General features: G+C 40.1%; 2 protein-coding genes across 2 annotated transcripts; both read left to right on the top strand.

Moving 5' to 3' along the window:
• The first annotated feature begins 11,101 nt into the window (after positions 1-11,101).
• On the top strand, positions 11,102-13,029 carry LOC129116382 (uncharacterized). Its single transcript, XM_054627295.1, has 5 exons — positions 11,102-11,317; positions 11,396-11,608; positions 11,693-11,917; positions 11,988-12,140; positions 12,234-13,029. Exons 1-5 carry the CDS (start codon positions 11,102-11,104, stop codon positions 12,405-12,407), a joined length of 981 nt encoding a protein of 326 aa, XP_054483270.1. The 3' UTR covers positions 12,408-13,029.
• A 19,290-nt stretch (positions 13,030-32,319) lies between these two features.
• On the top strand, positions 32,320-34,068 carry LOC129116383 (uncharacterized). The gene is made up of 4 exons (XM_054627296.1): positions 32,320-32,728; positions 32,916-33,071; positions 33,159-33,251; positions 33,410-34,068. Exons 1-4 carry the CDS (start codon positions 32,369-32,371, stop codon positions 33,680-33,682), a joined length of 882 nt encoding a protein of 293 aa, XP_054483271.1. The 5' UTR covers positions 32,320-32,368; the 3' UTR covers positions 33,683-34,068.
• The last annotated feature ends 30,254 nt before the right edge of the window (positions 34,069-64,322 follow it).

The following is a 64,322-nucleotide window of genomic DNA, read 5'->3' as shown; positions in this document are numbered from 1 at the left end:
TCACCGCATATGACCTGGTGCGGGTTGCGCGTTCATGAAACTGACCGTGGAATTCTAGAATGAAACGTGCGTTGCCATGATACCCATTCATTAACGTTCATTCATTTAGTTAGTAGTAACCTGCTCCCGCCAAAACAAACGTCTAAAAAAAAGTGAATGAATGAAAGAATGGCAGCACTCGTATCAAAAAAATTGTACCTCGTCCCTTTGGGAGCATTTCGGCTTTCAGCCAAATGAAAAGGGGGAACCAGCCAATTTAGATGTGGCCATCTGTAAAATCTGCCGCAAAACGGTTCAAGTTAAACGTGGAAATACAACTAATTTAAGGGCTCACCTATCAAGCTACCATCCATCTATTGCGGCGCGGATTGCCACACAGGGTAGCGGAGCAGCTCATGTCGGTGCTAGCCGACAGCTTGGAGTCGCCGAAGCCTTTTCTCGAGTCGGCAAGTACAGCAGAGACAGTGACAGACATAAACGCCTAACAGGCGCTGTTACAAGGTATCTAGTTGAGGAGATGGTGCCGTTTTCCACTGTACAGAAACCTTCTTTCAAGTCACTGCTCGAGAAATTTGATAGGCAATATGAGTTGCCAGGAAAACCTACTTCTCAGAAACTGCTGTGCCTAAAATGTACAATTCAGTAAGAGCATCAGTTCAGAGTGAGCTCAGAAGTGTGGACTTTTTCTCTGCCACCACTGACATGTGGTCAAGTGTGAACATGACTCCTTACATGAGTCTTACTGTTCATTACCTGACCACAGACTGGACTCTAAAATCACGCTGCCTCGAAACAGTGTTTATGCCCCTGAATCACACATCTGACAACATCGCAGAGGCTCTACGCAGCGCATTTGATGAGTGGTCCCTGGATGAGAAGAAGCTGGCGTGCGTAACGACAGATAACGGGGCAAACATCGTGGCAGCAGTGAGACAATTGGGCTGGACGTGGCTGAACTGCTTCGGACACAATCTACACTTGGCAGTGACAAACGCAATGGCAAGCGTTAAAGATCGCACATCGCGAGCAATGGGCCAGTGCCACACCTTAGTGGGTGCGTTCTCCCAGAGCTGGCTGAAGAGGAGGGATCTGGCGCGCAAGCGGAGCTTCAAACCCCGCAGCACGTACTCATAATGGTAAGCTAGCTTTTCAGAAGTTATATTTAATTGTAACCCACTGTAAGTCCACTTAATAACACAATTGGCCTATCATTGAGCCTCCATATTATGATTTGTCAAAATAAACACCTAGTTGAAACACACTTGCAGCCGACAGGCTATTTTCCCGTCTTGCTGTGATTATTTAGCTTTTTGAGATGCTTAAAAATATTTTCTTTTAGAAAAAAATACACTGAAACGAAAAATAATGGTAAATGTTGACTTTTATTTAAAAAATAATAATAAGCTGGTGTTATTTCAGTTCAATAATTATATTACTCCGTCCATGCAGGACTGTCCAACAAGATGGGGCTCCAAACAAAAAATGGTGGACCGAGTCTTGGAGCAAATCCCCGCCATAAAACGAGTTTTGGATGATCGGCGGCATCAGCATCTCATCCCCAGCTGGCAGGACATTGCAGTTTTGGAGTCGGTGAACGCGGCGTTAAAGCCAGCGGCTGATTTTACGGATCTGCTGTCTGGCGAGAACTACGTCCACGGTCTCATCAATTAAACCTGTCCTGAAACTCCTCACGGAAGATGTCTTAAAACCATCAGACGAGGACACCACTCTGACCTCAGACATCAAGCGGAAGATGTGCAGTGTTCTCGAGGAGAAGTACAGACCAGCTGCTCTACAAGCAACTTTGGCAAAGTCCTGCTTGCTGGACCCAAGATATCGGGGCAACAATTTTGATGAGTATGCGGAGGAGGAGACAAAGTGCGCGCTGATCAATGAAATGTTGGACACGGAAGACAGAGAGAGCGGTGCCAGTGCGTCAGCTGCTGACCAGCCAGAGTCCTTGGCGCAGACAGCGGTGCCACCACCCACCAAAAAAGAACGCGTCTCGGAGACCTGCTGAAGTCACGGACAAGCACGTCTGCAACCGTCCCGAAGAGAGCCAGAGCCGACCTGGAGCTCACTCGCTACCTGCAGGAGGAACCCATCGACTCTAATGACAACCCCCTGGCATGGTGGTGCAACAACCAGGAGAGATTTCCCTTGCTCTCCAAAGTGGCACGCAATAAAGTACATGTGTATTTGCGCAACAAGCACACCATCCGAGAGGGTTTTCAGTGTCGCTGGAAATGTTGTCACCCCTCTCAGATCCTCTCTCAAACCGCATAAGGTTAACATGCTGGTTTTCCTTGCTCGTAACAAGGACATGACCGAGTTATAAATCATCGCCCTGTGTGTGAATGTGAAATTGTAGTGCCTGGTTTCTCTTATTTTGTATAGGCTACTTAACTTTAAAAAAACAAAACGGGCAATTATTTTATTTATTTATTATTTATTTTATTTTATGCATTTAAACGTTCAGCCTTCTCCTGAATTTAGTTTTTAAGTTCAATCAGGAGAAACAACTTGCATCTGTGCCGTTACGCCCCTTTGATCTGCATTCAATAAATAAGAAGTGTTATAAAATTGCCTCGTCTTTTTTTTAATAACCTTTTAAATTAAGCAATAAGCCCCAAGAGGCCGTGCTTTGCGCTGATTTTAGAACAGGTAAGGGGAGTTGTTCGGCACTACACAAAGTAAAGTAATATAAATATAAATTTAGTAACAAACGTACTGTTGGCAAAGTGGTGACGTATTCTCCATGGCAACTGGTTCCACACAAACCTTCAGCTCCGTTGTGTCCGAAAAGTTAAGACAAAACTCCGGTTACGGGTGTGTTTTGAATTTAAATGTGCATTATCTCGCTTAAAGCTAGGGTGGGCGATTTTGAGAAAACAGCCAGTTGAGATTCCGTCGCGTGCTCTCTGGCCCAAATCTCCCTGCCACGCTACCTGCTGTAGCTCCTCCCACCGAACGTCAGTTATGCGCGTTCATGTGAATTCAGTTACATTGATAGGAAGACGAAACACCATGTCCGATTCCGAGGTAATTAAACATTAGTGCTGATAGCTACATAAGTACATATATAGCATCAACATCTTACTCACAGACATAACATGTATGTTATCTTAAAATCATTGCAATTGCGCTGGTAGGCCTAAGAAAGGTAGCTGTATCAGCCAAGCAAGATAGCAGACTAATTGCAACTGTAGTTCGTTAGCATAAGCTGCCAGAGCTAGTAACCTGGTCATCAATATATTATATACTGACGTTTTGAAGTCATGAATTGTACTACAATAACGCTAATTTTTTTGCATTATAAGAGTGTCCAAGAAGAGAGCCAAGCTGGCTCTGGGGACGATTATGTCCCAGGTCCTAGCAGCACAGGACGTGGGATATGTAGGGTCAGCGGACGTCCTGCTGCTAGAGGCAGGCAGCCTAGGGGCAGAGGCAGGGGCAGAGGAAGGGGACGAGGTCGCGGTCGGAGAGGTCTTGACACGATAGGGCAAGAGGACATGGCCCGTGTGGAAACAATCAGGATTCAACGAATCACAAATGAGCAGGTATGTTTATTTCATGTCATACTTTTAACCAAAAAAAAAAATCAGGCGAGCCAATTTTCAGTATAAATGTGTAATAAGTAATTGTACATTTCCTGGCCAGGTTCGAATCAGAAACCTGAACCTAGAAGCTTCCCACCATCTACTGGAGCTGTGTTTGGAACGGGAACCATCCTCATCTTTGACCTCCTGGCCATGTCCATCCCTCATCCCACATCTGACCCACAACAGCCTGGTCCCAGTGACCCGCAGCAGCCAGCCTGGTGCATTTGCACCAAATGCAAGGAGATGCCTACGGATATAGAGCGGAAATGCTGTGGACAACTCCTGGACTCCTGTGTCTCCATGCTGCCTCACATGGACGCATACATAATGCAGGGGGTTCTGCGGCTGGCCAGGAGGATCTGGAATGATGTCCGTGCTGTGGCTGACCGTCCAGACCCAGGGGAGGACAACAAACAATTTAGGTTTGCCGCCTATAGGCAGTTTGTTGTTTGGCAATACGGAGCACTGGCTCGGGGACACAGGGTCGTCATCCCTAGTTGTTGTGTCTGGAGGATACGGGACAAGTACCCAGACTCTGGTTTTATTTCGAGCTCTCTCCGCCTCCCTTTTAGTAGCTGTCCTTTCAACAAGTGTCTTTCCTCTTTTTTTCGCTGTCTTAGTGGTGTTAGTTGATGGTATCCGGGGAATGGGAAATTTATGGGCCGTTGATGAAGACATGGCTATTCATTTGTTGTCCGCCGTAGTAGTAGTACAAAACTGTCAGACCGCTAGGCTCGTGAACGCTCACGCAGGGACGCACCAACGTCGTTGCCAAGGTGACCGGACAGTCCCACAGCCAATAAGAACGGAGAATCGGAGCCTCGCTCTGATTGGTCAAAGTGTACATGAGCGGTGGCAATTTTTGGGTGCGGCCCACAGAGGCAGGGGAGAGCAAAGTTATGAGCAGATATTCTCAGAGCACTTCACCTACATATAGCTGACTGGCTATTAGGACAGTTTTGCCAAATATTACAGTAAAGAAATTACCCACCCTAGCTTTAAACGGCATTTTAAAAAATTGTGCAATAATATCGCATACCGCGATATTGCGCCCCCTGTTTTCACCGCGGTGAAAATTCCTCAACCGTGACAGCCCTACAGGATACTCAAACGAATTGCTTTGGAGTGAAGAGAGCTTGCCCTTTAACTAAACATCTTCAACATTTTCACGTCAGCACAGGCTACCCCCCAGATATAGTACACGATTTGTTTGAGGGCATTGTCCCATTTGAACTAGCACTGTGTTTGAGCATTCTGATCTCGAAGAAGTTCTTCAGTTTGGATTCTCTTAACACGCGTATACTCAAATTTCCTTATAAGTGGAGTGACAAAAAAAATCGGCCTCACATCATACCACTTGCCTATTCCAGTAGGAAAACGATAGGTGGCAACTCCCATGAAAATTGGTGCCTAATACGTTTCCTTCCATTTCTCATAGGGGACCTTATACCAGAGGGTGAGCTGGCTTGGCAAGTGATACTAGACCTGAAGGAAATCGTAGAGTTGGTTGTGGCACCTGTTCACACGCACGAGACCATTGTGTACCTTGATGTCAAAGTGTCTGAGCACAGACACAGGTTGCTTGAGCTTATCCCAGGTGTGACGCTGAAACCTAAACACCATTATATCGAGCATTACTCACACTTGATCAGGTGCTTTGGGCCTCTTGTGGGTGTATGGACTATAAGGTTTGAGGCCAAACACAGTTTTTTTAAACAAGTAGCTCGACACACAAATAATTTCAGGAATATTGCACTTACTCTGGCAAGCAAACACCAGCAATTGATCAGTTATCACTTGCATTCATCCAGTCTCAGTGCATCAAATGAAAAAATGGTTCACATACTCCCTCTTAAACAGGCGCATCAAGCAGTTTAAGTATAAAGGATCTGAAGCGCTCACAAAGCCATGTGCTGTCAAACCTGACGGAGCAAAGTTATCAGGGCAAGCCGTTCAAAACTGGAACCTTTTGAGATTGCTACCAGTTTTGATTGGTGACAAAGTTCAAAACCATCAGGATGAAGTATGGCAGTTAGCTCTCCAGTTAAAAGACATTGCAGATCTTATTTGTGCTCAGAAAATTTCCTTGTCGCAGATAGCATATGTTGACATTTTGATCCAAGAATATTTGGAGATGAGAAAGCTGTTGTTTCCTGAAATTCAACTAAAACCCAAGCACCACTATTTGCGCCATTATTCAGCACTGTTGTTGAAATTTGGTCCATTGATGAGGTTATGGACCCTTAGGTTTGAAAGTAAACACAGTTATTTCAAAAGATGTGCCAGACACTTGAAAAATTTCAAAAACATTTGTCAAACTTTGTCAGAGCGTCATCAGATGTATCAGGCATATCTTTTAGCTGGGCAAGAATGCGGTACACTACTGCAAGTGAAGGAGAGCTGTGCGTTTTATCCCAACCTCTACAGTGACACTATCAAACATGCAGTCAGGGAGTTAGCCTTTTCAGAAAACGATACCAAAGTTACCACAGACATTCAGTATAAGGGCACTGCATATAAAAAAGGACAGTTTCTTGTGTACAGAAATGATGAGTATATGGACTTTGGTGAACTTCTACTCATCTTGATTCAAAATGACACATCTGTGTATATTTTGATGGATATCCACAAAGGCACCTTCCTCTCAGAATACCATCTGTATTCTGTGACAAAGGACAGTCTTGGGTTACAGTGTATCAACATTGATGACCTGCCCGATTTCTATCCTTTGGTATCCTACATTCTGGATGGATACCAAGTCATTCCACTAAAACACAGTATTGTGGAAAAATAAAGTCCAATTAAAGCGGACTTACTTCTCATTGTAAATAGTTTGACATTAATATAAGTGTTGGCTGATGCATGTCCCTGCTCTGTTAAAGGTTCACTAAGCAGAATAGTCAGTTTAGCTAACTTCCTGTCACTGACTGCAGTTAGCAGTCCCCTCCCTCGTCAGTGTTTCCCCCACGTTGCCGCCGCTGCTGAATTTTCTCCGCCGCTGCAATAAAAATCCTTCTCCTAATTTTTTTTTTTTTTTTTTACGTAGCTCCTTTTAGAAAATATACAGCGCGTAACGTCAATTGCGCAGCACGCGGCACATCGTCACGTAACCAACATCAAAGAAGAAAAATACATTCATTCTAGCAGTAGCGAGTGAAGCGGAAGATCGAAGAAAGAAGGAAAGAGAGACAGACAGAGAGAGAGAGAGACAGACAGAGAGAGAGAGAGAGAGAGAAAGTAAGTTGCTAAAATGTGTCGCTTCATGACCACCAGTGTTAAAAACCCTCTGAGCCCAATCATTTTATTGTATCTATAAATCGCAACCTCCGTGCCGTTTTTCCTCTAGTATTGTGTGTGTGTGTGTGTGTGTGTGTGTGTAGGCCTATGTGTGTGTGCGTGTTGTCGCTCTTTTTTGGGATCACCGGCTCCGATCTTGCGGCGATGTGAAAGGGGCACCATGCGGTTGGTGTGGTCGGTTGGTGTTATCCGCGTTATCCAACGCGTTTACTCGCGTTGGATAACGCGATCATTGTGTGGTGGTTCTTGCGTCACGCGCCAAACCTGACGCTTGATCATTGTGTGGTGGTTCAACGCGTCAACGCGCCAACGCAGCTAGATGAGTCCATGTCCATGCAAGTGAACGGAGCGATTGTAAGTCCTTTGGAGAAAAGCTCTTCGTCATAACTATCAAACCAAACATCCTTCACATTCACCGAGCGAACATTATGAAAGTAAAATGCACATTTCTCGCTAAAAATGTTTCCATAAACGCATTTAATGGCGTAACTATGGTACTATTTCCACCCAGAATAAAGAAAGATGTCGGCAGTATGCTTCTGTCCAAGCTCACTACTCTCTGCCAGTGACGTCTGGGAAAGCGGAGACGTTTGCAGTGACGTCATGACGTTGCTCACGCCGGCTCCATGGCTGGCTCTGGCCGGTGTGAAACCAACTGGTTCTTAACTGGGATAAGGCTGGAACCTGTTTGGAACTGGCCCTAGCACCAGCCCGGAACTGGCTCTTGGTTCTTTTTGGTGTGAAAGCAGCATGATGCTGCTTTCACACCAAAAAGAACCAAAAAGAATCATAGCCTTTACAGGAGCTTATATCCAGTCAGGAATTTATAGCCTAGGTATTTTCTGGAACTTTGAAAAATGAATCCATACTGTTAGATCCGATGTTGTTCTTTATTGCCATATAAAATCCGTTTTCATCGCGTATTTTAGTTAGGGATTTATGCTAATCGCCTGTAAGCATGTGGTCATCAGCATAAATGCAGGAAAAAACCTAAGGACTTCTTAAAAGATCATGAATAGTTTCTATTATGTATAACTTATATTTATTTTATAATTTTCTCATCACTTTTTGACTCCCAAGACTAAGAAGAAGTGTTTTAAGCAATAATAAGCTTAATCAATTTGCCTTTTTTTGTGTCATATCAATAAATAATTGTGAGATATTTATTTGCTTCTTTTTTTTTTTACTGTCTAATTGATAATTTCCTACATTCAAACGACATCACTGCAGCACACATATTCTGATAGTCCAGGTTGTGACCCAAATAAATGATAGCTTGACAGCTATGCATTATAAGGGTGATGAATGCAATCTTAATAAGAGAATAAATCCAGGCGAACCAAAACATCTCAAAAATGGCTTAGGGCTCAGAGGTTAAAAGGCTGGTACAAGCTCTTAAGGGATGCACTGTGCACAATGTATATATGTAACATAGTTAAATAATATATATTACATTTGCAGATGAGTCTAAAAAGCTGGGTGATTAGAAAAAGAAAGGCAGACGGGGACAATGGAGGAGCTGAGGTTAGTAAAGCAAATCAGGGAAGCAAACTTTCAAGCTAATGAGAATTGTATTTTGGATTTGAATGCATAATGCAAGGTGATATTATTTGAACATTACAAATACATGTATATAGGGTAATTTGAAGGAATCAAATAAGATGTTCTAGCATTTCTTACTTGTTGTTTAAGTGCTCAAGTTTATAAAATACAGGTAGACCAAGTAAGGGAGGAAAGAGAAGTGAGAGAGAAGCAAGGAGAACAAGAGAGAGAGGGTGCAGTGGTAGATCCTGAACAAGGAGAGGGACAAGGAGAGGAGCAGGGAGAGGAGCAAGGAGAAGAACGAGAGGAGCAAGGGGCATCCGCAGCACAATCTAAAACCCGCCACAGGCTGTCTGGGTGGGACCCTAACTGGGTTGATATCCCCAGGTTCAAGCCTTGGTTGTACTACATCCATGGTCATGGTGAGTATTTAACATTATAAATTACCTTAGTGAGCAACCATCTTCTTTTTGGAAAAAAAATGAAATATTTAAAGTCTTGTTACTTGCAGGAATGTTTTGTCGCTTGTGTCGTCAACACAAGAAAGCACCCAAAAGAGGTGTGGCCAAGAGACCATTTATTGAAAATGGGTGTGAACTTTATCGTGTTGACTACCTGGACAAACACCGTTCAACCCAACATCACCAGGACAGTGAGAAATCTCACTCTGCATTGATGCAAGGTAACATTTTGCATATATGGTCTGTAAATAGACCAAAACAGGTAACCAGCATACTTGCATATAAGCTGTATTTTTATCTATTTTTCTTATTTTTATGTTTTGTTTCCATAGGATCAAGCTCAGTTTTGGCTGCCCTCGAACCGATGGTGGTGATGGAGCATGAGGCTGTGATTGGAGGTTTTAAGTGCCTCTATCACCACACAAATTACCCTGCTCTCCTTGAACTCGCAGAGCTACTGGGGTGTGATTACTTCAAAAAGCTAAAGGTAAATGCCATACTTTTAGTATATATTTTTTCTTTTCATTCAACATTAACCATATCTGTTTCATTTTTATCTTCTTAAGATTGGGAAATATGCAAATTATACAAGCCATCGAATCATTGATGAGATGCTAGAAATAATCAACACTGTGGTGGAAGAGCCTATTCTGGAGGAGATCCGAGCATCTGTGGCCATCGGATTGGAGGTGGATGAAACCACAGATGTCGCCATAAATCGTCAACTTGATCTGCATGTTAGGCAAGTTTGTTCGATAAAAGTACAAATTATTTAATTAAATATATGTAAAAGGTGACACGTTTGAATTGATTTTGTCATCTCAATCATATCATTTCAAGCACACATCAATAACATCACCAGGTCTGCCTACTACCATCTACGCAATATCAACCGCCTCCGCCCATCCCTCACACCCCATAGCACAGCCATCCTTGTTCACACCCTGGTCACTTCCCGCATCGATTATTGTAACTCCCTCCTCTTCGGTCTCCCCCTCAAGTCCATCCGCAAACTCCAACTGGTCCAGAACTCTGCCGCCCGCATCATCACCAGAACCCCCTCCATTAATCACATCACCCCTGTCCCTCAGCAGCTTCACTGGCTCCCGGTCAAAACCCGCATCCACTTCAAGATTCTGCTCCTCACCTTCAAGGCCCTCCACAACCTCGCCCCTCCATACATCTGTGAACTCCTACACACCAACACACCCACCCGCACTCTCCGGTCCTCCTCTTCCATTCAATTCACTGTGCCTCCCGCACGCCTGGTTACCATGGGGTCCAGAGCCTTCAGCAGATCTGCCCCCCACCTCTGGAACACCCTCCCACCTGACATCCGTAATTCCGACACTCTTTCCACTTTTAAGTCTCGTCTCAAAACACATCTTTTTAAACTGACATATTCCATCTAACCCATCTCACCCCACTTATGTAAATTGTTCAATGTATTTTGTTCTTGTGTTTTTTATGATTGATGATTATGTTTTCTGTTTTTAAACTGCCCTGTAAGGTGACCTTGGGTGCTTTGAAAGGCGCCCTCAAATAAAATGAATTATTATTATTATTATTATCTGTCTTTATCAGATACACTGATAAGGAAGGGCAGCTGTTTAGCCAGTTCTTGGACCTGATCAGTATCCCTGATGGCAAAGCTAACACAGTTGTTGCAGCCATCAGGGATGTTCTGAGAAAAAAGGACATTCCTACATCCAAATTGTATGGGTTAGGTACAGATGGAGCTGCTGTCATGACTGGTATGCATATTGAGCTGATTCATTAGTATACAATTATCCCAAAAAATTACATTTTACAAAGTAAATGGTTTCGACTTGATGCAGGGAGACAAAATGGAGTGGCCAAGCAGCTTCAGGACAACTTCCCCTGGCTGGTGTCTGTTGCCTGTGCGGCACATCGGCTTGCCCTGTCCTGTAAGGATGCCTCCTCAAATGTGCCTTACATGGCAACCTTCAGGGACCACCTGCAGCAGCTCCACCTCTATTTTCGCAACAGTGCGAACAGAACATCTGTTCTGAAAGCAGCAGCACAGACCCTGGGCCTGGCAGACCTAAAAGTGAAGGCAAGTTATGCAGAAAGAAAAGCAAAAAAACAAAAAATGGGTTTTATGCTTTCATCTCATGAAAAAATAATATTTTTCAGGAGGTGAAGGACACACGTTGGCTGTCACAGCACTCTGCCATAATGAGCCTGCAACGCAACCTTGGTGCAGTTCTGTCTGCCTTGGCGGAAGAGTCAGAAGTCAACCGTTGCCCACTAGCCAAGGGGCTATACTCCTTCCTGGCAACATATAGATTTGTGGCTGCAGTCTACCTGCAGGCAGATGTACTCCCTCACCTGGCCTGCCTTTCCAAATTGTTCCAGAAGGAAAATGTAAATTTTCTGGCTTTGAAACACCAGGTGAGATTTTATTTGAAATGCTAGAGGCTCTTACTTTCGGCTGCTTTTACAATAAATGTATAATCCCTGTTCAATTAGGTTCCTGTGACGATTGCCATTTTGAGAACCATAAGGGATGCGGGAGACCATCAGCCTCCTGGATCATTTCTCTCACGGCTACACCAAGACCTTGATAACCCTACAGGGTTATCAAGTTTTGGTGTAGTCCATGAGGAGGAGAGGAACCGGAGACACAGAGGCTCCTTAGAGGAGCACAGCCGAGAGCAACTCTGGGTCCGATTTAAAAATCAGGTACAACAAGTCTTGCAATTGCTATTAAATGCTCTATATTAAGAAAAACTAACAAATATGTTTTTATTTTATTATTATGTTTAGGTGATGGAACCTTATCTCGATGCGCTTGTTGAGAGTTTGGAGAGGCGTTTTGGGAGTCTAGACCTGCTAGGAGCATTCCATGTTCTTGGGCCTCAGGCTGCCAAGGAGGACGAGGCTGTCTGTGTGAGGAATCTAAAACTCCTGTCAAATAAATTTCTGACAGGAGACCAGGTGATCCAAGAGTGGACCTCTTTCAGGCAACATATCCTGATAGGAGCATTCCAGGTATGAACATAACAAATTTTCAGTAGGTTTGACAGGTTTTGTAGCTTAATTAATGCTCATTTTGTTTCAGGGCATGGACCAGCAGCAGATAATGACGCGACTGGCGTCACAGATTGACGAGTGGGGTCAGCTTTATCCTGGACTCAATAAACTGGCTGCCATTGGTCTCACAATTCCAGTCTCAAGTGTCAACTGTGAGCGTGACTTTTCAACACTGAACAGGGTAATACACCAGATTATTATTATTATTATTAACAATGATTTAGTTATTGCCTAACTTCCACCCACTTATGGTTTACTATTTGTTGTATTGTAGGTGAAGACTGACCTGAGAAACAGGCTACAGGGAGAGCATCTGGCGACTTGTTTGAGAGTCAGCATCAATGGCCCCCCCACCACCAAATTCCCCTACAGAAGAGCCCTGGAGCTCTTCTTTAAAAAGCCCAGGAGAATTAAATGCTCCCAGGCTGGATGTAGCCTTTGTGGATGAGCAAAAACTTCACAGTTCTCCGTCTGTTGTCTTCTTTGTCCTCATCCTCCTGTCGCTCTCTTGTCCTCTTCCCCTGACTCTCACTGTCTCACAAAGGAGCTGAGCTCACCTGAGGTCTATTTGTAGTGCTAAGGCTCACACTGATTGGTATTCAATTAGCTTTATTTTTTATTTTTCATGTGTGTGAGTCTGTGTTCTTTTCAAATTTTAGTTAGGTTTATAATTTAAAAAGATGTGTTTTGCCCATTGTTGCAGGAGATTTCATTTTTGAACAAAGTGTCTTATGTAAAAAACAGTTAGTGTTTAAGCATTAGGCAAAAATCTGTAAATAAATTGTGCAAATTATATTTGCATTTTTTGTTTAAATATTACTATACAAAAATATAAAAATCTGTAAATGAAGACACAAAAGGCAAAGTTACAACACCAATAATCCCATCTACAGTAATACACAGGACTGTTTGAATAGGATTTAAGTGCATATTCTCCTCTCAAAGTGCACCAGATTCATGCATTCCAATGTAAAGGGTACAAAAAAAATTCGGTCGGGGGGGCATGCCCCCGGACCCCCCTAGAGGGTTCGGGGGCCACACCACCGCTGCTGAAAAAAATCCTGCGGGAAACACTGGGAGCTGTCCCGCGTAATCGGACTGGGCTCGGATGGAGCCAGCGTAATGATGGGGAGGCATGCTGGAGTTGGTGCTCTCCTGAAAAAAGAGAGTGTGTTTTCCATCCAGGTGCACTGTGTTGCCCATCGTACTGCGCTGGCCGCGATAGATGCCGCTAAAGCTGTGGACCGAGTAGGAGCCTACAAGCGCACAATTTCCGCTATGTACTCCTTCTACAAACACTCAGCTAGCAGGACCAATCGCCTCCGTCAACTAACAGCAACTCTGAGCGAAGAGGACATGACGAGTCTGAAGCAGCCATGCGCTGTCCGCTGCACTGTAAAAAATGGTTGTAAAATTTACATAAAAACTATGTAAAATCCCTACAGAAGAGTATAGTAAACCCAAAAATATATATTTTTCGTTTAAATCACAGTGAACTTTTGTAAACTATTAAACAAAATGTTTTTGTTATATTTACAATAACAATATGTGATTATAATCAAATTTATTTGTTAAAACTACAAATATTGGTAACAAAAACAGCGAAATACTGTAATACTCTTAACAAAACAATTATGTTAATTTGACATGCAAATATTGTAGAAACTACAGTTTTAGCCAGTTGATTTAAAAATACAAAACATATATGTAATCATATATACAAGTCTATGCTGTACTTTTAACATGATCTTGATGAAACTATGCAAATTGAGATAGGCCTAATAAAAATTCTCACTGTGAAAAAAATGTCATTGTGAACCTCGAGGTTGCCTATCTATTTATAGGATATATAAAAATATACAATTATAATTCCAATGGTTTTTTTTTATCATGGCTATTTGTAGCCAATCTGGTGCTGAGCTTCATGATGCAGGTTTTATATTGGTGATATTGAGATTTGGTGAGTGAGATTGGTGAGCCAGATAAAAACATCCATGAATATTGGGTCATTTACGGAGGAACTGCACCTGTTTTTTTTCGCAAGTTTGATAAATGAGCACTGAGTCCGCCTAACTTTGAATTTAAAAGTGTGCAGCTCGTCTCTGATTGGATAATGACGTTAGGGCGGGAGGAGAAGCACGAGCTCCTCGTTCACGGCTTCAGCTGACGTCACCAACGAGCCAGTAGTAGCGCCGCCGCGTCTGCAGAGTGGAGAACGCATCAGAAATCTTCGGACTACCGGACTACTTTGTACTACTTTCATAAAACTTATTTTGGACAAATCTACGATTGGAAGATCCGTGGCTATTCAATCGATCCGTGGCTATTGCAAAAAGGTTTGCAAGGTAAGCTTAAAATGTCGGCTACTTTTCCTACTTTTTGCTGAAAGCACATGGTGTAAGCTAGCACCAGTTGATATTTAGCAGGCGCTAGCAACAGTTGATATGTAGCAGGCTAAAGACCAATAGATTGATAACTCTATAAAAATGATCACCTGCGTCTTTTGTAGAAAGATATTGGTTACATTAAGAGGCTATGTACTACATTGCAGAGTTGTCATGTGAGTGCAGTGCTTGTTAATAAAACCTGTTAAATAATTTGTTCATAGGACAGTCCTGCTATTCCTCAACAAGGTACATGCTGAGTCTGGATCGGAACCTCGTCAACACAAACATCTCCTCCTTCATTTCTGCATTGTGCCTCATGTTCGGGAGCTACTACATTTTCAACATCCATTATCCATCTGAGCTGGCTTCAACTCTGGAGTTCCTTCAAAGGTGAGTAATCATGGCTTACTAATTTCTCAGACCTGAGACCATAGATATATATAGAACACTAGATACGCCACGCCCCTCTCAGCCGCGGCACACGGAGCCGCCATCTTGTGTGGGTCTTGAGTAAGTATTCTCACACTGTCAGACAGCCAAAGATACATATGGTCAGACAGAGGGAGTTTGCCATCACATTACACCTGCATGGACCCAAGGCATACCGCTACCTCAGAAGCACGCTGCAACTTCCTCTCCCTCATCCACGCTCATTGCAAAGGTATCGTATGTTTTCTTCGAGAATGAAATAAAACCAACCTCTATTAGTTGTAAACAACAATTTTATATGGTCCGGGCTAGAGAGGTTAAAATGAATTGCCAAGTGGTCAAAATCTAAAATCATAATGAATTGCTTGAGGAAAATGAGTGATGATTCCTTGGCCTGATAATATGATAGGTACTTTACTTTTTAATTTTTTTAAAGGTGGTTGTCATCATTGGATGAGAGGCCGGGCCTGAATATAATGATGCTCAACATGTTGGGGCGTAAATTGGAAGAAGACCCTGACAAGCATGGCCATGTGACATTAATGCTGGATGCCATGTCCATAAAGAAGCATCTGCAGTACAATCCTCGGACTAAACGGATGTCAGGATATGTGGACCTAGGCAACGGCTGTAACGAAACGGATCCTGCCACAGAGGCTCTAGTGTTGATGGTCGTTGGCCTTAAAGGCCATTGGAAGGCACCGATAGGCTACTTCTTTACTGCAACACTCACAGCAGACACACAAAAAGAGCTTGTTGTCCACGCTTTGGAGGCACTACATGACCGTTCCATCAAAGTAGTGAGTGTTACCATGGATGGACATGCCACCAACCTGGGTATGTGCAACTTGCTTGGAACTAATCTTAAGGGAAACCCGAAAGACCCCCTGAAGACCAGCTTTACTCATCCCTCTTCAGGTGATGAGGTATTTGTCATAATGGATGCGTGCCACATGCTCAAGCTCGCACGCAATATGCTTGAGGTAATACATTTCTCTTGGTATTTGTGGTGGTCTTTATATTCCCATCCTCTGTATGCACCATCATCATATATCATATACTATTCTTTCGCATATCTTCATGCAGTTGCTGATGGGCGTATCCCTCTGTAGCTGCCAAAACCACGTTTACATCGTGGTTGTACTCGTGCGACTAATAATAAATAATAATTCAGATTCAATTTCTGTAGTCATACCGGACTATCAACAGTGGCAGTGGCAGGATCGAGTGGAAGCACATTGTTGAGCTCAACAATGTTCAAAAAAGGCAGGGCTGCATGCAGCCAACAAACTGACAGATACTCATGTCAGTTTCAACAACCAAAAAATGAAGGTGTGTTTGTGTTTGTCTGTGTGTTGGGGGGGGGTAATATACTGAGATTTGTTTTAAATGTAATATGCAATACAAATTAAAATACATTTCTTATTATTAAGGTTTCCCTGGCGGCACAGACATTAAGCAACTCGGTTGCAGTGGCCCTCCGGACACTGAAAGATCTTGGCTACGAACAATTTAATGACTGTGAAGCCACAGTGGAATTCCTTCAGGTACTGCAACACTAGGTTATGAATCCCTTGAACCCAATTGTCACTCCGTGCTATACTTGCATGGCAGTATAGCATGTCAATGTTTTTTCAGTATACAAAACGTAATTAGTGTATTGACAAGCAGGCCTCTCCCACTCACTTCCTACTTTCAGCCTCATATGCTCACCACATTTAAGCCAATATGTATTGAATTTTGACTGAAAGGCAATTAAGTTGGATATCTGATACCTATGGATCATCTGATTTTTCCCTCTAGTTGCCAAAGCTCTAGCATCGAATAACTTGTTACAGTGATTAAGATATATGAATAAACCCAAACATTTCTTTAGATGATTGACAGGCTCTTTGACGTATTGAATAGCCGAAACCCTCATGCTAGAGGATACAAAGCACCGATTGGGAACCTCAATTGGTGTTACAAGTTTGAGTTCCTGTCAAAGGCTAGGAAGTACTTGCTAGATTTGGTGATGATGGATGGTAAACCCCTTCACCAGTCAAAGAGGTTAATTTTTAAATACTTATTGCATGTTGTTCTGAATGGAGTTCATGATATGCTATTATGCACAGAGTTCACAATGTGCTGTTTTGCACGGAGTTCATACGTTGACGGGTATGTACCGTGAACTATGCAATGGGATCCGTCAAAGGACGGATGCAGTGGGCAAGAGGTGCCGTCACTACCAATCCCCAGCTGGCGTTGCTATAGAGACGACGTCGGCCCACTTCGCTTGAAAAAACAGTTTAAACTCAATCGATTTAAAATTAAATGGAATATGAATTTGAACTTATTAGAAGTTAGCGATGATTATACTCGTGTCTCAAACATGATCACGAAACATCAACAGTTCTGCTCGCTGTAAGCGAGTAAGTGATAGGTCAATTGGATTGGATTGACCTATCACCGATGGGATGTTAATCGCAGTGCACCTTGGGAATCGTAGATGAGCTTCAAATCGGGACTCAGGATCCACCAGACCCAGGTAAGTTGTACAAAAATATTTAAATATGATTACTAAGAATATAGGCTTAACTAAATTGAAATCTCTCCAACGAGCAGTATGTCTATGAGAGAGAGAGTGAAAGACACTTCAACATAACTTCTTTTTTAATATATAGGCTATATATATTTTTTGCATCGCGTGTACATTTGAAAACTTCTTGCTAGGTTAGCTGGCTCACTATCGTTCGTAAGATGTAGCCTTACCACCAAGCACCGAAACTTGGTTCCAGTAGGGCACCGGTTCCGATTAAACGGTAGTACCTAGGTCGAATAAGAACGCACATTTCGGTGCCTCATAACGGTGCCTGAATTTTTTTAACGCCCCGTGTGTATTACGAAGCGTAATACACACCTAATATCAGTGACAATATATTAAGTGTGTATTACGCTTATATTATACAGTCTATGGTATTAAGCAATAACTTTAAATGCATTTTTTCTCCCACCTAGCAAAATAGACATTTAATACGCATCTCAATAAGTATATTTAAGCTTATTTACAGAAGATGCATCTATTTTTTTCATTGTTCTGAATGTTGTGTATAACTCGCTTAGTGGTCTTTCTGTTGATTTATTGCCATTTAGTATTTATTTAATAATGTTGCTCATAAGTTGTTAGTACTCCCCATATTTGACAATAAGCTGTCTTTAACAAGAAATGCCCTATTTCAACAATCTGATGTTCACCTGAAAGTAATTAAGTGCCCATAATATTGCTTATCCACCTAATGTTGTCTTCTTTAGTTCAAGAGAAATGTACTAAGTTCTGGTTGTAATTGTTAATTTTACCATGCACAACCCAAATTGTCTTTTGTGTTTGAATGTACTGTATAACCAGTAGAATTTCCCACATAGTTATGTGTTGACAATGAATTAATATCATATCTTTTTTCACTCCAAATGCAATATCACTAATATGCATGAATTAATTCACATATTATATGTGTGAATTTGATAATGTTATCAACTGAAATCAAATATATCTAAGATTAACCCTCTATGTTTCACTATAATTTGCAGAATGACAAAGCCTAAGAAGAAGCTATGCCCCTCATGCCAGGCCGAAAATTCTGTTGGAAGGAAGACATGTTGCCAGTGTCTCCTCATCCTTCCCCGGAAGAACAAGCTCCCAGATAATTTGCAGATGGACAGCTGGGCATCCTCTGCAAAGTCGTACAGAAACGGTGCCAGGGCTATAAATTCGGCCCAGCTATCTGTGAGTTTAAATTACTGTAATTCAACAAAGGTTTTGGCCTGTGAGACAATAACATAATGTTCTTATTTGTCAATTTGTCCTCCTTTTAGGTAAAGTGAAACCACCATAAATGCTGTAACAAACCATGACTTTCATCATTGATCAATATGCCTGATATACTGATCACCGGATACCTGATCATATATAACATAATAATAACATAATAGGCTGCCTCTTTAAAGAAAAATAGGAACAACTAATTTAAAATGACCCATCATTTGTTCTAATTAAATCGAAAATTCAACAGCTGCCTTTTACAAAGTGGACAAACACCCCCACCTTTGTTCATGACTATGCCGCCACATGCAGCTTCACATATTTTTTGGTGTCCTGATCATCTGCTCAGGATGGCATATTCAGTTTATCTTGTGTATGTGGCGGGCCTGCAGGGCTGCCGGGCCGCTTACAAACACACACACACACAAACTGAGCGGGGCAGACAGAGTATGCAAACCATTTTTTATCATCTCTTAATAGGTTGTGTTTTCTGTGATGTGAAATTAATGACTGTGTGACTCCAGAACACATTTCAATCATTTTCAAAACTTTATTTAAAAAAAAAAGACTTTTAGTTTATTGATTTTTCCTAAACAGTTATGATTTACTAACCGGTTACAGGGGCACACCCCTAATTTTGACAGACAACACAAAGTTAAGCTACTAATAAGCAAAGAGTCGAAGCTCTTGAGTTGATGCTGATTATCCTCACCTGTAAATGCCACTACTTGTGTTATGCTAATTTGTTAAGCAAAGGTGTAAATGCATATATTTTCTTCATTGTATTTCCTGCAGGTCTTAAAACTAAATGCCCTTGGTAGGAAACCCCTACTATTTCTTGGAAATCCTGGCCGCAAAGGAAAATCTGTGGGGGACTTGATTCACTTCATCCCCACAGATAACGTCTTGGTGAAGGATATCATTTCCAAAATGAGCAAATGCTATGAGCTCCTCCTGACAAGTAAGATCATCCTTGTTAAAGATACATATATTATACAGTTGAGGACACAATTATTAGCCCCCTATGACATTTTTTTATTAGGAAGTTAGCTGCAGGCCGGCAGGGCATCAGTCAAAAGCAGCGACAACCGTGTTATCAGATGTATGCGGTGAAATGAAAACAGAGGACAGAAACCCAAACTATAATCTTGAACATATATATAATAAATTAGTATTTGTACAATTGAGGCTAAATTAAATAGGTTGTTCTAAATGTTTTGGGAGGAGTTCTTCCGTGGCTTATATCAGATTTTCTTTTATACTGTTTCAGTGTTGCAGGGCTGTGCTCCACAAGCAGCTGTGCCCCCCCTGGAAAACAGCGGTCCACCAGCCCCTCCTGTGTGCTCTCAGCCTCCTCCAGCACCCTTCTCATCCCCTCAAACTCCTCCATCCTTCTCCAACTCCCAACCACCTCCATCCTTCTCATCCCCACAAACTCCTCCATCCTTCTCTAACTCTGAACCTCCTCCATCTTTCCACAACTTAGAACCTCCTCCATCCTTCTCCAACTCCCAACCACCTCCATCCTTCTCATCCCCTCAAACTCCTCCATCCTTCTCTAACTCTGAACCTCCTCCATCTTTCCACAACTTAGAAATAGGATGTCACGGAAATCATGTCCGTTAGCTCTTCAATATAAGTCTGTCAAAATAAAAGTCCCTCAAAACAATCGTTATTTTGGGGATTCATTTATCCGCGTGAGAAATTTGAATTGTGGCGTGTGATAGTGTGTGAACTGGTTGATATGAGTGTGTCTCAGGGCCAAATGGTGAGACTTGGCAGCTCTGTCAGTTGTGAAACAAAGCGGACGGACGTGGTCTCTATAGCAACGACCTCAGCTACCCAACACTGATCAAAAAAACGATTGTTTCTCTCAATCAAAGCACCAAAACAGGACAACTGATGCCCAGAGCCTTAACCCATACATGTTGTGTAATTAACAAGGACACGTTGGTGTAGTTGTGTTGAGGAATGTCACAGATGTCACTGTAAAATCGCCGTTATTGTGCAGCCATCGGCTCTTCCGTTGGCCAATGGGATGAATGCTCATAGCTTCATATATTGCCGTGGAGGGATTACATTGCAATGAGTGGAAAACCCCCTGCGTCGAAAAAAGAAGCGCAAGGTCCTCCGTTAGCCAATGGGATATGAATGCTCATAGCGTCTCTATGTGCAGCCATCGGGTCCCCCGTCAAAGGGTTACATTGTAACTAGTTGAAAACCCCATGTGTCGAAAAAAGAAGCGCAAGGGTACCCTTTTGCGTCAGAAACTGAAGCAAAAGTCACTGACCGTTCGTCAGAAATCGACGCGCTCGGAGTGAGAATGTGTTGCACAGAGCCATGCACGAGCGCTGCTGCTACTTAGCAACCAGGTAGCTACGCTGCCGCTGCCTCATTGAGCGAGAGCTGAGCTAACGGTCGGCTGCGTTTCTGTGAGGGGGAAAGAAATATAAAATAAAATCATTTCTCCACCATGACCTAAATTATCAGGAGACAAACTTATTTTTATTATGCCTTATCAGTACCAGTATTTCAGATTTCCCATATTACTATTTTTGTGACATCAAAAAAGAAAACTAATGAATGATATCTGCCTTCATAGGTTCTATGGAAGAACATTAAACTGGGATTAAAAAAAGAGAATGCAGCAAGCAGAAGAGAGCGATTTATTACAGGTGGTGGACCACCAATAAAGGACACGTGATGAATTGGGTGACTTGCTGTCTGGTATAATAGAGCACCAGCAACCTCTGGATGGTATTCCAGACAATGACCATTTGGACAGTGAACATGGAGAACTGAGCACAAATGGTAAATATACCTTAGGAAGTAAATTGGTCTTTTTTCCAGAGGAAACCAATCAAGAGCCAGTTCACAACGAGCCTGAACCCTCCACATCTGCTATGGCACCCCTGGGAGATGAAGCTGCTACCATCCAACAGAGACCAAAAAAGATAACTATGCATGAAAAGTTAGCCAGAGAATTTCATGAGCGTAAAATTGAATATTTAAAAGAAGAACATGAAATGAAAATGAGAATTCTAGAGGTTGAACTGGATATGAAATTGGGAGAGAGGGCTATGCTCCAAAAAAGAATTCTGCATACCAGTAGCCATGGTGAATATGAGGAATTGTGAAAAATAAAAATAAATGTATTGTCATTTGGCATGTGAGTGTGAGTGAGTATTAATCATCACAAACTACATTTTAACCAGCATTGGTTCACTCGTTTAATTTTGCTACATTATTGTAATTTTGTACAGAAACAGTATGCAAGCAAAACTATACCATAATGAATACATTCCATATTTAAATGCTGAAGTGCTGCACTGTGAAAGCAGCTCTGTGTGCAAGTCCTCGCTGGTCATTGGCTGCCTCTGCCACCATGGGCACATCTGCATCATCCTGATCTTCCATTGGCAGATCAGGACAGCCATGCTGCTTCAGGTAGTTGTGCAGCACAGCTGTAGCAATGATCACTTTGCAGCATCTTCTTGGCTTGAAACGAAGCGTATTTCGTAAGCACTGGAATCGAGTTTTCCATACTCCAAACATACGCTCGATCATCCCTCTAGTACGGATATGAGCTCTGTTGTACCTTTGCTGCTCAGCTGTTGTGGGATTTAGATGTGGTGTGAATAAATAGTTACTCTGACCATATCCACTATCACCAAGTAGTAGTCCACTATGTTGTCCTCTCTCAAATTGTGCACACAATGAAGAGTTGAGAAAAATCCTTGAATCATGGGTTGCACCTTTCCAACGGGCAACAATGTTTGAAAACTCCAAATTAGGAGTGCATACACCCTGAACATTGATTGAAAAAAGTTCTTACGATTCCTGTATTCCTCTGCATCAGGAGTTGATGGACACTTGATGGGAACATGACATCCGTCTATACAGCCAATCACTCCTGGGAAGTGCCCATATTCATAGAATTGCACTTTATAGTTGGCTTGCCCAGCAGCATCAGGGAACTTGATGTAAAACAAAAATGGCACTGCAGACTTTGTGAACTATTCTACATACAGTTGGTTCACTGACACCACACAAATCACCAGTTTCACGATGAAAGATTCCACATGCCAAGAACCTCAAAGTGATCAGAACTTGCAGTTGATTGGACACAGGCCTTCCTCTTTGAGACAGAGAGGAAAGTCTAGGCTCAAGCAAAGTAATTATCTCCAATGCATTTTCCTTGTGCATACGAAAGCGGTCTCGAAAAGATATTTCATCAAACTGATTCAATGGATCACTCCTATCCAGCAGTATTCGTCTGGCTGGCCTTTGTCGTGCATGTTGGTCCTCATTTAGATATTCCAAATAGTCCATGCTCCCAAACAATCCAAGCTCAGTTTCACAAACAGTAGCCTAGCCTACTAAGCGGGAGTTAAACCTGCCTCCTTGGCAGATTAGTTTAAGCTTCAATTCAGTCCAATTTAGTCCTGGAGTAGCTCTAATGCTCAATTTTGCAATCGGCTTTGTTTAATCCAGAACAGGCTTAATCCACGACTATTTTAAGCTACGTCTGTGCAAGTGAATTTCAGTTAAGCCAGCTCAAACAGCATTTTAGTCTGGGACTAGGCTTAAGCCCTGTCTCTGAAACCGGCCCATTGTTGTAGATTTTGTTTAACTACTAAGGAAGATTTACAGTCTGTCTTCACAGAAGATGACCCCAGCATGTTTTTTTGTACAAAGGAGATCCATACAGATCATTGTGCAGCACTGCAGGAAAATCCTATCTTGGTTACAACATTTGGTGTCAAGAAGACATGCTTGCTCAACACGTTACGCTTTTTCCACACCTCTGATAACTACGCGGTTGACATCATGCACGATTTGCTTGAAGGTGTAGTGCAGGCCTATTCAACTAAAAATTATTAAAAAAAAAAATTAAAAAAATATATGAATCATATTACACCGTGTATTACACACGCGGGCCGTGACTTTTACCACGAGGCCCTAGTCCCCATTAGCGTCAACAGCGAGGGTATTCTCTCAGGATTTTGAAGAGAATCTTTTTTTTTTTTTTTTACCCAGAGACAGCGCAGGGAAATTATCTGATTGGATAAGGGCTCTAATACATATATTGTCGCGCTGGAGGCAACGCAACTGAAGGAAAAACAAATAAATACGTATTTAGACTTATGTGAACACACTTATTAAAATAGATAGAATGAATGAAAAAAATATATATATTAAAAGGTATAAATTATATATTTAATAGAAATAATGTATTGTTCTGAAAGAATTATATAAAGAATTATACGGCAACAGGATTACATCCGCTCTGTCTGCACCTGCCAACGGCTCAGTCAAGGTCACATTGCATTTTATGCTTGCAGACCACGGAGAAACTCACTGTAGCTAGGCTAACAACAGCTCCAAGATGTCTCTTTCTAAGCCAAAAAAAGGAAGGTTGATGGTGAAAATCGCCAATTCAATAGCGAATGGACTGAAAAATATTTATTTACTTTGCCATCCGCCGCAAGTAGTAAACCGATGTGTTTAGTGTGCAACGAAGCCATTTCCGTGATTAAGGAATACAATGTGAAGAGGCACTACCACTCAAATCACGGCTCGTTTGCTTCCAGTTATCCCGCGGGCTCGGAGGAACGGAGAAAGAAATTACAGGTGCTGCAAGCATCGTTTGAACGGAGTCAAATGGCTCTTGGTCAGTTTTGCACGGAACAACAGAGAGCCATGATAGCATCCCTGCGTGTAGCCTGGACTCTTACCAGACAGAAGAGGCCCTTTACCGACGCGGACACCGTTAAAGACTGCATGCTTGCTGTCATTGATGAAGTGGTTATTGACCAAAAAGTAAAAGAGAGCGTCACTTCAGCCATTAAAAAAGTGCCTCTTTCAGACACATCAATTCTCCGCAGAGTGGAATTACTGGCAAAAGATGTGTCGGGGAAGCTTTTTGAAAACGTTCGAAAAGCGGAATATATATATTCCATTCTATAATTAGGGGTACATGTCATGTCCATGGGTTGTATTTATAAATTGTACAAAATATTTTCCATTAATAATACTAATCAATAATATATTTTATATTGGGGCAGAGTTATTTTTCATTTCACTTAAAAATTTCAACCAGCTTTTTTTTTTTTTTTTTCAGAAAATGCATATTCTATACTAGAAGTCGCTGTTTTTGTGCTGTCCTAATTGCTGAATGTCAGGTGTTGCTTTAAGAAAAAACAATAAACTATGCGTTTTTGAGAATTATTTTCATCATTATTTGTTGGAAATAATCATTATAATATGATGGTGTTTGAAAAACAATTCTAATTATTAATAAACATTAAATTATCCACTTTATGCGTGTCCGAGAAATTTCCGTCAACCGTGTTACCCACTGACAAAACCCCTATAATTCAGCAGTGGTTTGCTCCAAAGTCACATGTCCAACACCACGTGATGTTATTTCCTGCAGTGGTGGTAAATTTGAAAACAGTTGGGTAAGTTTTTCCTTCTCCTCTTCAATATTTCATCAATAATTTGGGTTTTACATTGAGTGGGTTAATGGCTTGTCAACTGTGTTATCAACATTTTCTTGTTCACTTGCATTACACATTATTTTTTACTAATATTAACTGAAAGTGCATAAAAACACGAGTTGATCAAGGTCATATGGTAACAGGTTCAAGGTTGCCAGTTAGCACAAGGCTCCAAAATGGCCGAAATGTCAACCGTGTTACCTGTCAACTGTGTTACCCATCAAGTGTAACACAGTTGACAGGAGTAACACGGTTGACAATGTTGCCAGGTTTCATTGTGATAGTTTATGCTTATAGTGTTTTGTTTTTTAATAATGAATACATACTGTCTCGAGAGGTGCACAAAACTTTAGTTTTCCACCATGCCCTAGTGGACAGCATCAGCAAAAAGTATGCTTCTACCAAACACAAAAAAACTAGGCAGGTAATCGCAAAACTTGTGACAGGAAGGATATTAAAAAAATACAAGTTAAAAAAAAGAGTTCAGGAAACTCTAGCGATATCGAGAAAACAGCTGAACAACAGTGAGATTTCCATCTCCCACAAGTTCAAGTACAGATCTTTATGCTACAGACTACGTAACAAAGTTCTGTCCTTCTTCACCACAGATGAAAACAGTCGCCTCACAGCTGGAAAATCCCAAACTGTAACAAGAAGGAAGATAAAGAAACAGAAAAGGTTCTTAAACGATACAATGAGGAACCTACATAGAAGATTCCTCCTTGAGAGCCCTGACAGCAGGATCTCCTATTCCTTGTTTTGCCGTATGCGGCCCTTCTGGGTGGTCCAGCCATCGATTGCAGACCGAGAGACCTGCCTTTGCAAGTTGCATGAAAATCTCGGTTTTCTGGTAGAGAAGCTGCATTTTCTCAGAGTCATTGGGAGCACTGACTTGGAGGAAATGGCAGAGTCAATTTGTTGCGACTCAAAATCAAAGGACTGCATGTACAATGTATGTCCTAACTGCAAAGATAGAGAATTTCCAATTGCTAGTGAGAGGGATTTGGAATCAACTGTGTATTGCACACAGTGGATGACGGAGGCAGTTCTTAGGGAGAAAAAGAACAAAGAAGGAGTAAAGGAAAAAGTGTCACTCAAAATGACTGTCAAAAAGAGGATGGAGATGACGTTGCAGAACCTGCTGGAGCTCTTCAAAAAACAACTAACTCACTTCAAAAGACACCTGTTCAACATTAAAAGTCAATTCAGCTTCCACAGAGAACTTAAGAAGAGCATGACACATCAAGAATGTTTAATTCATGTGGATTTTTCGGAAAATTATGTTTGCAAGTACACTGAAAAAAGTGAAACAAAGCTGTTTTTCATTTAATGTGTTTGTTTTCATTGCAATGAATAAAAAAAATTACTTTGCTCAATTAAACTAAACTTTCTTATTTATGTTTATGGTTGAATCTATTTTTTTTACTTTACTATAATGTAAACTGACAGCGAGGCACCAAACTGATTTTTTTTATTTTAGTCAAAGCATATTTATTAGACTGAGCGATTCGCGCATGCGCATTCTTTAAAAGTTCTGGCGGCAATTGTACTTCCGCCTCAGTCCTCCTCCATCGCAGAAGACGTCGTGCCGAAGAGAAAAATATCAGGTCCTACGCGGCATTGTGGTAACGTTAAGGTAAGTCATTACGATTTTTAAAGATGACTGGGCGTAAATTTTAGCCCCCAGACAAAGAGTCTGTCTTACGTTTGTGTGAGTTTGTGCTTTTGTGGGCAATTAATCGTTCTGCTAGGATTTGCGCTGGGGGAGGGGGTTCGCCATCGGTGGTCGTTAGCGGGGATACGTATCTGGTTTTACTTGTCGACACAACCAAAGCTATGGGGATCAGCGAGTACAAGGTAATATGATTTTTATCAGATGATATTTGTTCGTGATCATATGATCGTGGAATCCATTCCACGAACAAACAAGCACGGCCCCGTTCTTCGGGTTCGTTCCTTGAGCCTGCGCGCTAAGAAGTCCTACGCCACGTGTCAGAGGCCACGTGTTTTTAAACCAGATACGTATCCCCGCTAACGACCACCGTTCGCCGTCGCCGTTGTCGTTGGCGAGGCCGAGCGGAGGTTTTATGGGTCACCGGAGCTCTGGAGAGGAAGCTGGCCGCCATGGTGCGTGTGTGTGGGAGCAGCGAAGCTTGAGCTCGGTCTCATGAGCTCAGCAAGAACTGCTGTGTATATTTTGCGGTGAATATTAATTAAACAGGAACTAAAATTAAATGTTGAATATAATAATAATTCAGAAACGACAAACGGCTAACTTAAAATTAGACTGTGGCATTTTCGGGTCACTATCATTAAAAATGTCCAGTGCAACCACTGTTGAGGGCTAGCAAAAAAGTGTTCTCTCCATGCCAGGTGTGTGACTTGTGTTGTGCCAGTACCGTTCATGACCTCGCTCATATTCTGGGCGAACATGAACTGAACGTAGCCTAACGTTACTGTATTTCCGCTTGATAAACGCAGTTGTGAACCCGTGAACGGCGCTCTCTCACAGTATGACTTTTACTGAGAGCTGGAGTCAGACGTAACGTTAACGTAGACAGACCCACGGGGGGCTCTCGTTGTGTTGTGTGACGGCTAATACAGCCGGGGCAGGGGGTGAGTGACGTGGGAGCAGACAGGCAGGTGAAAGTGGGATAGGGGGAGAGAGGATGGTGATTGAGAGAGGCAGATAAGCTATTTTATTTTTGAGCAAATGTTCTTGTGTTTGACTTATGGCTAGTGGAATAAAAAGTACTGGTACGGTGTTGCTTACTGTGCTGTATTTTCTCTTTTTGGTAAAGCTAAACTGAACTGTGTAATAATGAAGCAACATAAGTTATGTTTTGTCAGGTATTTTATTTCATAGGCATAGTAAATCCAATTTAAAAAGAACAGAAGGCATAATAATGTTTTGTCAATTTAAACTGTATTAGATGTAGTTCATGTAACATTGAGAATATCCAACATTAAAATGTTTTTTTCTTTTAATTTAAGGAGAGCAGCCACAAGATCCACTGTGTTCTGCTGTGCAACCGCCAGTTTGGAAGTCCCTCGTCTTATTGTAGTAAGTTCTGAGTACAATATCAATAGTAAAAAATATTACTGGTACTGTGGTGCTTACGGTGCTATTGTGTTGTGTTTGTGTGTTGCTTACTGTGCTGTATTTTCTCTTTTTGAGCTAAACTGAACTGTGTAATAATGAAGCAACATAAGTTATGTTTTGTCAGGTATTTTAATTCATAGGCATAGTAAATCCGATTTAAAAAGAACAGAAGGCATAATAATGTTTTGTCAATTTTAAACTGTATTAGATTCATGTTCATGGGACATTGAGAATATCCAACATTAAAATGTTTTTTTTTTCTTTTAATTTAAGGAGAGCAGCCACAAGATCCACTGTGTTCTGCTGTGCAACCACCAGTTTGGAAGTCCCTCGTCTTATTGTAGTGGTAAGTTCAATATCATGAGGGCATTTGTGATAATTAGATCACTCTCCTAAAACCGTCCTCTCCTCTGCCTTTTTATTTTTCCTCAGCTGTCCATGTATGTGGAAATGTAAAGACTGTGAGAATTCATATTCAAGAAGATCAGAACTTCTGAAACATTATAAACTTGATCATCATCATTATGGGCGGGGCCGTGCTTACCCCTGTACTTATGAGAATTGCCCATGCACTTGCAAAACATGGAAAGCTCTGCTGACTCATCTAAGCAAATGCCATCCTACTCAAAAATCCCCACAGGAAGATAGCTTTTCAGCATTCAAGTGCCACATCTGCAACAACAATCAACTTTCTACAGAGACTGATTATTTTAAACACATTGGGACACATTTAAGAAATCGTGAATCTGTTGAATGTGTTTTTAATGATTGTTCATATAAAACAAATATTTACAGTGCTTTTAATACTCACAAGTGGCGAAGACATAACCCCCACACAATTCATGATTTTAAGCCAGGAATAGTTGATGGACCTGTTGGTAGTTCTGCTGTTGAAGAATCTTTTGAAAGCGGTGCTACTGTACAATCTGATGATGATATAACATCTGAAGAACTTACTAATGAAGAACCAAGAAATTTGACACAATCTATTGAAGTGAAGTTAGCCTCAGTCCTGCTTAAGTTAGAACATTCTTTTCTGGTGCCAAGTGTAGCTGTAACCGAACTGCTTGATGAGTTACAATATTTAATTGGTACTGCTTCTGTCCCTGTCGCCCAGAAGACTCTACTGGACTCCTTAAAAAGTAACAATTGCATAGTTGATGAATCTCTTGTAAAAGAGTTAGCAACTGTACTTTGCACTACAAATCCCATTAAAGCTGCAGTAGGGAAGGGCGGTCCTCTCTCGACTGCATGGAAAAGGAAGGCATATTATAGAAAAAACTTTAATGTTGTGGAGCCCATTGAATATTTTTTAGATCGTAAGAATAATAAGACTTTTCAGTATGTGCCATTACTCAAATCCTTGCAGCAACTTTTAAACTGTGAAACAACACTAAATAAGGCTATACATTTGAAGAAAAAACATCCAGTGCAGAGTGATAAACAAGTATACAGATCATTTTGGGATGGACGCCTCTGTAAAAGTAATGCTATTCTCTCAAAAGAATGTGCAATTTCTGTGATTTTGTATGTTGATGACTTTGAAATCTGCAATCCCCTCGGGACATCCCGTAAAAAACACAAAATCTGTGCCTTGTATTGGATTTTAGGCAATCTGCCACCTGGTTGTCACTCCTCATTGTCCTCTATCCATTTGGCTGCATTGATCAATAGCAGTGATGTTAAGGTCTATGGTTACGAAAAAGTGTTGGAGCCTTTGATTGCTGATCTCATAACATTGGAACAACATGGGGTTTTTGTGGAAAAGCTGGGGAAAACTTTGAAGGGTACATTGCAGTGTGTTATTGCCGATAACCTTGGCGCGCACAGCATTGCGGGTTTTGTAGAGAGTTTTTCTGGCAGCTATGTTTGCAGGTTTTGTACGGCAGATAGGTCAGAAATTCAGGACAAGGAAGTTGGAGCTGGAGCTTTCTGTCTGAGAACTGAGGAGATACACACAAATCATCTGAAAACCCTTGAAGAAAATTCCTTGAACAACTGTTTTGGTGTTAAGAGGAAATGTGTTCTGTCAGAAAAGCTTACCACTTTCAATGTTACTAGTGGTTTCCCTCCCGACATTGTCCATGATTTATTCGAAGGAATAGTACCGGTTGAAATCTCTCTCTGTCTGACTGTATTCATTTCCAAAAAGTTTTTCACTTTGGTCACTTTAAACAAGGCAATAGAAGATTTTCCCTATAAATGGACTGATAAAACAAATCGGCCCCACTCTGTTCCACTGACGTATGCATCCAGGAAAACCATCGGTGGAAACGCACATGAAAACTGGTGCCTGATAAGATTTTTTCCACTACTACTTGGACAGAAAGTGCCCACTGATGAACCAGCCTGGAAACTCCTTGGGGATTTGAAGGACATTGTAGAAATTGTTGTATCTCCAGTTCAGACTCAGGAATCAATTGCATATTTGACCTTGAAGATCTCTGAGCACAGAGTTAGATTCAAAGAGGTTTTCCCTGAATCAAACTTTCGACCTAAACACCATTTTTTACAACATTACCCTCACTTAATCTCTGAGTTTGGACCGTTGGTTTCATTATGGACCATGCGCTTCGAATCGAAGCACAGCTTCTTCAAAAGAGTTGTGCGGCATACAACCTGCTTCAAAAATGTGCTTCTGTCCTTAGCACAAAGACACCAGTTTCTCATGGCACATCACCTTCACATGTTGAGTTTTCCTAAATCTCCCCTGGAAGTAGCTAATGTTTCAAGTCTTCCCATTGATGTTTTAAAAGAGGACATAGCATTTGCTCTGAAGCAGAGGCACCCAGAGTTGGATGGTGTATGCCTGGCTAAAAGTGTGACGTACAATGGCCTGAACTACAGGAATGGAATGATCCTAGCTCATGGATCATTGGCAGGGCTGCCTGAATTTGTGGAAATAACCCAGATGATTGTTGTCAAGGATAACCTGCTTTTCATCGTCAGAAAGCTGAGTGCGTGGTACTGGGAACATTACAGGGCATACGAACTGAAACCGTGTCCTACGAGGAAGTTGGAACTGGTTGACCAGAACGAACTCTCAGATCCATACCCATTGGCTGACTACACAATTAGAGGAATGCGGCTGATGACACTCAAAAGATACATACATGTGTAAGGTCAGTCTTAAAGTGGAAACAACAAAAAAGTCATAAAAAATTTGCTTTTAGGATTTTACTCTCTAACTCCACTAGAGTATATTTCCATGATTTATAGTTGCTCTTCACTTTCTCAGAGGATGAAGAAACTTCTTGGAGCAAACAAAACAGTTTAATTCAGATACTTTTCAGTGGCGACGAACAGCCTACTTGAGGAGGTCTTTGTTCAACAGATTCCTTTATAATATTGCGGGAGCCAAATCGACTGCACGCGTTTACTGAGAGAGGGAGCAGGAAAAATATTCTAGTGCATTATATATAATCTCTGTAAATTTAACGTTGAAAATATTAACTATTACAAATATTAAAAAGCAACTCATATTTCTCTCTCTTTTTCTCTCTCTCACAGGGCACCATGACAGAAGACACACCCGTTCGATTGCTGGTTATCCTGAGTGACGACAGCAGCGTGAGAATGGAGCTACACAACGGGATTCCCAATTCACTGGAAGAGTTAATCGATGAGGTCAAGAATGCAAGTGGATTAGGGGGATTCATAAGGCTGCAGTACAAGGACACCGATTTTGGGAACATGTTTGTGAATCTGACCTCTACAACTGTAATTAAGGATCTTGCAGTTCTCAAAGTAATCCAGTTAGACCCTGATTCAACTGTTGTCTTGTACGCACTTGATCCCCCAGGGAGTAGCATCCCTTTGGTTGGACTGGACAGTGATGACTCCTCAGTGTCTGCACATACAGACGACACAATACTGCTTAGCAGCCCTTCCTCAGACTCACTAAGGACCCAACAGTGGCCACGACAGTTCCCAATCCCACGCTTCTCCTATGACACAGAATGTCAACTGCAGAGGGGGAATGCAGAGTACATGAAAAGCCAAACTAGACTGACACCTAGCTCAAAAATGCTGTCAGACGTACTGGAGAAAGTAGCTGAAAGTATCTATGCATACACACCATACCCTGAAGATTCTGACTTCAGTGATGTTGCTGAAGCACTGACAAAGAAGCACCCCTGCCTGAAAGAACCAGGGTCTTACAATGAAAGTTATGGTTGGAAGCGCAGGATGAAGATGAAAATGGCCAACTACAGGACCCAACTTAAGGCACACGGTACATCTGCTGAGGTCACAGTGAATTCTTTGAAATCCAAGTCTCAAGGGGACTCCTACCCAGCAAAGAATGTCAAGAGACCTAGACGAGCTGAGGCCAATCATTTTCCATCTTTGCCAAGTGGTGAGACTACAGGAAGCCTGGAACAAGAGAGGGTTTCTCTTTTGACTGAACTACAGAAAAAAAACAACCGTCAAACAATAAAAGAAAAGATGGCAAAGACGTTTGGATACCGTAGACAAGAAATAGTGCATAAGCAGCCGAGCATTGAAGACATGTTGGAAAGATGGCCAGCACTTTTTCAGATGGATGAGGTATGTTTTTAGATATAAAGAACCTTAGACCTATTTTTGAGAGGAGAGGGACTTAATATTTTTATTAATGCCAATTAATTAGACATTCATGAAAGATGATTTTTGAACCTTCAAAACATAGGTCTTTACAGAAGAGAATGTATTTAATACACTTTCCTTTCTGCATGCTCTGTTTTTGTTTCTCCAGATTAATGCTGAGTTCATGCGGGTGACAACAGTTCCCTTGGAGACAAAGTTCTTAGCGCAGTTGGACAAGCACACGTCGAAACTGCTGGAGGTCATCAGGAGCAAGGGAGGACGTGTGAAAGAGCAGACCAAGGCAACTTTGCAGGTTTTAGATGAGGTATCTATGTATGAGTTGGTTCTCAGTGGGATCCCTAGTTGAATAGTTGGGGTGTATGTGCTTTTGATAATACCTATTCTTCCTCAGACTGTGGACATCACAATTAGAAGAGAGTGCATCTTCAAATCTTTGATGATCTACCTGGGTGAACCTGTTCATCACCTCATTAAAGAATGCCAGGTAAGGGAATCTCTCACACTAACACAGACAATACCTATATACCAACTTTTGTTTTAAGATGCAACATAGCACTGTATGTTGTTCAGCATTGACATGCATTGTCTTCAGGAAATGCTCTTTCTAATTGTCCTCATTTGTTGATTTTTTTGTGTGTGCAGGATATGCAGGAAAATGAAGCAGCCATGGCAATCGTCAGTGGAAACGAGGACATTAAAATCTTCATTGACGGAACAGAGGTCCTCAGAGAGGTGCCCACAATAGCAACGGCTGTTGCTATGTTCTTCGGACTCACCTACGCTCTCAACATAAAATATCCAAAAAATCTGCAGTACACCCTTGAGTTTGTGCAAAAAGTCCTGATGGAGCTTGGTGGGAAAAAGATGTCCCCAAAAATTCATGGGCTGAATACCCAGCTTTACAGCCAAGAGTAGGCACAGTTGAGTTCCACTCCAACCAAGACTTTGTACCTTTTTTATCTGAGGTTGTTGTTTGAAACTTACACTAGCATAACTGCATTTCTGCTGCATTATTGTAAAAAGAATCTGCCTAAGTTTTCACAGGCATTAGAGGGCATTGTGCTGAAAATTTACCCTTTTATCTGAGGTTGTTGTTTGAAATTTACACTAGCATAACTGCATTTCTGCTGCAGTATTGACAAAATAATCTGCCTAAGTTTTCACAGGCACTAGTGGGCATTGTGATGAAAACCTGGAGAGCACTGATTTGTTTATTACACTTTTTATTTCAAGGAATTATTCCTTGATGGAATGGTCACTGTTCAGGGAAAAAAAAAAAAAAAAGCCCAAATGCTGTTTGTAACCGTTATGGTTGAGATGTTGAAAAAATATCTTATTTAACAATAAAATTTTGTGTTGAAAAGGAATGGCTTCTGAGTGTAAATCAAAAGGTATTAAAATTATTTTTTTTAATTCAGGTCTATAAATATTAAATTATGATGACTTAAAATTTTTATTTGAGACAACTTAAAAAAAAGTTTGCTCCCATATTTAAAAGTTGTTTAAATGAATTTAAAATATTCAGGTTGAACCAAGTATATTATTTATATTCAGCAATAAAACCAATGTATTTATTTTAATTTAGTAAAATCTGAAATAATTGCTTTGGTTCAACCTTCAGAAATGGGTTTACATGAAGTTAAATATTTCAGGTCAAATCAAATGAATTATTTATATTGTATGAAACTACAATATTAGGTGTGATCGATTACCTCAATTTTTTTTAATTTGAGCCAATGTTTAATTTTTTCAGTGCAGACCTCAGGAACAGGCTTCAAGGGGAACACCTGGCAGCCTGCTTAAGAATTGCCATAAATGGGCCAGAACCGAATGAGGTCCCTTACAGAGCTGCCAACATTGTGTTTCAGAAAATAGTAGCAAGCGGAGCGTAGCGAGGCGAAAAATTTTAGGCCGGAGATTTTACGTGTTCTGAGATGCAATCTAGGTAAGGACTATAAGGACATGTTTATCTGCAAAGAACTGCAGTATTTTGAGTGTATACTTTCGTCTTTTCCCTGTAGTGTTGCACACAATTATACACAGACGTACACAAAAAAGTTTTTTATTACCCAAACACATAAATTAACATACAGTACTGACCAAATACAGTATTGACTAAGCAGGTGGATTAAACATTAACACCTGACAAACCTGCAACACATGTGCACAGCCTTATTTAGAACAGAGTTACACTCAAGGGAACCTTTAGCCGTGACATGACCATCTGATCAACCCCGACCTCTCACTTTAGCTGGTCATAGGTTGCTGACTTTGCCTTGGCAAGAGTTTTCTTGGAGTACGTCTGCTTGTAGCAGACTGACCCCTTTGCCACCATGAACTGTTTGTGGGTAATGAGGTTACTCAGGGTCTCCATTTGCATACTGGGTCTGAACTTGGTTTTATTTTTTGTGACAAGACTGAAGATGCGTTCACAGTCTGCGTTGGAATGAAAGATGCAGAGGATAGCCAGCATCACCCTGCACAGCAAAGGATACTTGAGATGGCCATTCCCATCCTTCAGCTGACTCATCAGATGCCACTGTGTGTCTGGTCTGTCACAGCTGGTGATGCTCTCTGGCAGAACATCCGTTTGGTACGTCATGAATTGACCCTCAAGCTTGTCCATCTCCTCAGCATTCATCCTCAAGCAGGGGAATCTGCCTGTGAAGTACCTGATAGAATTGAAGTCTGCACTGTCCCGTGTAGACATGTCAGCCACAGAAGCATTCAGTAAAACTGGGTCCTTGTAGGGAAACTTCTTGACCATGTACTCCACAGCCTTCACGTAGAAAGCCCTGACAGCGCTGTAGACCTTGCCCAGCTGCAGCTCCTCAAGCTCAGGGTGATCTGCAATGAAGGTTCTTGTGTTATGCCCAATGAACAAGGCCTCATTGCTCTTCTGGTTTCCTGGCTGACTGAATTGTACCTGGTGAACCTCAGCAGCCGCATTGATCACCTCAGGCTTCACAAAACGGTTAAGGAGATCCTTCAGCTGTGTGGTCAAGGTCCTGTGCAGTACATGAATGCAAGGTTGGTCTTGCTGCAGCAGCGTGTTGGCCTCATCAAAAATGGGCAGGACTGCACTCAAAAAGTAGCAGTAAAGCTTGAATGCTGGGTCCTTCAGATGTTCACATGCCCTCTTCACTCTCTTTTGTGCCCATGTCTTGGGCTGAGTGGCTGCAGTGCTACATGTCTTGGGCCGAGTGGCTGCAGTGCTACATGTCTTGGGCCGAGTGGCTGCAGTCTTGGGCTGTGTGGTTGCAGCTGCTGGTCTTTTCGTTGCCTGACTGGACTTGGCTAGGTTTTGTTGGCGGAAGAGACTGCCAAATCAAACCCAGAATTGACCTTGCTGCTGCCACTGTGAGTTGGTTTCTCCTTGCTGTGGGTTGACATGTCGCTACCCCTGCTGTGAGTTGCTTTGTTCTTGCTGGTGCTCTGCGTGGACTTGGTCTTGCTGCTGTGCCCAAACTTTGACTGTTCTGATTCAAAGTATTGCAGCAAGGCAGGCCACTGCTGCAACAACCTGCCAATGCATTTCTCTAAAGAGAGCCACCGAGTACTAACATGTTTCACGATCTTTCGCATTTCAACTCCACACAGGTCCTGAAACTCTTTCAGTCCCTGTTTCCTCTTACTGGATTTGTCCAGGTAGAAGAACACATCCACAAGCAGCTCTTCAATAGGCACTGGCAGCTGAGCATTTTTTTCACTTTCATATGAGATGGAAAATTATGAGAATATCATATGAGAAATCAAAAAGAAACAGAATCAGTTTTAATCAGCAATAATTAGTTATCATGATTTTAATCAGATTATTAACAAAGGCAGTACTGTTACTGTACTGTAGGCCTACTGTACAGACTGTACAGTTTGTAGAGTGTATTGTGAGAGTACATAGGCTACAGGTACATCTATGCTAGGATGCTAGTGATACATTGAGGCTATTTGTCATTTGAGCCTTACCTGCTATTTTTGAGTCTGGAAACATCTTTTTTACCAGTGGCCCAATATGGTCGGCCACCGCGATCGGGATGTTATGTTCCACTAGAAAGTCAACCGCCAGCACTTCAGCATTTATGACACTAGCGTCCTTATCAAGAGTTAGGAAACCCGCGATTGGCCTTGTAGACTCCATCGCCGCTTTGTACGACTGGTGTTTGCCGGTCCTGGTGTGCTTTTCAACATCGTGACGACCACCATGCCGGACGCTGAAATCTGCCTTACACAACATACAGTAGGCGTGGAAGTCATCCAGCTTGGACCGTGTGATGATCGGCCATTCAACGTTGTACTCCAGCTTGTAACGCTGTTCAGATACCCGCCTCTTTTTCGACGGAGCTCCAGTAAATTCACCATCCATGTTTGATACCTGTAGTCTGTAGACTTTAACTGACAGCTCGCTCCGCAATTTCGCGGCAAAAACACGTCACATAAATCACATTGATTCGTTTACACATTTATAACAATGTATCATGGAGGCGGAGATCAAACAGATAGACACGCGAGCTGAGGCAATGAACGAATCATAAGAGGGCTTATATGTGAGCTTTACGGCTGGTTGGATGTCAACACATGGACGTGGCTGCCTGCTAAAAGATTGACATCGATTTGTTGGGAAATGCGTAGGATATTCAAGTCAAGCGTAGCAGCGTAATTGGGGTCTGGAAATCGTATCTGCTACGCCAAAATCGTGTATGTTGGCAGCTCTGCCCTTATGATCGGGCCCTTGAGTTCTTTTTCAGGAACCCACGTAGGATCAGGTGTTCTGATGGGGCATGCAAGCTTTGCACATAAGGGATAATGCAGTTTTATTATTTTAGTTAGTTGTCTTGTTGTAATTAGTAGTATTGTTGTTAAATATTGGTTCAGGTAGGTCTTGAGTTTATTTGTTATTGAAATAAAGACCTCCAGCTTTAGTTGTCTGTTGCAATTCATTCGTTGAATGTCAGGTAAAAACTAAACTCGTGCAAGGTCCATTTTGTCTTCAGTTTGAATTACGATGAGTCTCTTCGCAGTATGTACACGTTTATCCAGACAACGATCTACAACATTGATGTGGGATCAACCAAAGAGAGTCCGAAACTAAAAGAGTTGCGGGCAAAGTTGCTGCATGATGTATAGGTGTTACATTTGTAGGACACTACTTGGCTCTAGTGGGGCCTTGGTTCAACACCTTAAACTGTTACATGGGTTGTATCCTGGCAAAAAGTTAAATTTAATATGTGCTCAGAATGGTTGTTGCTTAGAATTTAGAAGTTACTCTGGTTTCCGCAAACACCTGAAACGTGTACACTGCAACATTAATGTGACTGAACCAGGTTTGACAGATGAACCCCAACCTAGTACATCTTTAGGTACGCCGGCTCTGCCTTCAGATGGATGTGCCCCTCTGTCCAAACTTCTGACTTGAATCCTGACTTAATCAATGAAAGGGAATGTTCTTTAGATTCAAAACATATGTGTGCTTCTGTTATTGCGAAGTTGCAGGGTAGTGGTGTGGCAAATACTGTTATTTTGTCAGTTGTAGAAAGTATGGAGGAATGTTTAAATGATATCCACACTTCAATAAAGCGTCAGGTCTTAGAGGTCGTGCCAGAGGGTAACCCGAGCAGAAGTGCAGTAGAGGAAGTGTTAGAAAATTTGGAGAACCCTTTTGCTGATCTCAACACCGATAGCAAATGGAAAAAATATTTTTATTCCAAATGGGGAGTTGTACAACCTGTAGAGGTGCATTTAGGAGTAAGATACGATTCTAAGATAAACAGAATTTCTGGAAATTACGAACAGGTACCAGTTAACGACACTTTCATCTATGTGCCTTTGTTTAAAACGCTAGAGTTTATTTTCAAAAACAAAATGATATGCAGCCATATTCAATCTTCTAAATTCAGTGATCTATATTCTGACTTCTGTGATGGCTCTTATTTTAAGAGTAATCAGCTGTTCTCGTCCTGCCCTCATGCCCTACAGATTCAGGTTTATTATGACGATTTTGAAACGGCTAACCCTTTAGGTTCTAAGGCGGGGTTGCATAAGCTTGGATGTTTATATTTTACACTCCGAAATCTTCCACCTCATCTCAATTCATCTTTGATGAATATACATCTAATATCTTTGTTCCACTCACAAGATGCTAAGAAGTACGGCTTAGACAAAATACTCAAGCCTTTTATAGATGATGTGAAAAAACTTGAGGTTTATGGGATGGAAGTGTCTTTCACAAAAGAGCGCCTCTATGGCACAATATCACAGATTACAGGTGATAATTTGGGTTTAAATGGTATCCTTGGGTATGTGGAGTCTTTTAGTGCCACCTATTATTGTAGGTTTTGTGTTACAGACAAGGCCACAGCTCAGAGTGTATTTTGTGAACATGATCCTAGAGTTAGGGCTGGGCGATAAACCGATTTTATCGATTAACTCGAGTGTGTAGCTCACGTCGATTTGTTTAAATGAAAATCGGTTTTCTCTTCAACATCCGCCAACGCTTCCCTCTCAGCTCCCGTAGTTCGGAATGAAGCGAAAGTGATGCACAAACAAACATGGCATCGAGTCGGGAAGATTATGTTCCTAAGAAAGGCACGGTGTCATCCGTTATTTGGAATTGGTTTGCGTTCGCGAGGTCAGATTTAGAGCAGACAACACCCCGCTGCAAAGTCTGTTCGAAGTCTGTTGCTAGCAAAGGCAGCAGTACGACGAATTTACTGCAGCACCTCAGGCAAAAACATCCCGCCGAATGGGAGAAATGTTGCGCGCAGCGGAATGAGGAGACCGCGGCACCACAAGCACCACACGCACAGCTACTAAAATACAGACCACCGTCACACAAACCTTTGCCAACTGCATCCCATATGAAAAGAATTCGGCCCGCTGGAAAGCCATAACTGATGCGATCGCTATGTATATAGCAAAGGATATGGTCCCAATGTATACGGTGGAAAAGCCAGGTTTCATAAATATGCAAAAAGTTTTGGACCCCAAGTATGTGCTACCAGGCCGAAAATTTTTCTCCGACGTTGCCTTGCCCCAACTATATAATAGCACGAGACAACGGATCGCAAAGGAGTTGGAAGAGGTGTCCTTTTATTCTGCCACCACAGATTTATGGTCAAGTCGGACGATGCAACCATACATGAGTCTTACTGTGCACTTTATCACGAACGATTGGACTCTGCGAAGCATCTGCCTTCAAACGGCATACTTTCCAGAGGACCACACAGGTGAAATAATAGCCCAGGGGCTAAGAGATGCCCTAAATTCATGGAACCTTGCCGAAGACCGACTCATTTGCATGACAACTGATAGCGGCAGCAACATGATCAAAGCTCTGAAGGACAATGCGTGGCCCAACCTCCAGTGCTTTGGACACAGATTGCACAATGCTATCGGTAAGTCTAAATAATGGCTATGAATCAAGTGATATTTTTTCCATTCTCAAGACAATAAATGCATCCTGTAATTAATACATTATATCAAGCCAATATTTTTACAAAAAGTGTATTGAAATATTGCAATTCCCTCGGGATCTATCTATCTATCTAAAATATGGCTATGAATCAAGTGATATTTTTTTCTATTCTCAAGACAATTAATGCATCATCATGTAATTAATACATTATATCAAGCCAATATTTTGACCAAATGTGCATTTAAATCTTGAAGTTCGCTCTGTATGTATCTATCTATTTATCTAATAGTGTTATACATTCTGTGTGTGTGTGTGTGTGTGTGTGTGTGTGTGTGTGTGTGTGTGTGTGTGTGTGTGTGTGTGCGCGCCCTTTGTGCATGTACATTCATATTTTGCAGTAATTGTAGCAAGACAACAAGTTTGTGAATGTAGTGTTAACACTAAAATGTATTTGATTTATGCATTCATTTACTACAGAGAATGGTGTGAAGGACCCACGGATAGTTCGTGCTATCGGGGTATGCAAAAAGGCTGTCTCTGCCTTTTCTTACAGCTGGAAAAAAAGAAGAGACATGACTGAAGTACAGGCAGAGCTTGGTCTACCCACTCATCAGCTGATAACGGAGTCCCCGACCAGATGGGGTTCACGCCAAAGGATGATAGAGAGATTTCTCGAACAAGAGAAGGCTGTAGTCCGTGTCCTGGGTTCGGACAAGAAAAGTCGCCATCTTGTGCCCACTTGGCAAGATCTGGATGTGTTGGAGTCAACAAATAAAGCAGTAAAATCCCTCCAAGAATTCACTGATGCACTCTCCGGGGAGTCTTATGTCAGTGTTTCCTACATTAAACCAGTGCTCCATCTGTTCAAAACCAGTCTCCTACAGCCAGAGGAGGAAGACACAGAGCTCACGAAAACAATAAAAAGGAAATATCATGCAGTACCTTGACGAAAAATACAGCGACCCTGTAAAAGATGAAATCTTGGACATGTGCTCACTGGTTGACCCAAGGTTCCGCACAACCTACATTGACCCAGACAATGTGGAACAGGTCAAAAACAGAGCTCTTGCTGAGCTGATGTCTCCTGCCAACAACAGTACACCTCAGCAGCCTTGCACAGCTGTACAGGTGCGCCAAGAAGATGCACAGCCTCCACCAAAGAAGAAGATGACTTTAGCAGCCTTCTTCAAAAAGAATGCAGTGTCATCTCCCAACCAGTCAGAGGAAGAAAAGATAGAGACCGAGCTGAAATCCTACTTATTGACCCCTGACGTAGACCCAGACACCAATCCTCTTGAGTGGTGGAAGCGCCACCAACCGAATTTTCCTAGACTAAGTGTCCTGGCAAAAAAATACCTCTCAATCCCAGCAACAAGTGCGCCCTCAGAGAGGGTTTTCAGTAGGGTTGCACATCTCTCTGTGATAAACGATTAGATACGCATCTAGATACACAGGTTACGATTCGATTCAAAAACGATATCCTTTTATTACAGACCGATTCGATACGAATCGATAAAGTGTAAGAACGATTCGATTCGATTCGATTCGATTCTACGGTTAATATTTGTTGTAGATATTTTATAAAATAAAGAAGCCAATTCTGTGAAATGACAGTACAATATTTTCTTTTCAAATATGTAAAAGACCACATATCCCCAAGCATTGTTGCTTTATGGCACTGGTAAAAATAAAATTAAAATAAAACTAACAACAACAAAATCACATGTCAATGTATTTATTTTTAGACATGGACCAAAGAGGTAGAAAAATCACAACCTGAGCATAGTGTTTGGAAAACAAAGGTGCAAGTTACAAGTTACAAACTGAAAAATGTAAGCAGCAGCAGATTGAGGGCACCGCAGGAATTGATAATGGGTTCAGAACCTGTGACCTATAAACAAACCATGTAACCAAAACCTTATGACATCTCAAAATGTGTCAGAGGGGGAAGAACAAAGCAGCAACCACATTCTTATCTCAACAATGCTTAACACACAGTGACAAGTGCATTATGTAAAAGATTAAAGGAAATAAATATGTAACATACTTGGCTCTTAACTTGTGTATACAACGCTGGCATGCACGTGTTGGTGATATGATTTCGGGAGGGTATCTTATACCTGGGCTCTAATGTATGGATCAAATCCTGAAATCCTTCCCACTCAACTATATTATACGGACATAATCCTTTAGCGATAAAACGCGTTATTGATGCTGTGATTTCCTTGGCACGTGCTGAGTTTTGACCAAGTTGCGCAAACATGTTAGAAATAACCGGCTGTGTGCTACTGCTTGCAGTGCGCTCCTGCTCGTTGGTGCGGGTCTCACCGATGTATTCCTGACCGTGTCTCCTCCTAGCATGCTGGTCGAGATTTGTAGTGCTGCCGGTGTACGTTAAGGATGCTCTACACAGCTTACAAACAGCACGGCTTCTGTCGAGCTTCCCTTCCTTCTTGTAAAACCCCAAAACAGTCCACACTTTGGATTTTTGTTTCCCCGGTGCATTGAAAATCTTTTCATCATTATCACCGCTGACCTCCTTAACCCCCTCCATTTTCCTTCTTGTCACTTGTCACTCATTCACGGGCAGCTTCAGCTCTCGCGTTGTTTTAGAGACGCTGACGCAAACTGTAAGTGTGTGAAGCCGACAACCGATTCTAAGTGTCGCGATACCCGATCCATGACTCTACAACCGATTAATCTAGATATTCACAGCTAATTCCTATCGATTAAGGAGGCTGCTACCGATGCAGCCGTATCTCTCACTTGTTAAACCGAATATCCGGTCGCATCGGTTTATCGTTCACAACCCTAGTTTTCAGTGTCGGGGGGGCCATTGTTACATGCCACCGGGCATGTCTAAAGCCAGAGGTCGTAGACAGGCTTGTCTTCCTGGCTAAAAATGTTTAACGAAGCGCATGTTCTTACTTACTTATGTTCCAACTTAAAAAAGCACCTTATGCTCTCATGCACTGATTTAATGCTTTGTTGAATGTTATTTGGGCACTTTATCAGAACAACCTCTTATTATTATTAATATTTCATGTTTACAGAAATATTTTATTGTATTTTATGTTATGTTACATGTTACACTGTTTACTGCCATAATGCCTTTTTGGCTAGTTGTTCTTGATTGCACTTAAACCCCAAGGGGGGAAATCAAAATAATAAAAGGAAATATATTATTTTGGAACAACTAATTATTTGTCCTCTGCATATGATTGGGTCTGGGGGTGGGTGGGGGAGGGGGGGCGGGGCTAGGGTCAGAAAATCGATTTAAATCGGAAATCGGATTTTTGGTGAAGAAATCGGGGATTTTTTTTTTAGGCAATATCGCCCAGCCCTACCTAGAGTCATTTTGCGATCTAAAGAACTGAATGAACAGCACTACACACATCTTGAGAATACTGGTGATGGTTCATGTTATGGCATCAAACGCAACAGCATTCTTAATGAGTTACGGTATTTCAGTGTTGTAGATAATGTTGTCGTTGATATAATGCATGACCTCCTTGAAGGTGTGGCACAATATGAGGTTAAGCTACTGTTTGACTACCTGGCAAAGAATTTCCTATCCAGTGAACACATATTATTGAGAATTTATGGTTATAGCTATGGATACTTGGACCGTAAGAACAGGCCAACAAAGATCAATATTCATGGGAATGGGCTTGGTCTTAATGCCAGTCAAACAATGTGTCTTTTGAGAAATATTCCACTCATCTTTGCCAATGTTGTTCCAGAAAATGATAATCATTGGAATCTACTGTTGCTTCTGCTTGATATTGTGTACATAGTCTTCTCACCTAACATCTCTGAGGGAATGACTGTCTACTTGAGGTCTCTTATTGCCGAACATCATACGTTATTCAAACAAATTTACCCCACACACAATCTTATTCCCAAACATCATTTAATGATCCATTATCCCTCTGTTATTAGAAAAATCGGTCCTTTACTTCATGTCTGGACCATGAGATATGAAGCGAAGCACAGATTTTTCAAATCTAGCATTAAAAACTTTAAAAATGTGACAAAGTCTTTAGCATTAAAACATCAGTTAGCTATTGCCTATCATTGGGAGGCGTTCACGGTTAGAGGTATTGAATCAGGACCAGTAAAAACCCAAATGTTAAGTGAATTAGATGAAGAAGAGCTGGTCTGTGAATATTTTCAACTCGATAGGTCCTCTACTGTATCTTCTACTGCATGGGTGAAATGCGACGGCATTGACTATCACATAGGATCTGCTGTGTGTGTAGATGTTGAGGAAGAAATGCCATTGTTTGGTAAAATTGTTTTAATAATCCTAAAAAAAGAGGCTATACATTTTGTTCTTATTGAGTTAAATTCTGTGTATGTTGAGCATCTCCATGCCTTTCAAGTTGAAGAAATTGACCATATGTACATTGTAAATCGAGATGATTTGCAGCATCACAAGCCTTTCGACCTGCAGATGTCCTATGGCTGTGAGGCATTGTTTTATATTGTACCTGCCTGCTGCATTTTGTAAGATGGCGTTGCTGCTGAATTTTGTAAGATGAGTCATGGTGCGATTTTGTCAGATGAGATTTAATTAAAAAAAGTCTAATATAATGCATTTCTAGTAAGTATTTTTGTTCAGGTTCATATGGAAAAGACCAACTAACATTTTGTAGCATAATATAAAGTAAAAACAACACCTATATTGTCAATTTGACACTGGGTGAAATGTTAAAAAATAACACTTTTGGAGTTGATATCAAAGGAAATAACAATAAACTGGTGTTTAAAAATAACACTTTTGGAGTTGATAATAAAGGAAAGGTAACAATAAACTGGTGTTTAAAAATAACACTTTTGGAGTTGATAATAAAGGAAAGGTAACAATAAACTGGTGTTTAAAAATAACACTTTTGGAGTTGATAATAAAGGAAAGGTAACAATAAACTGGTGTTTAAAAATAACACTTTTGGAGTTAAATTTAGGGAAAGAAATAACAATAAGCTGGAGTAAATGATTCCGGCTTGGTGTTCCTGAGGAACTCTTAAAGTGTAACATTTTATCACTTTGTTAGTGTTGTAGTTTATTACACTAATGAAAGTGTCAAATTAACACTTTTGTGGTGGTCCCCATATATACACCCTGAAAGTGTTGGATTTAACTCTTTCAGTGTAAAAATGTCGATTTAAAATTTGCTGTGCAGAGTGCTGAAAAAGCACCAAATTCGAATGAAGCAGCTTTACACTGTCCCCTTCGAGAGGAACTCTGAGCGGATAAAGGAACTCCGGTACCAATACGTCCAGGTAAGACTGAACACAGGACACACTGTCATGTTGATTGTGATTTTGCACAAAACTGTAAGCTATGCCATTTTTGTCTTATGGTATCTTGTGTATTCTCTAATTTCCTGAAGAGAGCCATGGAACTTGAAGCCAGTGAGAATGAACATGCGTTCATCTTTGTGGATGAGGCTGGCTTCAACCTGGCAAAAACACGTCGCCGTGGAAGGAACCTGATTGGGAAAAGGGCCACGATAGATGTTCCAGGCCAGAGGGGTGCGAACATCACCATGTGCGCAGCAATTTCGAACGATGGACTGCAGCTGCAGAAGGCCGGCATAGGCCCATACAACACCGAACGCCTAATTGCCTTCATAGATGAGCTTTACGAAAGGCTCACAGCAAGAGAGGTAGACAGGCAGAATCTACCAACGTATGTAATTGTATGGGACAATGTGGCCTTTCACCACTCCCGGCAAGTCACAGGGTGGTTTGCGGCGCATCCTAGGATGAGGTCACTTTTCCTTCCGCCTTACTCTCCTTTCCTCAACCCCATCGAGGAATTCTTTTCGGCGTGGAGATGGAAGGTCTATGACCACCGCCCTCAGGACCAGATGTCCCTATTAGAGGCAATGGCTGCTGGGTGTATGGACATAGCCCCAGAAGATATCCAGGCCTGGATAAGGCATTCCAAAAGATTTTATCCACGTTGTATGGCAAGAGAAACCATACGTTGCGACGTAGATGAAAATTTGTGGCCAAATGCGGAGGATAGGAGGGATTAGCCCAATTCTGCGCCACTGTTGGGCTACTGTAATATACAGTATGTGCAGGTTTTGTGCATTGCATTTTTTGTTAGAACACATTTTTTGACTTTGTAATGTATTTTCTGTTTTGTGTAACACTTGCACTGTGACAAAATCTCCAAAAAGTAAAGCACAGTGAAAAAAACTGTTGTGTTTGTGATTTGTTTCTGGATCATATATTACGTACTTACTGTATGTAATTTGCATTACAAAAACTGAAAATTGTTATTCTCAGTTTCTCATAAAACACTTACAGTATTTACTGTATTTACAATTACAGTACATTTACCACACTCAATTGTGACATCTTTTGTGGGAGGTAAACCGACATATGAACACTGTCAGCAGATACTTGGCTTGGATTGTCATACTGTAATATTACAAACTTTATTACTGTAGTCCAAAGAAGTGTTTGTCTGTGTTTTTTCTCTTTTTTTCAATGCAACACTACAGGAAATCTATGCCAAACTGGAGGACACAGCAACATTTTCAATTGGCAATGCTTCAAGATGTTAGTGTTTTTTAGGTCATAGTGTTCTGAGAGGAAACATGTGTTAAGTTATGGCAGCATTGTTTGTGGTGTGGTTGTTGTAGTGCATTTTGCACCAAAGGTTAACAGATATGCAGAGGTGTGTGTCTCTAAAGCCCACTGTGTTAAGTGATAGGGAAAAGTGACCATAGTATGGGTACATGACCGAAAACGATAGGAAAAAACTGTAACTGCAAACGTCTTTGAATTGCTGAGTCTTTCTTTCTTTCTTGTATATAGTTATAGTTTTTAAAGGAATAATATCACACTGAGACTGTGTAAATGGGATTAGGGATTATAAATCGACTCCCTACAGTGTTTTTAAAATATGAATCAACTCTATAAAGAGTTAAATATTGAGTTACATTTTACATCCTCAATAGTGTTATTATGACTTTAACTCTATTTAGTGTTATAAAAATGACACTTGTGGTGTTAACATTTGACACTGCACAATAGTGTTGCTTAAATTTAACACTGGCCAGTGTTGTCCGGTGTTAAATTTCAACTATAGAGAGAGTTGCTGGAACTCTGTAAGAGTGTTAATTCTTTAACACTTTCAAAAGGTTGGACCTATATAAATATATAAAAAAAAGTGTTGTATTTGACTCTATAGGAGTTGAATTAACACTGCTGATTTTGCTGTGTACACTCACTCTACAGCTTTAACCAAAATATAACCAAAAACCCTGTTGCAGGCCTGAGTCTTGGCTTGAGAGCGTTGAGGCCTAAAACTGCTGTGGCCGCTTCACTTGTTCACACAAGCATTAAACAAAAGGCACGTGCAAGTTTGTCAGTACTCACAAATCCATGGACTATTCAGAAGGGCAGGTGAGGAGAAGCTGGGTGATGGACGGCCGGCAGAGTGCAGAAGAAACAGCAGCAACAGTCTACAGCAGCACACGCACAAGCGGGAAACACTTCTCCATAGTGGTCCAAAGGAGACTTCCCCCTCTTCTCTCTTACAGTCACAAATGTCCGTCTGCTGAATCAGATAAATCAGCTAAGCAACAAGTCCATATGCTACTTCATGACGATCTAGCAAAATCTTGTCTTAACCACAGGTTTCAAATGCATAGCTAACAGTATGAAAGCAAAGCTAACGGCAGTTATGCTAATGCTAATAGCTACTCGCGATTAGCCTCACAACTTGTTTTACACTATAACATTTAGTCACAGTACAGAAAACAATTCACAAACATCGTATTTACCTCTTGTAGATCACAAAAGTCCAAACCATAGGATAACTGGTCGTCAACCACTAAGTTATGAACAATTTGCTCTCTTACACTGTTCACTGGACGGTGATAATCCAGTCCCTGGCCGCAGACGCCTAAGCCCCGCCCCTCTACTGGAGAATGGGATTGGATTTGCTGTTAGATTCAGAACATCCAATTAAACAATGAAATACAAAGATTGACATATTATGTTGCTAACAAGTTAGGGTGTTGGGCTGAACACATGCGGGATCATGTACATATTAACCAAACTATGCTCATTTGCATGAACTCTAACCTTTGAACTGTAAAGATTATGATTCTCTTATTTTAACTGTTTTATTCATATGGATCTATTTTTACCAATACTTATACATTCTTAACTTGTGTAAAAACTATTAACATCCTGATGTCTAAATGAATTATTTAGGCAGGGCTACACGTGCGTAGGACTCATTAGAAAATGATTTGTAATATGTCAAAGACCAAAGGAATCATGGAGACATGCAGAAATGTAATGGACGATGCAGTTTTGTTGCACTGGTACAAACTTTTTAGGAGCTAAAGCTGCTAGTCACATGAAAAGAGGCACGCTACTGTGCATTTTCACATATCCAGGAATATACACTAAATGAGGATGAGCCCAACAAAAAAACGGTTAAGGGGCCAGATATGAGTAATATCCACACATGTCATTCATTTTTGGCTGTATATAGACAGTCCAGACTGACCCTGATGAATATTCACAGATGAGTCATGAGTTTGAATGGAACATTGAACATTGATGATGGTGGTGGTCAGGCAAGTGTATAATTTAAAGCAAACTCCATTGCACTACATACATATGTTTTTACTAAATGCATGTTAAGACATTGACCATATATGAATGTGTAGGATACAAAACCTCCTCACATTATAAATAAACTGAAAACATTTGATGTGCGTGTCTGTTTTCATACACATGTATTCGCTTCCTGGGCCAAATGTTAAGATGACGAGTGATGTGACTTTGCATCTTGTGCACTTTTTTAGCTAAGCGTACGTCTAGGTAGGGGGGATAAGTGTTGCACATGTTTTAATTTGGTGTGCAGCACACACCTACATTTTAATTAAAAGAAAGAAAGAAAGCTCTGTGTCTTCCCCCTGGTGAATTTCAGGGTCATTTTAACTTTTTTGAAATTAATTTTGTCTGTGATGCTGTCAGATATTTCTGTTTACCGGTAAGTCTTTCTTCTGCACCAAACAAAGTTAATCACTACATGATTGTATAGACAGGGGATTCACTTAACAGCTTTTCTATTAGTTGCTGTTCAGCAGCTGTTTATTTAAATTATATTCCTGCTTTTGTGCACCAAGCATCATTGTGAGTCACACTCCCCATCGGCCTTCCGGAGCAGGGTTTACTAGACTCTTCCTTTTTTTCAGTACATATGTTATACAAAGCCATAGAATACAACGAATGTTTTTTATTTCAAGAAATCAGCAGAGTAAACTCTTCACCAACTTTGCCTAATTAGCATATAGGCTACTGTACAACAATAAAAAACAAATAGACTTGCTATTTTTAATTAAATAAAGACATTAGCTGCAGACACTGCAGCGCACCAAATGAAAACATCGGCAACACTTAGCACGCCTACCTACAAGCACACCTAGTTAACATTCAAACTGTAAGGTATAGTGTGTTGATGTGGCGTATGTGTGCATACAAGATTACACGTACAGGCAGGGTTTGCATATTTAGCAAAAAATCAGGTGTAGCATACTTTTCAAGCATGTCCTGTCAATTCATAGCAATGCCACATCAAAATGAAATGACCTATGCCAGCGCTACACCAAAACCACATACTTGTTACGCCTTTGTCTCCATTGTGAGTCTAAATAAAATGTTTCTGAGCGTTTAGTCAGATCTCAGACCTCTTCAGTAGGTGCCGGTGAGGCATTTGATGTAAGAGTGCTGAATGCTTTGACAAATCATATTATTTAAACAGCCTGTTATGAATATACACACAGTTAACACACACACACACATTTTATAACTCTGCAAGTACTCTGTGTATATTTGTGTGTGTGGCTAAAGACTGAGAGAGATAATATTTACATGTATAAAAAATATATTTAATAACGTGATGATACAACTATGCATTTTAAAGTGTTTACTTCTTAGAGGAGTTATTGATTTACTGTGTGAGTCACTATTTGCAAGTGTATCTGAGCTTTTGGGAGTACATAACAAAGCTTGTGGATGTTTCTGGAAGTGGGTGTTTCTGGTGTTTAACAGCATGAACAGTACTTGGTCACAAAGCTGACTGCTGAAGTTGTAAGGTAAAAGCTGATGAGAGCATATCCATCTACTGTAGGAGCCTGGCAAAATGTATGATCAGATTGTGGTCCCTTCCACAATACCTCTTCTTAATCTCAAATGATAGCAATAACCAGAGTAAAAAAAATATATGTTTTATTATTGGCTGAGATTAGCCATTTTAAGAATTTAAGATTGTTTTATGAACGATTGATTAAACCAAGGGACCCTTTACCAGAGTTACATCTCGTTGAGGCTGCTAATATTTACACCAGGGACAAGATGTCCCTTTAAAGCCAAGTTTTAATCGATCATGGAAAAGTTGCTGCCGTGACCAAAGCAACAGAGTGGTTCTAATTCCTAAAGCAGCATCAATTGATCTTTCGGCTACTAAGGGAAAGAAATGATCCAAAACAAACTCACTGTAACAGAACCTTGATTTGATAACTGTTTATGGGAGAGCAACATGGGCACTTGAGACCTTTTTCACTGCCTGATAGATGGGAGTCCAACATTCATTCTGCTTTTACGAAATAAGAATAAAAAAAATATCTGTCTCTTTAGCTAAATGTTCCACATTATTCACTGTTAACTAGTGTGTGGGTTTATATTGGCACTCTCTCTGTTGATGTTGTCAGATATACGAACTACCCTACTACAGTAAATTGTCAGCTAAACTTCCAGAGCTTATAGTGAGTTTCAACTTGTTGTTTAGCTTTCTGGTCCACGACTTTGATGTTCTTTTTACTCTCATCTCTCTCATAAGGTTTTTTATGGCCCCAGCAGTCAGCTTTCTTATTTAAAGCTCTTAAAAAGCCACTCTACACTACAAGCTCAGCAGCAAACAGCAGACAGACACAGTTACAGACAAGCTGGTAAACATAGTGAAGCATTTAGCAGCAAACCTTACCTAGGGGTCCGATTTTCCATCCGGAGTTGGTAGAGACCAAAAAGAGAGGTAAAGAGGAATTTATGATAAAACTGTTCCGTAACTGCTGGATGTGTAAATAAGTAACTTTTGCAACAGAGATTGTTATATCAACTCAAAAGGCAGTGATTTGTTATTCTTGTGTTATTTCCACTGCCCCCAAGTGCCCACAAGATCAATTATTTTAGATTTAGTAATTTAATAAAATATTCTCAAGTTTATAACCAAACTGCACAACTGGGGTGCCAATTTTCAATCTGAGAGCCATTCAAATGGCTAGCTATGGCTACAGCTTCAAACAGTCTAATTTCTGTTTCATAAAACTGTGTCTCCAGACTTCTCTAAGATTGATGAGAGGTGTCGCTGTTAAACGTATCCTCATACAACAGCTTGTAAGTAAATATTTCGATAAGGTATTTGTGATTTTTGCTGCATACCCTGCTTTATTGTATATTTTACTATAAATGGGACCATCATTTACAAAATGAATATCATACTGTATTGAAGAACATTTGAAATGGAATCGAGAGAATAAACTCATGTTCACAATGTTTACTGATGTAATACATCATGTAGAGTCATTTTTCCACAGACTTCTTTACAAACAGACTTCTTTTTGTTACCAGAGGAGTCACCCTCTGATGGCCAGTAGAGAGAATGCAAGTCTAAGGCACTTCTGCATTGGCTTCACTTTTCAGAACCGCAGGTTGCCGCCTAGGTTTATATGGCGGCAGTGAAATACTCTTTGTGTATTTCACTTTTTTATATTTTTAGTTTTAATCTTGTGAATTCTGATTATGTTCAATAGTTCATTGACTGTGCCGTCCTTTCTATGGGAACTCCATGTTGATCTTCCTCTGGTGATATGTTGTTTCTTTCGTACTTGAAGCACTTTGGAACTATTTTGTCAGCTAGTTTTACTGTACAATTTTTGTACAATACTTTTGGTCTTGCTCTTGTTTATAAAGTCTCACTGTCAGTGAACTTTTTGACCATTCAATTTATTTTTAATGCTTACAGTTCACTAGCAATCTGCCATGTTCAACCTTTTATTGGGATGTTTTAGTCTGCTGCATAGTTGTTTAGCAGGGCAGACATTGTGTTTATGTATTAGTGGAACTATCAACTACTTCATTCCTATCAAGTACACCCAATTGGCAGTGAGAACAAGGGAATAATTATTCAAACTTACACCTGGTTGAAATTAGGACACATTGGAGGCCATATCGATTGCTGTTGAAATAATCATCTTGAAGAGCCTGGGCAAAACTAGGATTAATACATTAGTTTTATAAACACATTACAGCTTTTAAACAAAACTGGTTTGGAGAACACTGAGCTGCAGTGAGTCTAGTGTAATTCCGAGGCATTTTATCGGAAAACAGAACCTTTTACACCAATTACCTTCAGCCCACCCTTACATCCCAGTCAAAATCAATCATGGGCCCAGTCAATCTAATCTTCTGTTATTTCAATACACCCCCAATTTTTTTCATGTGGATGACAATTTGTTGGCAACAAGTACAGAGACATACACTGCTCAGGGGCAATAACCGTTTGGGCAGGGCTGTTTGGGCAGGGCTGTAGCTGAATCAGAATTGTTCATTGACTCTGAGTAAGTTTTGGCCTTGCATTGGCACCTGGATCTTTCACACATTTAGTTTGGTTAATTTGCTCTGACCAAGGGAAAAATATAATGATATTTTTTTTAGTTCTGGTCCGTTTCCTGTTACCGTTGACTTTTTACAAAGGAACCAAGAGGAGTAAACATGAAGGAAAAGAGACTGACAGGTAACTTGTTGAGTGGACAGTTCTGGCAAATCTCCTCCTGCATCATCAGGATCCATGTGGGGAAATCAAATTATAGTGATTGACATAGGGTTACTCAGGACTTCAATGTATATTCAGGAATAACTGATAAGAAGTATTATTGGTATAATTAGACTCCAGCTCGACTGCAGGTTATGACTAATGATGGTTGACGGTGGTAGAGACAGGACTGTACAAAAGCGTCCTTGCATGCTTCCAGATGATTGGGGCAATAATTGGAGCGCACAGGCATGAGCTGTTACACAATGATTTGGTGCTTATTACTGTGGGATTACTGTCACAAAAAAATGGACTTTATGAACTGAAAGAATTCACAGAGTCCGTTTTAAGTTTTAACAGCTTTTTACCTATTAATCAGTGAAAATACTGATTCTGATTCGTATAAATGTTACATACATGGCCTTATAGAGATCAATTATTATATTGGACAGATTTTACAATTAGAAAAAGGATTTATTAGTAGTTTAGCTCTTGTAATCATGCAAGTATCACATATCTGCTGTCATGTTATTGGTTAGCTTGCTTTCACAACACAAACAAGCAGCACCAGAGTCCACTTTGAAGCGGACTGATGTTCACCTCGGTCTTGGTTCGGTTGTTTGGTTTGCACCATGGTTCCATTGACGGCTTTCACACCAGCCCATATAAACTGTACTAACCAAGCAAACAAACCTGAGTTTGTTTCAACTGAGCCAAACAGGTTAGGTGTGAAAGTACCCTGAGTACACTTATATGCTGTACCCCCTATCAGCCAGTCAAAAGATAGACATTAAAGTTATCATTTGAGCTCAGTGATGGGCCTGCTACTCAGTCTAATTATTTTGACTTCTGATGGACAAGTCTTTTGATGCCTTTTTGCAACTTAATCAAAAGATAATTTCCCAGATATCAAGTCAATGAGAACATTCTGGAAAGAGGACATTTGAGTGGAATATCAAGGTTATGAGGTTAATAATTTCCTTGGCTCATCTTTGGTCATAGTAATCTGGGCATTTGATGCCTGACCTTTGCTTTAATTAACACTTGTTGACCTTTATATTGGTTGAAGTATAACATGTCAAATGGTATACTGCTGTGCTGTGAAGCTGCAGTCACTCTGCGTGTCCTGCTGGTCACATTTCCTATGGTAATGATAATGATACTTCCTCTTCATGCAATTATGCATATAAACTGCATGTACTGTGAGAATATGTTCACACCCTCTCATCCACCCTCTGTAATACACAATAACTGAGCAAAGCTTCACCTACCCTTTGAGCCTGACATCTGACATGGAAACAGCCATGTAGTGTAATTACTTTCACAAAATGTGGCTGAATGTCAAACGTATGGTGGAACTTTGAGCTTTACTGATGTTTCATAGTATGACATGGAAGATGTAAAAAGCCATATTCAGCTGGAACACTGTGTTTAGAGTAAGGGGATGGACAGCAAAAAATTGGGTTTCTTTGGTAATTTTGATATTTTCTTGCATGTATATTCTTAGCCTGGTCTTGAACTCACTCAAGATTATCCCTGCATCAACACACACCACAATGTCACTATAATTACCTAATTAGTTAAGCAAGAAGTCCTCTTTTATTTTTAGCCATACAAGCAGGAACGTTGGGTTGAAAATAAAGACCAGTCCGACTCACTCTTACATCAATATGATGGCAAATTTAAAATGTTGATCTCATGTTTGATTAAGTACCAAGAGTTACTATTCAAGTTGCAGAGGCAATTTGACAGGATCAGACCTTGTAAGATTTTCAACACAGGCTGGGACTGAATTGAATGGCATCACATAAGAAATTAGAAGCACATCTTCCCATTATCTGAGATCATTGTAATACACTTGTCATTTATAATTGTAATGCCCTAATAAACTAAATTTTTTTTTAAAAATGTGTGAATGGAGCTTGTCTTTCCTATGGATATTTTAAATGTACAGTGCACTATGGTACAGTTATGAAATCTTAGCGTATTTTGGCCGTAGCCAGCATGGTATTCGTCAATCGTTTTTTCGATACTATAGGTGAAAGGATTGTGTGGAGCAAATAATATCAAAGCCTGAATTAGACCATTTTAAGTGACCAAAATGTTAATGTTAAAAAAACACCTTAAAAAGGGTTAAAGTTTGAAGACGAAAAAGTGGACAACTCCCAGACGGTAGCAATATGTCAGATCACAAGGTAGCAACGCCCTAAATCGTACCCAGCTTTATCGTCTATCTTATTCTAAATGGGACCATAATTTACTTAATTAACATCATGCTGTATTGATGAAGACTTTAAGCTAGCCATTGAGACTATAAACTCAGTTTACAGTGTTTACTGAGGTATCAAGTATGCTATAGGAATTATTTTTGCAATTTGAAGAGTCGCCCCCTGCTGACCATTATAAAGAAGGCAAGTTTAAGGCCCGTCCGCAGTGGCTCAACTTTTCAGACCCGGAGATTGCTGCCTGCTCCTGACAACTAACTTATTTGAAGCAGGAATAGGCAGTAGAGGAGGCGGTCCAAGTGTTCTACATATTCTCACATTTATGTGTTTTTTTAGAATAAACTTCTGTATACGCAGCAAACGTACAGTTTCCACCTGTTACATGCATGTCTCTTTTCAAACTAAATGTTCAACGTAGGTTAACATAGTTTTTTGATTTTCTCATGCATCAAAAGTAATTGGTTACATTTACAAAAAGTACTTGATTTGGTTTAAAGGAAGTACGTGCGTTGTATATAATAACTATGCTTGCTAAGGAACCGAAGTTAGAAAAGTATAGACATTACATAACATAAGATCTCAACGTTGACTTGGTTTCACACTGGTCCTGATCAGCAGTCTCCATGGGAGAAAAGTACTTTGTTTGACCCATCCAACCTGCACCCCCACCCACCCAAAATGAACTTTCTTGCTCTTTATACTAAATCAGTTTCTCGTCTAATAATGAAGCAGATATTGAAGTAATTCGAAAGCCTGGTGCATCCCATACAGCTAAAGGGTGCCTCTGGGAATCGATATCAGACGCTGTGGGCCACTGACCAAGCATTTGTATTTGATGAGTTAAACGTGTGAACGAGTTGCAGCATCTAGTAAAGTAATATAGTATGACTTTGTTAACAATGAGCACCAGCGCTGAGTGTCTGAGCAACAACTTACTGCTGCACGTCAGCTTGCTCTCCATTTCCATCACCCTTCTCTACATCTGTTGCGGTTAGTTGTATAGTCACTTAAGGTCATTTTGACTTTGTTTTAAGTTCATAGCATGCCATGCTGTTATGAAGCCGCTAAACAAATTGTGATGCAAATGTCAAAGTTTATTTAGATGGGGCTTCTCCGATTCATCGATGATTCAGGACAGCTCTAGATTTGTGACGTATGAATTTAATCACATAACATAAAATGTGTCTTTCAGTCAACGGAAGGTTGGACGATATGAGTGTGGTGGTGACAAAAAAACACACCTCAAGCAGCATCTATCGACCAACCAAACAAACCAAAACGTCCTATGAACATTAAATGTCAGTCAAGCTAACAGCTAACACAGAATAGCATGGGCCTTGTATTGCAGAATATAAAACTGACATTTGAAATAACACTTCAAATAAAAAACAAAACAGTGATGCTAGGTGTGTCTGAAGTTCTCTTTTTAAGACCAGGTGGTGAAAAGGTTTTAGCGTATAACTTAAAATGAAAAGTTAACAAACAAACACACATAAGCGATCGCTCACACATTTACCATAGGCTACTAAATTTGCTCTCTAAGCTCATTCCACACCTATAGATTGTATAAAGCTGCATTCATTTCCCAGTCACACACTCATAAGCAAACCCACACACAGACATTTGTCGTCTCAGCTCACACCTACAGATTTCATTGAAAAGGAAGGTGATTCACACACACACACACACACACACACACACACACACACACACACACACACACACACACACACACACACACACACACACACACACACACACACACACACACACACATATGTTACATATTCACTCTCACCTAACACCCAGAGATTGATTTAGATAAGAATGAGACAGCTGAGATGATTCCCTGAACACAGCAATGGCTCTAGCTTTTAAAAGACATAATAATTTTTCTTCATAAAATGTCACAAATGGTGAAACGTTTCTAAGTTTGCAGAAATAAAGACGCTATCTTCAATTTACATTTTTCTTCCCTCCAGGATTTCATCCAAATCCTCCATGAGCTATTACTTTTATCTAAGCGCAACACATTTCCTAAATTCTTGCAAAACCTTTACCCAGTGACATAGTCACACATGAGTTCCACACTATCATCTATTGAGATAGCAATTTATAATAGACCAAAGTACAGCGACAAGCTAGTAAAAAAATCCCAAATATTCACTAGCTGTCTTACATGTACATCAAGCCTTCTCTGTATGTCCTACTAATACTTCTCTCGCACTCCCTAACTTGCACTGCTAAATGTTGGATCTATAGCTAAAACGACTTGTTAAATGGTTAATGACATGATTACTGCTCATAAACTGTATCTTACTCACTGAAACCTGGCTTTTTTAAACTCGTAATAAGGAGCTGATAAAAACATAAACAGCTAACTACATATTTTACTCTACACCTTCTACCTGCATACCTGTGTCTTTTTTGAATGCTTCGGTATAGCAATTGATTCTTGTTGTACTTCTTACTGTCTATCATGCTTTTAAACTAAATCCTAATTGAATTTGACCTCAGTATCATTTCAGTTCATATCAACAATCAGATAAAAAAAAAAGATCTGCTGCCTAGAATCATTTAATTTCAAGCTATATGTCACACACTTTATCTTGACATTTTCTCAGGTCATAATATTACAATAACAGCTGTTCTAGACAATTTCCAACCATTTCTGAATATTTTTTTATATAATTTGCTATTTGAACATATGAATATTGATAGATTTATTAACAAATGTTGAATTGATGGCAATGCATTTATTAATAATTTTTAAACTATACGTTTCAGTCTTGCTGTTTAGCTTGATTCTTTTTCGTGTATACTTTTATTTGCCACGGTGTGCTTCCTCAGTTTTTTTCACCTTTTGTAACAGCTTTTGTGAATATAACCTGCCTGCCTAGAGCCCCTCATCTGGGTATTCCTTTGATCTGACATACATGACAAAAAGCACCTTGGAAGAACAGCGAAAAAGTAAGGATGAAAAAGAATCAGCTGTAGAGCTGAACGTAAATGGAGAAGCGCCTAAAGTCTGGCCCCTGTTTTCTTGATTTGATCCCTAATACCTATTCAAATATTTCATTACTATATAAATAAATCAAGCCTGCTATAATGTCAACTCTGTTGAAGAAAACCAAACTAGATTAATCTGGTATTAATAATTCCAGACCAAATTCCACTCTTTCATTTTCTGAGCAAAATACTTGAAAGAAATTGTTTACTAACAACTGGATGATCTCTTTCAAATAACAATATGTATGATACATACCAGTCAGGCTTCAGAACTATCATAGCACTGAAAGAGCTCTCATAAGAGCAATCAATGACCTTAAGATCAACAGTGACTCATAGAGAACTTTGATTCTAGTATTACTTGATCCAGTGTTTGAAGTTTGAAAAAGTATGTGCTCATACTCCACTTATTCACACGTTGTTGGTATTAGCAATCTCATGCTACTTGTTCCTATTTATTATTTCTTTAGGCATGTTATACTGTGTCAGTTTAGATTTTTTGTTCTATAATTATACTTGAGCAATGCATCTTCTTTAATAGGCCTATGATACTAATATTATAGTTGATGTGTTTGTTTATTTACCCTTATCGCTGCTGGTTCGTATCCGACCTGTGATTGTTTGAACTGCTTTTTTCTAGTTGTTCCGTCTTACACAAATCTAAGGGAACAATGGGCTTCTATTTCTAACAATTCAGTTGTGTAAACATGTTGTGTAACAACTTGTATTTTACCTGCACTATATGCGACCCAAAGTCAATTTTCTTCCATTTTACAGACATGAATTTAGTTTTCAAGTATTTGGCTCTAAGCACTGCCAAAATGCGGTTGACCTTCTCTTAACACTGTGCCTGAAGGCATCTCTTTCTATATCCAGTTTAAATTTGCTCTTTAGAAAGTTTATTATGTGGTCATGTAAAAAAAAATTTTAGTAAATAATAATGTCAGGACAGGAGTAGTTTGGCATTTGTGCCAGACTGTTTTTCTGGTCAGAAACAGAGACTTTCTTGAGTGTAGTCATCACCATCAGGTTGTCAGGCAACCAGTGGAGATCCCAAGGCACTGCACCCACCAAGAACTATTCCTGCACATAACCCCCATAAAAGGTTTTTTTTACCTGTGGACATAACACACCTAGCTGTTTCCCCCTGCATTCAGTTTTTTCACTAAGCTAAGCTAACTTAAGCTCAGTGGGGGCTGAGACTATAGTATCTATTTATCTTAACTCTCGGCAAGAAAATAAAAAGGCATTTTTCCCAAAATGTCAACTTTTCCTTTCTATAATCTGTCTACCCAAACAATTTACATAGGCATAAATTGGCAGGACTGTAGTGACTGTACCTGCTACCAGTTTATGGAAAAGTAACTTAAACAGTCAGTGTGGTTGCTCCTCTAGGAACAATCCTCTGTCCACCAGGCCTGAAGAAACACAGACAAGAGATTCACCAACTGACACTCTGAAGAAGACATCACAGGACCCCTCAGATTGACTTATAGGTGATCTCATAATGCAAAAATATTGCTACAATAAGCACTTTGTATCAAAGGTTTGGAGCAGGACTTTTTTACGAATCTAAACATTTTAAAGATTAACGCCAATAGACATACAACAGTGGTCCTTTGCTGTGTGTAGGCTCAGGCTGTCTGTGTGTGATATAGTGTGTGTGCGTGTGTGGAGAGTCAATTTGCTGCTAACTGGCACCGTCTCAGGGGACTTGTGTGTCACTATGGCAACAATTGGAGACAAAGATCAGGGTTGGAGTGATAAGACAGAGGAGAAGAGAGAAGGAGATAGTATCAGGAAGAAGGCTGCATCGTGTCACTCCATCTATTTCTTCTTTCAGCTTCTTTGCAGTGAAAATAATGAGAATGTGATCTTTAGTTGTAGGGGTTACATATTTTATATTTTATACAGTCTATATTTTAGAAAAGATTAGCAAATAAAATGGCAGAGAGTGAACATACTCATCACATGCTCGCCTAGTAAGATGTGTAAGCTGTAACTGAAAACATGTCAATTTATAATATAAAAGAGGAAAGGAAAAAAATCCTTACCTTTGAGCAACAGAGCATTGGTATTTTGCATTAAATATTGAATTATTTGGTCCATACTGGAGGTCCTGACGTCCCAGTCCATACTGAAGGTCCTCATTCAAAGCTATTAAGAAGATCAACTTATTATTGATATGATATGAATGAAAACAGAGTAGAATTAAATTCATGTTGATTTCAGGTGTTAATTAGCTATAGAGAGGCTTTGGGATGCACCCAAATATTTTATTTAATTTACACTCTTTTTTTGGACATCCCTATTGAAAGCACTCCTTGTTCAACACTTCTTTTAGAAAAATTACATAGTTTTTTTGTCACTGTTGTTATAGGTAAAGTGACACAGAGATTGGGGATGAAAAATGGTGGAAGAGAGATGAAACAGAAAATGTTGAATGATGGAGGAGAGAAGAAGAGGTGATAAAATACAACAGAAACAATAATGAATCCAATCTCCCAACCTTGAATTGAACAAAATCTGCACTCAAATAGCTTCTTTTTTTTAATTCAGCACATGTCAACTGATAGGGAGGGAGGGAGGGTAGAAGAGGAGGACGATGAAAAGACAAACATGTGGAGGAGATGTGGAGGCAAGTCAAGGACAGGAGGGTTAAAGGAATGAAAGACATGTCAAAGGGAGGGAGGGAGGAACGGAAAAAAGGAGAGACTGGTGAGACAGAGGAGAGGGGGATGGATGGTAGGTGAGAAAAAGTAGGAGGGGAAGGCAACTTGCATTCTTCACATCTTTCAGACAGGGTGGGCTGTGCTACTGAGATAATGCAGACATCCAGTATGTCAGCTCAAGGTCTTATACATCCCTCTCCTTCTCTCTCTCTCTCTCTCTCTCTCTCTCTCTCTCTCTCTCTCTCTCTCTCTCTCTCTCTCTCTCTCTCCCTCTCAATAAACAATGTAAACACACTTTGGCACCACATGTTTATTCAAAGACTTCCAAAACGGGCAGATGGACAGAGGTGGAGGGGGTTTGTCTGTGTGGTAGGGATGCACTGATTAATTTTGTATGCTGCACTTCCTCTTTCTCTGAGTAAATGAAACAGAACAAAATTATGTTTTTTTAAATATTTTACAAGTGTGTTTTCTATACATTGACTTTAGACATCAATTGGACATCTTCTAAAGGAATGTGTTTCTTACGTGTTTTTTAGATGTCTTGACATGTGTGTATGAGGGAGATTCTTTTTTAAAGTCTTTTATGCAGGAGAGAAAGGTGTTGGGATGGGGCATGAAAGCAGTTCTGAGTTAGATGATTGGCACAGCTGGTGCTTGTTGACTAATTACATTCTCCCTCAAATGCAGAAGGTTGCTGGACCTCTGACTGAGATGGAGTTTGGCGTCTTCAAGTCCGGGAACTGTGAATTTTGAAAACAGTGAATATATGGCAAGTTGTTGGGAAGGAGACTTGACTGAAGGAAAAGCAAAGAATTCAAGGACGAAGATTTTCATTTCCAGTCAAAGTTAGTCAGAAGCCCAAAATGAAATGAATAGACTAAAGAACAAGAAATGAGATCAAAGAGAGGAAAGTAATTGTTGAGTGTGGTGAACAACCCAGTGACAAGTTACATCCAGTGTCGCTTCGGATATAAATCAGTATGGAAGATCTCAATGCTGAAGGCTCTGGACAGTGTTGACATGCCTCTTCAGTGTCCCACTGGGCCGTGCCTGTTGGGTGGCAGACCGGACATGGTGTTCCCATTTTAAAAAAGGGGGAACCAAAGACTGTGCTCCAATCATCGAGGTACCGCACTGCTGAGCTTCCCCGGAAAGTTCATTCTAAAGTGCTGTAAAATACAGGCTCTGATGGATTGTCCACCCTCAGAGGAGCAATGTGGTTTCCATCCTGGATTTGGAACAGTGCAACAGCTCTTCACACTTGCAGGGCTGTTGTAGTGCTCATGAGAGGTTGCCCATCCAGTCTACATGGGTTTTGTGGACTTGGAGAAGGCTCAAGACCATGTCCCCAAGGGAGTCCTGTTGGGGATACGATGGAAATATAGAGTACCGGAGTCGTTAAGACTAAAACGTCCATAAGCACAGTTTAAGCACAGAGTTGTGCCTGCGTGCTGTTTGTGAATGAGGAACAATATAGGTACAAAATCTTTGCTCTAACTCCCAGAGCTTTGGCGCTTTATTTTTTCTCGCTCCAATGTGTCAGTCAGGACCACATTTCAGTGCTTTCTTTCTTTGTCTTCTCCAGTTAACGTGTTGAATCTCACAGAGAACCTGGGTGCATCTTTTCTTTGCTAACATAATGACTAAAGAAAATGGATTTTTTTCAGTCAAGTATCAATAAGAACAGCAAAGTGAGGATATTTTTCAAAATGAGATATTTTTCAAAATTGAGATATTTTTAAAAAGTGAGGATATTTTTCAAAATTGAGGATATTTTTTTCAAAATTGAGGATATTTTAATATTTTTCAAAAGTGAAGTATTTTAATAAAGTGAGGATATTTTTCAAAAGTGAGGATATTTTTCAAAAGTGAGGATATTTTAATAAAGTGAGATATTTTAAAAAGTGAGGATATTTTCAAAAGTGAGGATAAAGTGAGGATATTTTTCAAAGTGTAGATATTTTTAAAGTGAGGATATTTTAAAAGTGAGGATATTTTTCAAAATTGAGGATATTTTTTCAAAAGTGAGATATTTTTCAAAAGTGAGGATATTTTTCAAAAGTGAGGATATTTTAATAAAGTGAGGATATTTTTCAAAAGTGAGGATATTTTTAGAAATTGACGATATTTTTAGAAATTGTAGATATTTTAATAAAGTGAGGATATTTTACAAAAGTGAGGATATTTTTCAAAATTGTAGATATTTTTCAAAATTGAATGATATTTTTCAAAAGTGAGGATATTTTTCAAAATTGTAGATATTTTAATAAAGTGAGGATATTTTAATAAAGTGAGGATAGGATATTTTTCACAAAGTGAAGATATTTTGCAAATGTGAGGATATTTTTCAAAATTGTAGATATTTTAATAAAGTGAGGATATTTTTCAAATGTGAGGATATTTTTCAAAATTGACGATATTTTTAGAAATTGAGGATATTTTTCAAAATTGACGATATTTTTCAAAATTGAATGATATTTTTCAAAAGTGAGGATATTTTTCAAAATTGTAGATATTTTAATAAAGTGAGGATATTTTTCAAAAGTGAGGATATTTTTCAAAAGTGAGGATATTTTTCAAAATTATTTTTCAAAATTGAGGATATTTTTCAAAATTGGATATTTTTCAAAAAGTGAGGATATTTTTCAAAAGTGAGGATATTTATTTTTCAAAAGTGAGGATATTTTTCAAAAGTGAGGATATTTTAAAAGTGATGATATTTTTCAAAAGTGAGGATATTTTAATAAAGTGAGGATATTTTAAAAAGTGAGGATATTTTTCAAAAGTGAGGATATTTTTCCAAAGTGAGGATATTTTTAGAAATTGAGGATATTTTTCAAAATTGACGATATTTTTCAAAATTGACGATATTTTTCAAAATTGACGATATTTTTCAAAATTGACGATATTTTTCAAAAGTGAGGATATTTTTCAAAAGTGAGGATATTTTAAAAAGTGAGGATATTTTTTAAAAGTGAGGATATTTTAAAAAGTGAGGATATTTTTCAAAAGTGAGGATATTTTTCAAAAGTGAGGATATTTTTCAAAAGTGAGGATATTTTTCAAAAGTGAGGATATTTTTCAAAAGTGAGATATTTTTCAAAGTGAGGATATTTTCAAAAGTGAGGATATTTTTCAAAAGTGAGATATTTTAATAAAGTGAGGATATTTTTCAAAAGTGAGGATATTTTTCAAAATTGTAGATATTTTAATAAAGTGAGGATATTTTTCAAAAGTGAGGATATTTTTCAAAAGTGAGGATATTTTAATAAAGTGAGGATATTTTTCAAAAGTGAGGATATTTTTCAAATTTGAGATATTTTAATAAAGTGAGATATTTTTCAAAAGTGAGGATATTTTTCAAAAGTGAGGATATTTTTAGAAAT

This window comes from Anoplopoma fimbria, unplaced genomic scaffold (assembly GCF_027596085.1).
Source record: "Anoplopoma fimbria isolate UVic2021 breed Golden Eagle Sablefish unplaced genomic scaffold, Afim_UVic_2022 Un_contig_8416_pilon_pilon, whole genome shotgun sequence".
Lineage (NCBI taxonomy): Eukaryota > Metazoa > Chordata > Actinopteri > Perciformes > Anoplopomatidae > Anoplopoma > Anoplopoma fimbria.
This window is presented reverse-complemented; position numbering and strand designations above follow the sequence as displayed.

What these genes read in the sequence shown, in the direction of transcription:
- LOC129116382 (XM_054627295.1), top strand. Translation starts at nt 11,102, where the DNA reads ATGAGCCTGCAACGCAACCTTGGTGCAGTTCTGTCTGCCTTGGCGGAA. An exon ending in TCCTGATAGGAGCATTCCAG is followed by an intron (nt 11,918 to 11,987) that starts GTATGAACATAA and finishes ATTTTGTTTCAG; the next exon opens with GGCATGGACCAGCAGCAGAT. An exon ending in ACTTTTCAACACTGAACAGG is followed by an intron (nt 12,141 to 12,233) that starts GTAATACACCAG and finishes GTTGTATTGTAG; the next exon opens with GTGAAGACTGACCTGAGAAA.
- LOC129116383 (XM_054627296.1), top strand. Translation starts at nt 32,369, where the DNA reads ATGAAGATGAAAATGGCCAACTACAGGACCCAACTTAAGGCACACGGT. An exon ending in CTTTGCAGGTTTTAGATGAG is followed by an intron (nt 33,072 to 33,158) that starts GTATCTATGTAT and finishes ATTCTTCCTCAG; the next exon opens with ACTGTGGACATCACAATTAG. An exon ending in ACCTCATTAAAGAATGCCAG is followed by an intron (nt 33,252 to 33,409) that starts GTAAGGGAATCT and finishes TTGTGTGTGCAG; the next exon opens with GATATGCAGGAAAATGAAGC.